General features: G+C 39.2%; 1 protein-coding gene and 2 long non-coding RNA genes across 3 annotated transcripts; all 3 read right to left on the bottom strand.

Annotated features, from left to right (window-relative positions):
- Positions 1 to 9,066: 9,066 nt before the first annotated feature.
- Positions 9,067 to 10,090, bottom strand: LOC121968456. The gene is made up of 3 exons (XR_006108182.1): positions 9,492 to 10,090; positions 9,308 to 9,398; positions 9,067 to 9,114 (listed from the first exon to the last, which is right to left on the bottom strand). It is a non-coding gene; the product is annotated as an uncharacterized LOC121968456 (long non-coding RNA).
- A 7,341-nt stretch (positions 10,091 to 17,431) lies between these two features.
- On the bottom strand, positions 17,432 to 18,190 carry LOC121968378. Its single transcript, XR_006108133.1, has 3 exons — positions 17,857 to 18,190; positions 17,673 to 17,763; positions 17,432 to 17,479 (listed from the first exon to the last, which is right to left on the bottom strand). It is a non-coding gene; the product is annotated as an uncharacterized LOC121968378 (long non-coding RNA).
- Positions 18,191 to 41,155: 22,965 nt separating this feature from the next.
- Positions 41,156 to 53,615, bottom strand: LOC121967426 (D-glycerate 3-kinase, chloroplastic-like). The gene is made up of 12 exons (XM_042517646.1): positions 53,362 to 53,615; positions 52,925 to 53,289; positions 52,681 to 52,760; positions 52,552 to 52,603; positions 52,425 to 52,466; positions 52,221 to 52,299; positions 52,076 to 52,107; positions 51,921 to 51,989; positions 51,753 to 51,827; positions 51,434 to 51,550; positions 51,239 to 51,289; positions 41,156 to 41,466 (listed from the first exon to the last, which is right to left on the bottom strand). Exons 1-12 carry the CDS (start codon positions 53,486 to 53,488, stop codon positions 41,323 to 41,325), a joined length of 1,233 nt encoding a protein of 410 aa, XP_042373580.1. The 5' UTR covers positions 53,489 to 53,615; the 3' UTR covers positions 41,156 to 41,322.
- Between the last annotated feature and the right edge of the window lie 18,474 nt (positions 53,616 to 72,089).

The raw sequence follows: 72,089 nt of genomic DNA, 5'->3' as shown, positions 1-72,089 counted from the left end.
AATAACCAAAAATAAATACCTTTATTTATATACAAGAATATGATACAACGAGTTCATAAAAAAATCATCAAATGATTGGCTCTAGGGCTCTAACTAACAAGGGGGTCGGCGCCAAGTATAGCCTTGGAGCCCAAGTAGTGGTCGGCCAAATCATGCTTGGTGTCCAAGCATGGGAACGACCACATAAGATTAAAGGATATTTTAATTTTTGTTAAAATTTTTCCTTTTATAGTCATTCATGAAAGAGATTTAAAAGAAAATTTTTATTTTTAAAATTATATTTTATAGTTATCCTCATGGTTTTAAAAAGAGAGTTTTAGATTTTAAAATATTTCCTTTTATAGCTATCTACAAAAGATTAAAGAAAGATTTTAATTTTATTAAAATTTTTCCTTATCTTTAATTGTCTATAATGTTTAAAAGAAATATTTTAATTTTTGATAAAACTTTCCTTTTATGTAACCATGATTTAAAAAGAGAAGTTTTAATTAATCTTTCCTTTTTTTGTAGTTGTCTACATGTTTTAAAAGAGATAGATTAATTTTTAAAACTTTCCTTTATTGTCATGTACAATAGGAAATTTAAAAAAAGAGATTTTAATTGTTATTAAAATTTCCTATTTGAGAGGGAGGTAATTAATAAGGAATTTTTAATTATGTTTAAAACTTTCTCTTTTGTAAACATCATGGTTTAAAAGGAAGCTTTAATTTTTGTTGTATAAATTTTTCCTTTTTAGTATACCATGATGTGGCCGGCCATAAGAAGATTAAAAGAAAGTTTTAGTTAAACTTTCCTTTTTTACCAAAACCAAGGATTAAAAAAAAAAGAGAGGGTGCCTCATGGATAGACAACCTATTCTTATTCCCTCTCTATTTCCTTGGTGGTTGGCCATGCTCCTTTCCTTTCTTCTTTCTTGTGGTCGGCGGCACCACCTTCATCTTGTCACCTCTTTTGCTTCCTTAGGACCGGCGGCATCAAGGGTTGCTATATCTTTGTGGCCGGTTTCTTGGAGAGGAAAAAGAAGAAGAGGAGAAGCACTTGGTGGCCAGTTGCTTGAAGGAGAAGAAGAATAAGAAAATTTCCTATTTTAGCATCCCTTGATGGCTCAAGAGTCTTGGAGAAGAAGAAGTGGTCCCGGTGGAATTCATCTTGGTAGATCGTCGCCCACACAACGTCCAAGAAGAGGTAAGGAATATAATAGAAGATCAAGAGGTCTTTAGCTACAAAGAAAGGTATAACTAGTTGTCTTATTCCACATCATACTAGTTTTCTTTGTATGTATCTTGAAATACCAAACACATGAGGCTATCAGTTTTAGGCAATCGATTTTATATTTCGATTTTGTGTTTCTTTTGTTTTTCGATCTTGTGATGCGATTGTTCTTAGTGATTAAACCTATAATTACTATAAGGAGATTAAATATTGAATTTCGTTGAAAGACTTTGTTTAGGAAGTGGTGGATGATCCCATACCCGAGAAGGCCTAGTGCCTCGCCATGTTTAACCTGGAAGCCGATCTTTGAAATAAATATTTAATCAACTTTGTAACATGGGTGGATTTGGATTAATAATGTTAAGCATCGTTTACGATCCAAGTCTAAACCTCTAAAAACATATAAGTTGAACTTGGAATCAATAATGTTAAGTTCTTTTTACGGTTCCAAGTTTAATTTCTAAAGAACACAATAGGTTGTTAGGAAAGGCTCGGGACTTGTACAAAATTTTTTTATGAGAGAACCAGTACGATATTCCGAGTAGCAACCAACAATTGGTATCAAAGCTAGGACTTTGCCTCTATGTGTTTGGTTTTCAGTTTAATTATCCACATGTCATATATATTTTAGGCAGTATAATAGTAGGATGTGCAAATAGATTAACTCTGTGGTTGTAGGCTCCAACTATTATGGCCTATTGTGATTTGTGTGATTGGACCCTCAGACATGTCGAGGGCATTTTATGTGTGTGCATTATTGTACTTATTGAATACAACAGAAGTTGTATTAGTTTTAGGATTTTATATTTTGTTCGATCTAGATTATATGTACATTCCTTCGTGGAAATAGGATCGATAAATGTAAAATTTTATTTTTGTCACGGATCGTATCTTTGCGAGGCGTGGGACTATTTGAGGACTAGAGGCATAGCAAAAAAAGAAGCAAGATAGATGCGACAACTAGACCCGATGACGGTGACTAAAGATGGCAGCAGCTAGGGTTGATGGCACACGGAGGACAGCTATGGATAAAGGTCATAATAGTTGTAAAATTATTTTTCTTATTTATTATCTTTTATGTTGTGTGTCCTTGTGTTTGTGTGCTTGTATGCATGTTAAAATTCCTCATTCTAAATAACTAAGTGGGAGAGGAATTTAATTAAATTTCACGGTCTTCATTACTGGTTTGTAAGTGATGCATTCAAAATTGCGCATTGGCTCTGAGTGCCTTCCTCCACATCGGATGAGTTTGTTTGCAGATCACTAGATCAAACTTTCTTAATGGATGATTATAAGAAATTATTTAGGATGTATGTGATCTTCTCCAACTGAAGGGGCACAATTCTATTTAGTGGACTTAGTATTAAGTAATGGTATACACTTTGGCACATTTAATAGTATCCTCCCCATCGGAGTCACTGCTATTATTTGTGTGCCCGAAGAAAAAACCAACTATTAATTTGTCAAAAAACTAGGTAAAATCCCCTCTTACAAATGTTTGAATTTGTATACATCTACACTATCATGCATACAAAATTCATGGAGTTTGAGGTAATTTTATTTGTTATAAAGTTATGATGACAAAATAAAATTAATGGGTAAAACCTCCTCTTACAAATGATTGAATTTGTATACATCCACACTATCATGGCATACAAAATTCATGGTGTTTGAGGTAATTTAAGGTTGACAAGATAATTAATGGGTAAGACCCTCCTCTTACAAATGTTTGAATTTGTATACGTCCACACTAACGTGGCATACAAAATTCACGGTGTTTGAGGTGTTGGTGAATTTAAATGATTTTATTTTGAGGAATCATTATTATTTTAAATTCTAAAATTTTGATCAAAGATAGACCAACTATTAATTTTATTTGTCATAAAGATAGGTTGACAAGACAATAAAATTAATGGATAAAATCTCCTCCTACAAATGTTTGAATTTGTGTACGTCCACACTAACGTGGCATACAAAATTCATAGGTATTTTGAGATGTTGGTCTTGATCAAATATTTTTGTGATTCTTAGAATTTCAAATGTTTTTCAATCCCCTAGATGTTAGAGAATACACTTACTAGTCCCAATTATAATGATTGGAAACAAAACTTGGATGCTAAGGTAGACTGTCCTCTCATAAATGAGAACAATAATGGTGTATTTTATTCATTAGTTATTGAAACATATTTAGTGGTGTTATCTACTGATACATTGTGTGTAGATACAGGAGTCACTGATCATGTCTGCAATTCATTGAAGGGGTTTCAGAAAATCCGACAATTATATGAAGGGGAAAACACCGTCTACATAGGCACTACTACAAAAGTAGCAGCTGTTGCAGTGGGAGATGTTTATCCTTTGATAGGAATAAAACATTGATTGTCTTTACGTACCAAGTTTTAGAAAAAACTTGATTTCAGTTTCTAAAACTATTTAAGGATGGATACTCTGTCTCTTTTGATGACAAAGTTGTTATCAAGTAAAATAGGAAAGTTATCTGTTCTGGTACGCAATACTCTTACAATACAATAAATGAAAATTAATAACATATCTTCTAATTTTAATAAGAGAAAGAAACCTTCGGAAATGAATCAAACATATCTTTGGCATCTAAGGCCAGGTCATATTAACTTGAGTAGGATTCAAAGGTTAATAACTGATGGAATTTTGGGTTCATTGATGGTGGAAAACTTTCCAACCTGCAAGTCTTGCTTGGAAGGAAAAATGACCGAGAGACCTTTTAACTCTAAGGGGCATAGAGCTAAAGATGTATTGGAATTAGTTCATTCTGATTTGTGTGGACCTATGACTATCCAGGAAAGAGGTGGATTCGAATATTTCATATCTCTTCTAGATGACTATACGAGATACGGGTACATTTACTTGATGCGCCGCAAGTCTGGGTGCTTTGATGAGTTCAAAGAGTACAAGACTGATGTGGAGAAATATCATGGTAAAAGTATCAAGACACTATGGTGTGATTGTAGTGGTGAGTACCTTTTACGAGAGTTTAGGAGTTACTTATTAGAAGTCGGAAATCAATCTCAACTGTCCGCACCTGGTACACCCCAATAGAATGGTGTGGCAGAACGAAGGTATATGACTCTTATAGAAATGGTTAGATCAATGATGAGTTATTCAGAATTACCAAATTCATTTTGGGGATATATTCTGGAAACGGCAATGAACATAGTACCTTCTAAAGTCAGAACTCTCTACTCCCATAGAATTGTAGAATGGGCGTAAGCCTAGTCTGAAGCATATTCGGATTTGGGGTAGTCCAACACATGTGCTGAAGGGAGACACTAATAAGTTGGACAGGAGTTCACTTATTTATGGGTTATCCTAGAGAAACGAAAGGAGGTTTATAGTCATAAAAATCAGAAGGTCATTGTTAGCACCAATGCCCGATTTTTAGAAGAGGACTATATAATGAACCACAAGTCTATGAGAAAAATTATTCTTAATAAAATTAGAGAAGACACGTCTAAACTAGTACCAACTGTACAAGATGAGATACCACAAGAAACTGCAACACGTGTCATAAATGATGCACAATTATAAACAGTGTTACGTCGTAATGGGAGGGTTGTTCGACAACCTGGTAGATTCATGTTTTTGGGATAGTCTTGGACTTGATCCCTGGTGAACATGAACCTGATTCCTGCATATTGGCCTATTTATGATATTGCATATTGGCAAAGTACAATGAACTCTGAAATAGAATCCATGTATTCTAATAAAATCTGGGAGCTTGTAGAACCGCCAAATAGTGTAAAAGTCATTGGGTGAAAATAGGTCTACAATAGAAAAAGAGGGACAGACGGGAAGGTGAAAACTTTCAAAGCAAGGCTTGTTGAAAAAGGGTATCCATTATGAGGAAACCTTTTCACCGATAGTCATGGTTAAGTCTATCCAAATTCTTTTATCTATTGCTGCTCATATGGATTATGAGATTTAGCAAATGGATGTCAAGACAGCTTTCCTTAATGGAAGTCTTGAAGAAACATCCATATGAAGCAACGAGAGAGGTTTATTGCAAAGGGCAAAGAGCATCTTGTGTGTAAGCTCAATCGGTCTATTTATGGACTGAAGCAAGCTTCAAGATCTTGGAATATCCGACTTAATGAAGTAATCCAGTCTTATGGATTTATTCAGTGACCGGATGAGTTTTGTGTATACAAGAAGTGTGACGAAAACGTGATGGTATTTCTTGTACTATATGTAGATGACATTTTGATAGTTGGCAACAATATCAAAGTGCTGTCAAAAGTAAGGGTATGGTTGTCCAAGCAATTTGATATGAAGGACTTGGGAGAATGCGGACATATTCTTGGGATCAAAGTAATAAGGGATTGCAAGAAAAGAATATTGTGCTTATCCCAAGCTTCATATATCGAAATTATCCTAGCTCGTTTTAGCATGTAAGACTCCAAAAAGGTTTTCTACCTTTTGGGCATATAGTAGTTTTATCTAAAGAGATGTCTCCTAAGACATCAAAAGAGATAGAGGAAATGAAGGCAATTCCTTATGTTATAGGAAGCCTAATCTATGCGATGCTATGTACGAGACTGGATGTCTATTTTACCGTGGGCATGGTTAACATATATCAAAGTAACCCAAGACAAGGACATTGGATTGTCGTAAATCATATATTAAAGTACATGTAACACTCGAAAATTCTCAAAATAAATTTTAGAAATATTCTATTATTTTTCTGGAATTTTAGAATATTTTTATGGAATTTTTGGAGTAGCAGAAGTAGCAAAATTAAATAAAAACGTAAAATAGCCTAAGCGGTAATTGAACCTGAGACCTATTAGACCCTACGATTTATAGATGACTTTAGTAACCAAGGGGCCCCAGCAGGGGTGTGCTAAAAGAAGAGGAGAGAAATTATATTTATGATCGAGTTGGGTTGTATTAATCACTTAATATAAATAGGGAATTTAAGTGGGAGATTATTATTTCGGATCGACAACTCCTCCTCACCCTCAAACCCTCACCGCCGAACCTCTCTCTTCTTCACCCTCTCGGCGCATAAGCCCAAGAAAACCTAGGATTCCATCTCTAGGGTCGTAGGAGCACCGTCCGGCGATAACTCCGATACGAGGACGCTCCTCTCCGCGAGAATAACGTGTAGACGTAAGAAGGTCGCCGAAGAGATCTTCTTCTCCGGAAACCTAGCGATCGGAATTGTAAGAAACTTAGCGCAGAAAGTAAGTAACCCCTCACCTGTAGTATAAGTAGCTAATCGTATTCTTTTATGTTCTTAGTTCGCATTTATGTTCTTAGTGCAGCCACATGCAGAGATAGAGCACACCAGGTGCTCGATAAAATGACTAGTACAGTTATATGCTACAGTAGCCATTTTAATAACTCAGTTAAATGCCATAAATACATTTTAAATAGCATACATAGTCTTGCTTTAGTTTATATGGGACTACGATCCAATGGGTGTGCCCCCATAGTCGCCTCTAGGTTCAGATAACCTAGCTCTAGGTTCAGATAACCTAGTAAGAGCAAGATAAGATAAATCAGTTTATGAACGGTATTTTACTTTTATCAGTGGCACTGCACTGGACTCTCAGTTGTCCTTGGGTTGGGCTCCCATAGTCGTCCCTAGGTTTAGATAACCTAGTAAACCCTACTGGATTCGAGACTAGCTACCTCGGGTCTAATTAGGGATGCGCGCATAGTAAGTACAGTTGTCGGGCCCATTAGCAGCATGATTATTATTTTTATCTATTATGAAAGTAGTTTTCAAAGCTTCACAACTCAGTTAGGTGAATACAGTTCAGCTTCAGCATTAACCTAACATAAGTTTTAGCTTAGCTTATGTATCAGTTTAGTTTCTTTGATAATACAACAATTAGTTTTATGTTCAGTATTTGATTGTCATGACTTACATGTCCAGATGCCATGTTTTTTTTAGCATTTCCAGTATGATCATCAGCATGTATTTCAAATAGCATCTTTTAAAAGCATGATTTCATCGAATGCATGTTTTGTGAGGTAGATGGTTCTTACTAAGCTCCCAAGCTTATAGTTTCCTTTTCCTTATACTGCAGATAAAGGTAAAGGGAGGATGGATTAGCGGAGGCTGGAGGGTAATGCGATAAGATGTGTGTGAGAAGGAATTTGGAATAATGATTTTTGGGAACTAGCAAATTTAAAAACTTAGTACTTCCTTATGTTGTTGCTTTTCTGCACTTTTAGGATGCTAAATATCATGAATTGTGAAACTATGTATTATGTCATGCTTAGACTGCTAATTGTCTTAATATTAGTTAGCAAGGTATGAGTAATAACATGACTAGTAGTATTATTTTATGTCACGCCCCAGAGGAGTCCCTGTCCGAGAAAATTTCGGCAGCATCTCCCCTGTACGGCGAACAATCAAAAATTTTCTACAAGCACTAAATACTCAGCCACATGCGGCTGGAATCATAACAATAATAAAAATCAATCACCACGCAGTTTATATATATATTCAGCCTCTGGCTGACACAACCACGCAGTAATAATACTCTGACTCAAAAACCACCCTACTCAACTACACTCGTAAAGCTCAAAACCGACGAACTCACCTCTTCTGCCATCCAGGCAGACATGTAGTAGAATAAAAACCAAATCCAAATCCATCAGTATAATAAAATCTATATCATGTCCATAAGCAAATAAATCCAGAACATAACGAGTTCAAACAGTCTAGAACAAAAAGAAACCAAAGAAAACCAAACATATCCTGGAGGTCTGCAGGACCAGCACTACGTGCAGTGAGGACTAGCGACTGGAACTCCCTCCTGACAGCATCAACCTGAAAATAACAACAATGGAGGCGGGGTGAGTCCAACACTCAGCAGGTACAATTGATATGCAAAGTAAAGAAATAACACCTAGCACTAATCATGCGTACAGTCTCCTGATAAAGATAAAGGTAACTACAAACCGAAGAAGACAGGAGAGAAATCTGTACTAACCAGGACCCGGTAAAAGGACAAACAGTCCGAAAGGTATAGAAGACCTGTATGCATGTCAATCAAGGTATCCAAGCAATGTGCAGCATATAAGTGCAACAAACACAAACACAAACAATAAATGCATCATGCATATGATGCCAATGTCATGGTCACCCCTGACGCCAGTCAGCCGACTCACAACAACAGTGGGACCGAGTGGGTAGGGCTGTGACAACCGTGCACTCAGCAACACTACTCCTGATGAGTGATCGAGTGGACGGGATGCTGTCGGAGTACATACGTACTCCTACCCCAAATCATAAATGGGGGAGCGCAATGCTCTCAACTCCCGGTACGCTATGACGGGGAGGAATCTCTAACGTGCTACACGCTGCGTCACACTACCCCTGAGTGGATCAACGGAGCACCGGAAGAGTCAAACTGACGTTCTACCACGCTGTATCCTGCTACGCATCACAACGGAGCACCGAACAGTGATGAAACTGGCAATGTGCTCGACAATAATGGAGCAATCTATCGCACAGCATGCGATCATGCAAATGGTGCATGTCACTAAGCATGGTAATATACTAATCCAACCTCTGGACATATCATAATGTGCACAAAAGCGAATGAATCATATCAAGATATACTGATCAATAAGGTATCAAACCTAGGTCCTGAACATGTGAAACGTGGTTATATCACTACCCATGAGCATGATAGATCAGGTACAAGACCAATACGAGATGCAATCAAACAATCAATCAAACAGGTAACATGTATTGGGCAGTGATTAACCGAAATAAATAGGAAACATAATTAATGCAACATATTATTTTCATTACTAAGCATATCAAAGACAAATAGTCAAAAGTACCCGCCTCCGAAAATAGAAAGGTCCGATCTGACTCCGAGATACTCGTCTCGCGTCAAAGTCCTGTGTTAAATCGCACAGTTTAGCTAATTCAATTTTAAACAAATAGCTAAACTAATTCCTAATCCACTGACCAGTTAGGGTTAGTTACATTAACCCCAATTACACCGTTATACAACTTATAAACCTAAATCAATAATTATTGCTAACACAACTAGCAATAATCTAACACAAAGATCGAAACCATAAACCTTACCTCAAATCAACCGCTGCTAGACCAAGCTGCTGCCGGAAAACAAAACTCTACTGCTAGCAAAGATTAATTGCTGCTGTAAATCAAAGGGTCGCTGCCAACAAACCTAATGATCAAATAATTATCAATTAATTATGTGTCAATTTATCCTTCACTCACATAAATATTAAATCACCAAATTCCTTACCCTAATACTGCTGGATCAAGGTTTGTGGCTGAAGTTACTGCCGGATCCAGTGATTGCAGCAAGGTGGGGGTCAAAATCTCCACTCAAATACTCCTAACCACATTGGCAGGTTACTCTCTGGTGAAGAGTGTCACTGATTGGAAACCGTAGCCTACTCCAGTGAGTGGGGAAATCGGCCGGAAACTACGGCAGAAGATGCCGCGGCAGTGGCACTGTGCAAAGGCTAGGGCTTCGGCAGCAGAGGAATTAAGGCCTCGGCGGCGGATGTTGCGGCGCCGATTAAAGCAGGGAGAGGAGAAGAGAAGAAATCCTCGGCGTCGACTGTGGTGGCGGCACCGGCGCTAGGGCATGGAAGGGAAAGGCGTCGGGCGGCAGTGAGGAGAGGCGCCGGCGAGTAGGGCAAGATGCGGCGGCGGCGGCCGACGCTAGGGCACAGAGAGCCCTTGTGGCCGACGCTCGGCGTCGGCTGGGGCGGCAGAGGAGAGGAGGAGAAGGAGAACCGCCAGATGGCCGGCGGTTAGGGCAAATTCGGCTCGGCGAAAGGGAGAAGAAGAGAGGAGAGAATGAGGGCTCGGGCACGGGCACAGTAACGAGGAAGAAAGAAATATATAAATGAGGAAAAAGAAAAGAAATAAGGAATTTATAAAGAAAAAATTCCTCGTTAAAATGGGGTAGCCTAAACAGGTTTTTTCCGGGCCCCGTTTTTATCCCCGTTAACTCGTCCGTACGAGCTCCGAAAAATTTCCGAAAAATTTCCAAAATTTCCGGAAAATTCCCTTAATCATATTCGCCTATTTCCGGTATTTTACATTCTCCCCCACTTATAAAAATTTGGTCCCCAAATTTCGTTATCTACCATCAGCAAGTACTAACAATAGACAGGAAGTATAAATGCTGAACGGTAAACTGAATCACATACCTCAAGTGAAAAGATGGGGATATCGAGCTCGGATCGTATCCTCAAGCTCCCAAGTAGCCTCCTCGTCTGAATGATGCTGCCATCCGACTTTAACCAGTCGGATAGTCTTGTTCCGCAACTGACGCTCTTTCCGGTCGATAATCCGTACCGGAACCTCCTCATAAGTAATGTCAGGCTGAACTGGAACTGGAATATCTGCCAGCACATGTGTCGGGTCAGGTACGTATCTCCTCAGCATAGATACGTGAAATACATCATGGACGCCTGACAGGGACGGTGGTAGTGCCAATCGGTAAGCTACTGCTCCGATCCTCTCCAAGATCTCGAAAGGACCAATATACCGCGGAGCTAGCTTACCTCTGAGGCCAAATCTCTTCACCCCTTTCGTGGGTGAAACTCATAGAAACACATGGTCACCAACAGAAAACTCTAGTGGTCTGCGTCTCCGATCAGTAGTAACTCTTCCAGCGATCCTGCGCCTCGCCATCCTCCGTCGATAGTACGGACAACAATCTTGAACTCTAGAGGTCCCAACAATCATCTTAAAATCTAAGGTTTTAAAGTAAGGTATAACGACGCCTCAAACGGTGCCATCTGGATAGCCGAATGGAAGCTGTTGTTGTAGGCAAACTCTACCAACGGCAGATGGTCCTCCCAACTGCCTCCGAAATCCATAACACATGACCTCAGCAGGTCCTCTAAAGTCTGAATGGTCCGCTCTGACTGTCCATCTGTCTGTGGATGAAAAGCTGTACTGAAACGGAGCTGTGTGCCCAAGGCCTGCTGCAGACTCTGCCAGAAACGAGACGTAAACCGTGGATCTCTATCCGAAATAATACTCAACGGAACACCATGTAGTCTGATAATCTCTCGACAATACAAATCTGCTAATCGATCCAGGGGATCAGTCCTCCGAATCGCTAAAAAGTGCGCGGATTTGGTTAATCGATCAACGATTACCCAAATCGCGTCATGGCCTCGTCGTGTCCTCGGCAACCCTACCACAAAGTCCATGGTAATGTGATCCCACTTCCACTCAGGAATAGGAATCCGCTGAAGTAATCCTGCAGGTCTCTGGTGTTCAGCCTTCACCTGCTGACAGACAAGACATCTAGCTACGAAATCCGCGATGTCTTTCTTCATGCCGTTCCACCAATAGGAACGCCTCAAGTCTCGATACATACGGGTCCCGCCTGGATGGATCGCAAATCGAGAACGGTGTGCCTCCTGAAGTAGCTCCTGTAAGACCGGATGAGACTGAGGTACGCATAATCTGCCTCGGAAGAATATAATACCCTCCTCGTCTCGTGTAAACTCGGTCTGCTGCCCGGAAGCTATCTGACTGCCAATGCTGATCATCGGCCTGTGCCTCTCGGATCCTCGTCCTGATCGACGACTGAGCAACCATGGTAACCAGAATACCCTGCTCTGTCGGTCCCTGCTCCTCAAGATCTAACTCCGAGAAACTCTGAATCAAGTCCGTGACTGAAGTCCGGTGGCAAGCTAAAGTCCCTCTGGACTTCCTGCTGAGCGCATCTGCAACCACATTAGCTTTCCCCGGGTGGTAGCTAATGGTACAATCGTAGTCCTTCAGGAACTCCATCCATCTCCTCTGTCGGAGATTAAGCTCCTTCTGAGTGAAAATGTATTTGAGACTCTTATGATCAGTGAGAATCTCAAATGTGATACCGTATAAATGATGACGCCAAAGCTTCAAAGCAAAGATGATGGCAGCTAACTCCAAGTCATGAACTGGGTAGTTCTTCTCATGCTCCTTCAGCTGACGCGAAGCATAAGAGACTACTCTGCCGTGCTGCATCAGAACAGCGCCCAAACCCTGTAGAGACGCGTCGGTGTAGAGTACAAATCCATCCTCTCCAGAAGGTAAAACCAAAACTGGAGCCGACACTAATCTCTGCTTCAGCTCCTGGAAGCTGGTCTCGCAATCCTCGGACCATACGAACTTCACGCCTTTCCGGGTAAGACGTGTCAGTGGCATAGCAATACGCGAGAAGCCCTCGACAAAACGTCGATAATATCCGGCCAATCCTAGAAAACTGCGAATCTCCTGAACTGACTTCGGCTGCTCCCAACCGGTGACAGCCTCGATCTTCTGAGGATCAACTGAAATACCTCTGCTAGAAACCACGTGTCCAAGAAAACCAACTGAAGATAACCAGAATGCACACTTGCTGAACTTCGCGTACAGCTGATGCCGTCTAAGAATCTCCAAGACTGTGCGAAGATGCTGTGCCGAGAGTAGACCAATATGTCATCAATGAAAACGATAACAAACTGATCCAGATACTCCAGAAAAATACGGTTCATCAAGTCCATAAACACCGCTGGAGCATTGGTAAGCCCAAATGGCATTACCAAAAACTCATAATGACCGTATCTGGTACGGAAAGCTGTCTTCTGGATATCAGAATCTCTGACTCTCAGCTGATGATATCCGGATCGCAGATCAATCTTAGAATACACTGATGTACCTCTGAGCTGATCAAACAAATCCTCAATCCGTGGTAATGGATATTTATTTCTGACGGTCACTGCATTCAGCTGCCTGTAGTCAATACATAACCTCATGGTACCATCCTTTTTCTTGACAAACAGAACTGGAGAACCCCATGGTGAAACACTAGGGCGAATAAATCCCCTGTCTAAAAGCTCCTGGAGTTGAACCTTCAGCTCGTTCAACTCTTTTGGTGCCATACGATACGGAGCTTTCGATGTCGGCGCGGTTCCCGGAATCAGCTCAATAGCGAACTCCACTGGCCTTCTGGGAGGCAAACCTGGCAGCTCCTCTGGAAATACATCTGGGTATTCCCGGACAACAGGAACGTCGGAGAGCTGCGAACTACTACTGTCCTCAGTACTGATCAACGATAACAGAAAACCATGACAACCGCGCCTGAATCGCCGAAATAATCGAGATGTCGTCGTCTCTGATGCCAGTGAAACTCCACGAGGGTTGGTTCGGAGGCCGGAAGGTGACCACCCTCGTCTGGCAATCAACGGTAGCATGATATACTGACAGCCAATCCATGCCAAGAATGATATCAAACTCGACCATCTCCAATACTAGAAGATCTACCGTAAGTATCATGTTGCCAAAGTCTAACGGGCAACCTCTGATCTCCTGGGTGACGTCTAAAGTATCACCGGACGGTAGGGAGACGGTCAACCGCTGCAGTCTAACAGTAGGTAATCTACCAATCTCCCGCATAAAGGTACGGGATATAAAAGAATGCGAACTACCAGTATCAATCAAAATATCAGCAGTAAATGCATAAATAGAAATCGTACCGCGGAAAACGGATCCGTCGGCCCGCTGAGCATCCTCTCTGGTAATCGCATGAACACGACCAGTCTCTGGCGGAGGAGGAGGTGGTAACACTGCCAGCGGCTGCTGCGGCTGGGCAGAAGCCTGCCACTGAGGCGCTGCTGGACTATGTGCCAGATAAGACTGAGAGGATGGTGACTGATACTGTGCAGCTGGCTGGGACTGAGTCTGATACTGCCCCTGAGTCGGATAATAAGGTCCTGGAGCAAAACTCTGGGGTGCTACAGAAGCACTGGAGTACTCCTGTCCAAGCATGCCAAATGCTGCTGCTGCTGCTGACGCTGTGAGGGTGTGAATCTCCGCCCTCCTCGTCGAGACACTGACTGACTAGACTGTCCCCTCTGCTCTGACCCTCCTGAAGCCGTGTGCTGAGCCTTCAGCTGACAATCTCGGCTCTGGTGCCCAGGCAGTTTGCAATAAAAGCAAACTGACTGTTCCAGAGTGCAGGCTGAAGTGATGTGATCTCTGGAACCACATCGGAAACACTGTATATCGCTGGTGGATTGTTTCCGATCCTGCCGAGGAGACCGGAAACGTCCTGAGGAAGACTGTCCTGACTTCTGAGGCCTACGAGAAACCCCAGAAGAACTCTGACCTGATCGTCTGCGACTACTCTGATGCTGTCCTGTCGCCTGTGTCTGCTGGACCTGCCCTGATGTCTGACCCGTATGCTTTCTTTTCCTGTCCGGATATGCTGTCTGCCGAGCTAACTCTATCATCAAAGCTCGATTCAATGCATCAGAGTAAGATGTAATCCCTAATCCGGCAAGCTGTACATGCAGATAACCATCCAATCCCTGTATAATCTGCATCATGCGAGTTCTGTCCTCCGCAACTAACTTTGGACAAAACTGAGCCAACCGGAGGAATTCAGTATTATACTCGGTCACTGAGCGATTATTCTGCCTCAGACTCATAAAATCCTGTCGGTGAGCCATCTGATAAGACAATGGAAAGAAGCGGCTCTCAAAAGCCTCTCTGAACCTGGTCCACGTGACATTGTGCTCACCAATAATAGAACGCTGTGTAACCCACCAGGTATTAGCTTCATCCCGTAAATGATAGGCAGCCAGCTCTGCTTTCTCCCACTCGGAGCAAGCCATATAGAAGAAAGTCTGCTCCATAGTCTCTATCCATGACAGAGCCATACTCGGATCGAGATCTCCGCGAAAAAGAGTGAAACGAGTCTTCATCGACTCGGCCAGTGCTAGAATCCTAGCTCGTGCAGCGACAATATCAGTGATCTGTGTCGGGACGGCTGCAGGAACTGGCGGAAACACTGGAGCTGATACTACAGGTGGTACCGCGGAATAGACCGGAGGAGGAACTCCCGATGCTGCTGTATATACCGGAGCATAAGCCGTCGGTGGTACTGCCTGGGGAACAAAAGTGGTGGCAACTGGAGGTACGGTAGAAAAAGGTACCGGATGTGGAGCAGCTGCTGCTACTGTAGGCACTGGGGGTACAGGTGCCACTGGTATAGGATACACAGTAGATCCAAGTGGTGGTGGCACTGAATACGCCGTAGGCTGCGCTGGAGCAGATGTCGGGTACACCAATGGTACTCCTGATGGTACTGTAAACAGGGTAGGCGTGGATACCGTCGGTGTGGCCAAAATAGGTATCTCTACAGGAGCTATCGGGATTTGAGAGCCCGATGCTCCCGCTGCATCCTGAGTCTGTCCCTGACTGACAGGCTCACTAACAGTGGGCATCTCTGGCATATCCAGAGATCCCGTGGTCCTCGCACGTGGTCGTCCAGCACCACGTCTCGCAGCAATACGAGTAGATCGTCTCATATCTGTTAAATTAAATTACAGATATCAATACCAATATAACAACCATAAAATAACAACATACCTATTTGCTGTCTGGAGATGTTCCGTCGCTGTCCAGTCCCCAATTTGACCTCAAAATTCCGAACGTACATATCGCCGGAAATCCAAATAAATCCGAAACAGAAATCCGAAACATAACCATATCGAAAATCCGATAATGCCCAGTTTGACTCGCAAACCTGGCTAACCCAAAAATCCTGAATACCAACAACCGGTATCCGATAAATCTCCAGAAAACCAAAAGCAAGTATCATAACCCGCTCTGATACCAAATAAATTGGTATCAGATAAATCCCGAAAATCCTAATACGAAATAAAAGATCGTAAAACTGGGCTCTGATACCACTAAATTGTCACGCCCCAGAGGAGTCCCTGTCCGAGAAAATTTCGGTAGCATCTCCCCTGTACGGCGAACAATCAAAAATTTTCTACAAGCACTAAATACTCAGCCACATGCGGCTGGAATCATAACAATAATAAAAATCAATCACCACGCAGTTTATATATATATTCAGCCTCTGGCTGACACAACCACGCAGTAATAATACTCTGACTCAAAAACCACCCTACTCAACTACACTCGTAAAGCTCAAAACCGACGAACTCACCTCTTCTGCCATCCAGGCAGGCATGTAGTAGAATAAAAACCAAATCCAAATTCATCAGTATAATAAAATCTATATCATGTCCATAAGCAAATAAATCCAGAACATAACGAGTTCAAACAGTCTAGAACAAAAAGAAACCAAAGAAAACCAAACATATCCTGGAGGTCTGCAGGACCAGCACTACGTGCAGTGAGGACTAGCGACTGGAACTCCCTCCGGACAGCATCAACCTGAAAATAACAACAATGGAGGCGGGGTGAGTCCAACACTCAGCAGGTACAATTGATATGCAAAGTAAAGAAATAACACCTAGCACTAATCATGCGTACAGTCTCCTGATAAAGATAAAGGTAACTACAAACCGAAGAAGACAGGAGAGAAATCTGTACTAACCAGGACCCGGTAAAAGGACAAACAATCCAAAAGGTATAGAAGACCTGTATGCATGTCAATCAAGGTATCCAAGCAATGTGCAGCATATAAGTGCAACAAACACAAACACAAACAATAAATGCATCATGCATATGATGCCAATGTCATGACGCCAGTCAGTCAACTCACAACAAAAGTGGGACCAAGTGGGTAGGGTGACAGCGGCACTCGAACACTACTCCGATGGTGATCGAGTGGACGGGATCTTGTCGAGTACATACGCACTCTACCCCAAATCATAAATGGGGGCGCGCAATGCTCTCACTGGACGCTATGACGGGAGGAATCTCTAACGTGCTACAGCTGCGTCACACTACCCACAGGTGGATCGGCACCTAGGAAGAGTCAAGACGTGCTACCACTGTATCTCGCTACCCATGGCGTCTGCGGACAACGAGCGGTGATGAAACGGCAATGTGCTCGACAATAATGGAGCAATCTATCGCACAGCATGCGATCATGCAAATGGTGCATGTCACTAAGCATGGTAATATACTAATCCAACCTCTGGACATATCATAATGTGCACCAAAGCGAATGAATCATATCAAGATATACTGATCAATAAGGTATCAAACCTAGGTCCTGAACATGTGAAACGTGGTTATATCACTACCCATGAGCATGATAGATCAGGTACAAGACCAATACGAGATGCAATCAAACAATCAATCAAACAGGTAACATGTATTGGGCAGTGATTAACCGAAATAAATAGGAAACACAATTAATGCAACATATTATTTTCATTACTAAGCATATCAAAGACAAATAGTCAAAAGTACCCGCCTCCGAAAATAGAAAGGTCCGATCTGACTCCGAGATACTCGTCTCGCGTCAAAGTCCTGTGTTAAATCGCACAGTTTAGCTAATTCAATTTTAAACAAATAGCTAAACTAATTCCTAATCCACTGACCAGTTAGGGTTAGTTACATTAACCCCAATTACACCGTTATACAACTTATAAACCTAAATCAATAATTATTGCTAACACAACTAGCAATAATCTAACACAAAGATCGAAACCATAAACCTTACCTCAAATCAACCGCTGCTAGACCAAGCTGCTGCCGGAAAACAAAACTCTACTGCTAGCAAAGATTAATTGCTGCTGTAAATCAAAGGGTCGCTGCCAACAAACCTAATGATCAAATAATTATCAATTAATTATGTGTCAATTTATCCTTCACTCACATAAATATTAAATCACCAAATTCCTTACCCTAATACTGCTGGATCAAGGTTTGTGGCTGAAGTTACTGCCGGATCCAGTGATTGCAGCAAGGTGGGGGTCAAAATCTCCACTCAAATACTCCTAACCACATTGGCAGGTTACTCTCTGGTGAAGAGTGTCACTGATTGGAAACCGTAGCCTACTCCAGTGAGTGGGGAAATCGGCCGGAAACTACGGCAGAAGATGCCGCGGCAGTGGCACTGTGCAAAGGCTAGGGCTTCGGCAGCAGAGGAATTAAGGCCTCGGCGGCGGATGTTGCGGCGCCGATTAAAGCAGGGAGAGGAGAAGAGAAGAAATCCTCGGCGTCGACTGTGGTGGCGGCACCGGCGCTAGGGCATGGAAGGGGAAGGCGTCGTGCGTCAGTGAGGAGAGGCGCCGGCGAGTAGGCGACGCTCGGCGTCGGCTGGGGCGGCAGAGGAGAGGAGGAGAAGGAGAACCGCCAGATGGCCGGCGGTTAGGGCAAATTCGGCTCGGCGAAAGGGAGAAGAAGAGAGGAGAGAATGAGGGCTCGGGCACGGGCACAGTAACGAGGAAGAAAGAAAAATATAAATGAGGAAAAAGAAAAGAAATAAGGAATTTATAAAGAAAAAAATTCCTCGTTAAAATGGGGTAGCCTAAACAGGTTTTTTCCGGGCCCCGTTTTTATCCCCGTTAACTCGTCCGTACGAGCTCCGAAAAATTCCCGAAAAATTTCCAAAAATTCCGGAAAATTCCCTTAATCATATTCGCCTATTTTCGGTATTTTACATTTTATGTTTTAGTTGAATTCTGAAAGTTCTGAATGAGTTCGTGAGGGATTTCAGTGAAATCAGGAACCCAATCGATCAGCCGATCGATTGGGAGGTAATTCCCCGCGAACAGAGAGTCGATCAGCTGATAGATTGAGAAGTCCTCGATCGATCAGTCGATCGATTGAAACGCGACTTCTGGACTGGCCAGAGTATGAAAAGGTGAAATGCGCCTCCTTCTGCCTGGCAGGAGACGCACGTATGTGGTGGGAGAGGATTAAAGTGAAGCCCCCAGTGAACCAGATGACATGGGCCGACTTCGAGAGAGAATTCTTTGAGGAGTTCTTTCACATGCGGGTCACAAACCGTCACTACGACGAGTTCACTGAATTTCGTCAGGGCAACCTTTCAGTTGAGGAGGCCGTGAAGAAATTCAACAGATTAGCTCGTCTATGCCCCGAACAAGTCAGCACTGAAAGAGAACGAGTCCGGTTGATGCTCAAAATGCTAAGGCCGGAAATAGCACTAAACGTGGCCAGCAGCGTTCAAAGGCCGCAAACTACTGAAGAACTGGTAAGTAGTGCTCTGATCACCGAGCATTACCAGAACAACATCAAGCAGCAAAAGCAAGCCTTCTCAGAGTCCAAAGGCCAAGGAGGCTCAGGTATTCAGAAACACCAGGGCCACAGCTCTAACTGGAAAGGGAACTCCAGTAACAAACGCAAACTAGGGAGTTACCCAAAAGGAGGACCAGCTAGTAAACAGCCTAGCTATCCCAAGTGTTCTACTTGTGGGAAATTCCACCCCAGAGTTTGTCGCAAGGGCACACGAGGATGCTTCGAATGTGGCCAGGAAGGGCATATGGCTAAGCAATGCCCGAACAAGATAAGTTTTCCCCCACCGCAGTCGATTCAGTACGGAGACAAACCAACCTGCTTTAGATGGTCCACACATCAGCCAGGGCAGACTAGAAGCCCCCTCAGCCACGACGAACATGAGAATCTACTCACTAACCAGAGAGGATGTGGCGAATGTCTCAACAGTTGTTACAGGTCATATTAGTATTTTACAGCAAAGTGCAACTGTCTTATTCGATACTGGGGCAACCCATTCTTATATATCCAAGGCATTCACCGAAAAGTTAGCAATATCTCCAGAGGTACTCAGTGGTCAGTTTTTGACAACACTACCTTCAGGAGAAATCATGGCATCTACGCACTGGCTACGAGCAGTGCAAGTCATTATAGCAGACAGAGAGCTTTTTGGTGATCTGATAGTGCTAGATATGACTGACTACGATGTCATCTTGGGAATGGACTTCCTGATCAAGTACGGTACCTCCATAGAGTGTCGTAAACATAAAGTTGTATTCCAACCTGAAGCAGGAGTACAGTTTGGGTACATCGGAGAACCAAAGAGAAAGACCAAGAAGTTTCTCTCAGCTCTGAAAACACAGAAACTACTGAATTCAGGATGTACGGGGTTCCTAACACATGTAGTCAGTACCGATCAGGACAAGGATCAAAAGTTAGAAGAGGTCCGAGTTGTATGTGACTACCCAGCAGTCTTCCCTGAGGAGTTACCAGGCCTAGCACCAGACAGGGAGATTGAATTTGAGATAGAACTTATCCCCGGTACAAATCCCATCTCCAAAGCACCCTACCGTATGGCTCCAGCAGAACTGAAGGAACTTCAGGAGCAGCTACAGGAGTTGCTCGACAAGGGCTTCATACGCCCTAGTCACTCACCATGGGGAGCGCCTGTATTGTTCGTGAAGAAGAAGGATGGGAGCATGCGCCTGTGTATAGACTACCGAGTCACGATTAAGAACATGTATCCTCTTCCCAAGATAGATGACATGTTTGATCAGCTAAAGGGAGCCGCAGTGTTATCTAAAATAGACCTCAGATCGGGATATCATCAGGTGAGAGTTAAAGAAGGTGATATACCCAAGACATCTTTCAGGACCATATACGGACATTATGAGTTCATAGTCATGCCCTTTGGCGTGACAAATGTCACAGCTACTTTCATGGACCTCATGAACAGAGTATTCAGAGAATACTTAGATAAGTTTATTATCGTGTTTATCGACGACATTCTTATCTATTTTGGAACTCGGGAAGAACACGCAGAGCACCTGAAAATAGTACTGCAGACCCTTCAGCAGAACCAGTTGTACGTCAAGTTCAATGTGAATTCTGGCTCGATCAGGTATCCTTCCTGGGTCACATCATCTCCAGAGATGGTATCATGGTAGACCCCAGTAAGATAGAAGTTGTGAGTAACTGGAAAAGACCTAAGAACGCCAGTGAAATTAGAAGCTTTCTGGGACTAGCAGGCTATTACAGAAAATTTATAGAGGATTTCTCCAGGATAGCCTCTCCACTGACAGCTCTCACCAGGAAGGACAGGAAATTTCAGTGGGCAGATGACTGTGAGAACAACTTCATCGAGCTAAAAAGAAGATTGACCAGTGCTCCCATTCTGACTCTGCCAGAAAATACAGACAGCTTTGATATTTACAGTGATGCTTCAAAATTGGGACTAGGAGCGGTACTGATGCAAAATGGTAAGGTGATTGCGTATGCCTCCAGACAACTCAAGGACTATGAGAGGAACTACCCTACTCACGACCTTGAGCTTGCAGCAATTATCTTTGCCCTCAAAATTTGGAGACATTACTTGTATGGAGCTCAGTGCAGAGTGTATACAGATCATCAGAGTCTGAAGTACTTCTTCACTCAGAAGGATCTGAATATGCGACAGCACAGATGGCTCGAGCTGGTCAAAGACTATGACATAGACATCCTCTACCACCCAAGAAAGGCCAATAAGGTGGCAGACGCACTTAGCAGGAAGTCCAGTGCCACCTTACTATCCCTAGCAGCCATGTCACCGCCCCTACAAAAGGAGATTACATATTTCGGTCTCGAGCTTATAGTTGGGCAACTCTCTACTATGACATTAGCATCTACCCTACTTGGTGACATCCAGACAGCTCAAGATCAGGACCCTGAAATTCAGAAAATCAAGCAAGGGTTAGCATAATCAGAAAGTGGAGAGTTCAGAGTATCTGATAGTGGAGTATTGTATTTTGATGTTGTCAAAGGTTCAAGTTAAGTCTTGTTGTGATCTAACAAGTTAACTAAGTGTGCAGAATGTTTACTCGATTGAGAAAGGCTTAGCAGATCATGGAAGTCAGGCAGAAGTCTAAGTGGATCGAGAGGACCCGACAATTGGCAGGGAAGCTCGATAGGTTTGGAGAACCAAAGATCGAGAGAAAGTCTTGGTGAGTCGATCCGATGCTAAGCGACAAAGTCTAAACAGGTCTGGAGGACTAATGTTTGGCAGGTAGATTGAGGTAAGCAACTGGAAAGGAGTGACAGTTAGGTCGTGTTCCATGAAGGAATAAATCCTAGGTCGTTGATCCAACTGAAAAAATCGAGAAGGTTTTCAAATTGAGATCAAGACAATTCTACTGTCAATTACTATTCATGCATCTCATATTACTGTCCTAACTTTATTTTATAGGAATATCTTGTTTAACACTATCTTGCAGGAACCGATTTGATCGGTCGACGAAACCTATAGATCGATCGACCAAACCAAGTCAACGTGGCACATATCAGATCGATCAAAAGCAAAGTTAGAAGCTAGTCTGATCGGTCGACCGAGCACAGGGATCGATCGACTAAAAATTAAATGCAATTAAAAGCTCATTAATGGAGAATCTCGGCGAATAGGGAAACTATACTGATCGATCGGCCGAACATTAATTGCTCATAATTGTGCGAAGATCATATCTTGACGAAGAAGGAAGTAAAGCAGTTCAATCAACCGATAGGAGGTTCAGATGACCAAACGTATCAATTGACTTAACAGTTTATCAGTCAACCGATAAAGGTTTATATAAGTAAAGCTCGAGGTCTAAGGCAAGGTATCGATTTTCAAGTCAGCGGTGTGCAAAGCTCTTATTCGTTCTGCTACGCTATACTTCATCTTCACAAGCAAGCTGCTCCATCCAAAAGTGTCGATCGAGCTTCACCTTCTATCTAGTTTCGGTATAACTTTACTTAAAGCTTGCATTATTTTCATTTTCAAAAGATAGTAGTGTGCTACTATCTTACATTCTTCATATTGTATGAATTACGAATTACTTCTTTTTGAAGGATTTCGGAAAGAATAATTATAGTGGATTATCCATCGGTGCGATCAAGGTCTTGGAGCAGGAGTCGACATAAGCTTCGAACCAAGTAATCATCCGAGTCTTTTGTATTGTTTTTGGTTTTTTATTCCGCTGCCGCCTTGATTCTTGTTTTACAAATCGATACAAAAAAAAAATTTTAACGAGCGATATTCACCCCTCCCCCTCTATTAATTGCTTCTTTTTGATCCTTCACTATATAGGTAATATCATATTAGATTGATAAACCCAGTTAACTTCATTGACTAGCCCTGGGGTGATCGGTTTGACCTCATAAATTTTTTTTCACCGGCCACCAAGGTAAATCGGATGCCCTCGTGGTGAGCAGCCAAAAAATCCATATCCTTTTGTTGTATGTTCTATTTGAAGAAAATATTCTTATAAATTCAGGATCAAATTGCGAATACCTCATCTGGATGAGGTAATATCACATTAGAGTTATGAGAAAATCGTGCCAAACAACTATTAATTGTAAACAGATTATTTACGACTATTTCTCTGTCTTACCTCGATTTGTAATGAAAGACTTCGACAATTAAAAGGATAATGATGATGAGTTAAACAACAATCAAATGGGCTATGCAAAATATAATACTTAAATAATCATGAGAAGCAAATTTTTAAATTTTCAAATTTAAAAAACATGAAAATGAGTAAAGATAAGATTATCTAGGCTGAAATCCAACCCAAAATAAAGATAACCACGAGCTTAAGGCCCAAATATCTAGTACATGTCACAAATAAAATCGCAGACCTAAAGGAGGAAAAGGTGGTCCTAGGTTCCAATTCCGCAGTATCTGGTAGATATCGTCCGAGCATCTGATAGTTCGGCAAGTAAAATAAACAATTTGTTGAGTTTTGAGTTTAATTCAAATTATTTTTTTGTTTATTGTAATGCATAGATGTATACATTTAGTTTCACATTACTAAGTAAAGAAAGGTTGGAAGGCCATATATATAGAGCCCTTCCATCTTTGTTTAGCAATGTTAAGGGGACCTATACGCATACGCGGGCCGAGCCTAAATCAGTTGATTTCGGGAGGTTCGAGCCGGAATTTCATAAACCGGGCGCGACGCACGCGATCATCGTGCGCAGGGGGGGTGCAAATCCCCAGCTCGTGGGCCTCGCGCTTGCAGGCGATCTAGTTTGTATAAATACACTACCTCTGATCCTGATTCAAAACACACCGAAGCAATCTGCTTTCTCTCCTTCCCTCTCTCTGTCTTCTTCCTTACCAAGAGTTTGTCTTGAGGCTTGGTTTTTAGTGATCTGAGGTTGAGTCCGAGTGCGCCATTCGTCTTGGAGTGCACCTACGGACGACACGAGTGGTTGTCGGATCTTGGGAGGATTTTGCCGGAGAGCCTTGCACCGTGGGCGGCAATAAATTCTCTAAAGACAGTCGGCACGCCGACGCTTCAACCGGAGATACATTTTCTTGACCTCTCTTTTATTTACCTGTTTACTGCATACTTGTTATTTTGGTGAAATTTACAACAATTTTAGAGAATTTATTGTAAGCATCAGTAGACATGATAAATGATAGGGTAACGGGGTCTGATGAGGCTAGTGCTAGACCCGAAAGATTTTTCGGGCAAAACTTCAGATGTTGGCAACAATAGATGAAATTTTGGCTTACTACACTAGAGTTATTCTCCATTATAGAAACAGATCCTCCTTCAGCTGATGAAGAGGAACCTGTCTATAGTGTTGCCTTACAGAGGTTTAAGCAAAGGGATTACCTCTGCCATGGGAGGATCCTGTCTGCCCTCTCAGATGCACTATTTGATGTATACTACTCAACATCTTCGGCTAAAGAGCTGTGGAAATCTTTGGATAAAAAATACAACTCCGAAGATTATGGTTTAGAAAAGTATACTGTGGCAAAATTCCTAAACTTCAAAATAGTAGAAGGCAAATCTGTGGTTGAGCAGACACATGAATTCCAAGTTCAAATTCATGGTCTTGCTGAAGGAGATATGTCATTACCCGAAAAATTTCAGGTCTTGTCTATCATCGAAAAATTGCCTCCGAGTTGGGAAGATTTTGGCATGACTCTTAAATATAGGAGAGGTAAAATCTCTCTAGAAGATTTGATGATTGCCTTAAATATCGAAGAAGAACATCGGAAGCAACATAAAAATGATTATATAAAAATGCCTATGGATTTCATTCCAAAGGCAAACGTAGTAGTCTCATCTGACAAGAAAAAATTCAAAAATTAGAAAATGAAAAACAAAATGAAACCCAAACCAAAGATTCAAAAGAAAAATGGAACCAAGCCGTGCTGGGTGGACAAGTTGAACATTATGCCAAATTCTGTCCCAAGAAGAAGAACCAGAGCAATATGTCCAACACCAAGGCACAAGCAAAGGTTGTGACTGCTAGTGACGGCACCAGCGATAGGTTTGTTACCTTCAAACCCGAACTAAATTTGATCTATCAACCCAATGAATGGTTAGTTGATACAGGTGCTAATGTGCACTGTTGTGCTGATCGCTCAGACTTCCTTACTTATCAGGTAATTGAAGGCACTTCCGTGGCCATGGGGAACCATTCTGCAGCCAGGGTGTTTGGGATAGGACAAGTTGACCTGAGGTTCACCTTTGGAAAAGTCCTATCACTGCATGAGGTGCATCATGTTCCAGCAGTATGTCGAAATTTGATTAGCGGGTCAAAGTTAGTCCGCGCTGGTTATGAGTTGAACTTTAAATGTAATAAAGTTGTAATATTACATTTAGGAACCTTTATTGGAAAATGTTACCTTAATGAAGGTTTATTTAAACTCAATGTAGAAAATGCTACCTTAAATAAATCTACTGATATTGGTTGTTCATATAATATTGAGTCTTATGATATATGGCATGACAGATTAGGACATGTCAATTTTAATACCTTAAAAAGAATGATGAATCTAGACATGATTCCTAAGCATGCTATAAATGATAAGAAAAAATGTGAAGTTTGTGTGCAATTTAACAACCCCGTAAACCCTTCAAATCAGTTGATAGAAATTCTGATATTTTAGAATTGATTCATACTGACTGTTGTGAGTTTAACGGTGTAATAACGAGAGACCATAAATGGTATTTCATTACCTTCATTGATGATCACTCTCGTTATTGTTATGTTTATTTGCTGAAAACTAAGGATGAAGCTTTAGATAAATTTATGATTTTTAAATCTGAAGCTGAGAATCAAATAAATAAATCTGTTAAGAGGTTAAGGTCTGATAGGGGTGGAGAGTTTACCTTGAACCTATTTCAAAAATTTTGTCAAGATGCAGGTATAATTCACGAGGTAACTACTCCATATAGTCCTCAATCCAACGGTATAGCAGAACGAAAAAATCGAACCCTTGAAGATATGATTAATTCCATGTTAGGCAGTTCTGGGTTACCTAACTTCATGTGGGGGGAGGCTCTATACACTGCATGTCATGTGTTAAATAGAGTCCCCATGAGGTCAAGGGATAAAAGCTCATATGAGCTTTGGAAAGGCCGGAGGATAAGTTTGAAATACCTTAAAGTGTGGGGGTGCCTTGCAAAGGTACTAGTACTTGAACACAGAAGGAAAAAAACTTGGTCCAAAGACCATTGATGGTATCTTCTTGGGTTATGCTCAAAATAATATTGCATATAGGTTTCTGATTATTAAATCAGAAATTTCTGGAATAGATGCAAATACTATTGTAGAACTTCGCGATGCGACATTTTTTTAGGGTATATTTCCTATGAAGACGAGAACACCTCAGTCTATATCTAGTATTCCTACTAGAGATAAGCCTGCTTCCATAGAGGCTACATTATCCGTAGAAGGTACACCTTCCTCAAGTCACTCTAGACTAGATGAATCTAGTGAGCATACAGAACTGAGAAGGAGCAAGAGGCAGCGTGTGTCTACGGATTTAGGTCAGGACTTTATCACCTATAATATAGAAGGTGACCATGTGACATATAGAGATGCTATGGCTTCTCCTGAAGCTAAACACTGGAAAGAGGCCATTAAAAGTGAAATGGACTCTATTATCTCTAATGTCACTTGGGAGTTGGTAGATTTACCTGATGGGTGTACCACTATATGATGTAAATGGGTGTTTAAGAGAAAACTAAAACTTGATGGGTCAGTAGATAAATTCAAAGCCCGCCTAGTTGCTAAGGGATTCAAACAGAAAGAAGGGATTGACTATTTTGACACTTATTCTCCTATTACCAGAATTACTACAATCCGAGTGTTAATAGCATTGGCATCCATATATCATCTTGAGGTTCATCAAATGGATGTCAAAACGGTATTCCTAAATAGAGATCTTGAAGAAGAGATATATATATATATATATGGATCAGCCTGAGGGACATATAGTTTCTAGAAATGAGAATAAAATCTGTAGGTTAGTCAAATCTCTTTATGGTTTGAAGCAAGCCCCAAAGCAGTGGCACGAAAAATTTGATAGTGTTATGCTATCGTTTGGCTTTAAAATGAATAACTCTGATAAATGTGTGTATGCTAAAATAAAAGGTGATAATTGTATTATCTTATGTTTATATGTAGATGATATTCTACTTTTTGGTTCTAACCTTTCTATTATTAATGAGACTAAGGCCCTCTTAAGTGGTAAGTTTGATATGAAGGATATGGGTTGTGTTGACATGATTTTAGGGCTGAAGTTGACTCGTTCAACTGATGGAATAGCAATTTCTCAGTCACTCTATGTTGAGAGAGTATTAGAGAAATATGGCTATAGCCAAGTTAAATCTGTCGTCACACCCTATGATCCTTCAAAAACTCTCCACAAGAATAAGAGTGGTGTGACAGTGTCTCAATTAAGATACTCACAAATAATATGTAGTCTAATGTATTTAGCAAATTGTTCTAGGGGTTTACCAGCTGTCCGGACAGAACGCATTGGGATGCATTAGACAGAGTACTCAGATACCTAAAAGACACTATATCCGTGGGCTTGTGGTATGGGAGATTCCCTGCAGTCCTGAATGGATATAGTGATGCTAGTTGGATAGCTGACACTGTTGAGTGTAAAGGCGTTACTGGTTATGTCTTTACACTTGGAGGCGGTGCAGTTGCTTGGAGGTATGTTAAACAGACGATTATAACCCGTTCTACATCCGAGGCAGAATTGTGTGCTTTGGATACCACAGTAACTGAAGCTGATTGGCTTAAGGGTCTTCTTTCTGAAATTCTCTTGATGATGAAGTTAATACCTTCTATTTCAGTACACTGTGATAATCAAACAACAATAGCTCAGATTAGAAGCTCCAAGTATAACCAGAAACAGAAGAGACATGTACGAATAAGATTAAAGTCTATTCGTGAGTTAGTGTCTCTTAGAGTGGTGTCATTGGACTTTGTAAGTTCAAAAGACAATATTGCTGATCCACTCACTAAAGGACTTGATTCTGAAAAAATCGAGAGATCCAGTAAGGGAATGGGACTGAGGCCTATCCTGGTATCACCTATAGCGGCAACCCAACCTATCTGATTGGAGATCCCAAGAAGTAGGTTCAATGTGGTATAAACAAGTTATAAGGGTGAACCGTAAGCATCAAATTGATTGAGATGTAATCTCATACTCTCTTCCATGGATAGATGCTTGATTGCTAGTAAGGATGGGCTTAGGTTCTCTTAATGAGTTCAAGGTCTTAATGACAGGATGCTCGCAGTACATCCTTGGAGAACTCACCTATGTAAGTGTAACTGTGTGGCCGCAGTGTGGGGGTCTAGGCAACTCTCCTTAGCACTTATTGTAAAATACCGGAAAAGGACAGATAATGATAAGGAAAATTTTCCGAAATTTTTGGAAATTTTTCGGGAATTTTTCGGAGCTCGTATGGATGATTTAACGGGGATAAAAATGGGGCCCGGAAAAGTCTGTTTAGACTACCCAATTTAAGCAAGGAAATGTTTGATTTTCCTTATTATTTCCTTTCCTTTTCTTTCTTATTTTCTTTTTTTTTTCTTTCTTCTATTTCTCTTCCCCCGCATGCCCGATCCTCACCCGACGCTGGCCAACGAGCGCCACCCGATCCTCCCTTGCGCCGACTGTCGACACCACTGTCGTTGATGACAAGGGTAGACTCTTGAGTCCTCTTCTCTGGATTTTTTTTTCTCCGATCAGTTGTCGCGAAGACAAAGGCGTGCCCTAGCTGCAATCTTGAAGGTAAGGCATCATGTTCGTTTGGTTGTTGAGATGTTTGTGTGGTCTTTTCTCTTGATCTGATCAGTGAGGTGAGGTTCTATTTTTATGGAGTTGGAATTGTTTACAGTGTTCTTGGTGCCGGCAGCAACCCATTCATCAGTGAGGAGGAATTTCCAAATAGGTCTTGTTGTGATGCTGGAAGTGTAGTCGTAACGTGAAGTAAGACTCGCTGTGGGGTTGCTCTTGATTCTGGCAACAACCATCTGGCTATGGATCACAGTAGTAGTTTGGTGAAAAGAAGGTAAGGTGCTCAGGTTATTTTAGAAGTTTGGTTACCAAATTGTAAATAATTTCTTGAGTTTCATTTTGATACGGACAATGAAGTGCAGGTTATTTATTGGGTTCCAGCAGTTAATCCTATTCCAGCAGCGACATCCCTAGTAGTGGATCATTATTAGGGACTATGAGATTGAGGTAAGATATTTAATTGGGTTGAATTAGGTATGAGTTGGATTGAGTAATTAGTTGTTTATGTGTTGATTAGGGTTTTTGCCCTGATTTAGGGATAGCGATTTTATTTAGCTATTTATGAGAAATTTAGCTAAATAAAATAAGTATATATATTGGTGACACAAGACTTTGACGCAAGACGGGCATCTCGACGTCGGATTGGACCGGATACGACCTTTTCTTATTGGAGGTAGGTACTTCGACTTTATGTCATTCGATATGCATAATAATATTTTTAACATATAGCAATGATTGTGTTTCTCATTTGCTTCGGTTGATCACTACCCAATCTGATACATGCTTGTTTGTTTATTTGTTATGCACATCATGTTAGTACTTATCTGATTATATATGTTCATAGGGATAGTGACATAACCATGATATATATTATGTTCAGGACCTAGGGTTTTTCATATCCTATCTAATCTATGTACCTTTGATTTGATTCATTGTTCTATGGTACACATTTTATATTTATATATGGATATTGCTATACTGGTCAGTATTGTGTCATACTTAGTGTCATGCACCATTCGCATAATTGCATGCTGCGCGATAGTCTGCTCCATTATTGTTGAGCACATCGCCAGTTTCATCTCTATCGGTGCTCCGTTGGTCCACTCATGGATAGCATGACGCAGTGTGGTAGCACGTCAGTTTGGCTCTATCGGTGCTCCGTTGGTCTGCTCATAGGTAGTGTGACGCAAGGTGGTAGCACGTCAGGGATCCCTCCCCGTCATGGTGTACCAGGAGATGAGAGCATTGCGCTCCCCCATTAATGATTTGGGATAGGAGGATAGGTGTACTCCGACAGCATCCCGTCCACTCGGTCACTCATCAGGAGTAGTGACGTCAGAGTGCACGGTTGTCACAGCCCTACTCACTCGGTCTCATCATTGTGTGTGAGATGGTTGACTGGCGTCAGAGGTGACCATGACATTGGCATCATATGCATGATGCATTTATTGCTTGTGTTTACTACATTTACTTGCTGCATTTATATGGACGCATATGATTGACATGCATACAGGATTTATGACACTCTCGGTCTGATGACCCTATTGTACTTATACTTTGGTCCTAGTTAGTACAGTTTTCTCCTGTTTGTTTCAGTTACATTTATCCTTCTTGTATCAGGAGACTGTATGCATGATTAGTGCTAGTTGTTATTTTCTTTATTATGAATATCAGTTGATACCCGCTGAGTGTTGGACTCACACCCTCCTCCGTTGCTATTTTTAGGTTGATGTTGTTCGGAGAGTTCCAGTCGCTAGTCCCCTGAAGACCCAGAGTTATTTGATCTTTTTGTTATGTCTCTTATTGCACTATTTGGACTTGTATTAGTTTACCTTATAGATACTGTCGAAGAGCTTATTTGGATTTGTTTTACTACACGCCTGTCTAGATGGCAGAAGAGGTAAGTTGATTTTATCGTCAGATTTGAGCTTTATGAGTGTAGTGGAGTAGGACATCAGTTTTGTGCTTTATGAGTATAGTTGAGTAGGGTTGTTTTTTAGTCTTCTTATTTCTATTTTAGTTGTTCACTATTAAACTGCGCGGATGCTTGGATGTGTGTTATATTTTATTACTGTTATTGTTCCGGCCGTGTTAATTGAGGTATATGTGGCCCAGAGGGCGATGTAGAAAGTTCCAGATTGTCCGCCGTACAGGTAGATGTTGCCAAAATTTCTTCGGATAGGGACTTCTCCGGGGCGTGACAATTTATTTGGTATAAGAGCCCAGGTATACGATCCTTTGTTTTCGTATTTTGGATATTTGGGATAACCTGATACCAAGTTATTTGGAATCAGAGCGCCAGGTTGGCGATATTTGTTTGATTTTCGTGTTACGGATTTTCGAGATTTATCTGATACCAATTTATTGGTATCAGAGCGGGTTATGATACTTGCTTTTGGTGTTCTGAATTTTTGGGTTAGCCCAAGTTTGTGAGTCAAACTGGGTAGTTATTTCGGATTGCACGGATTTCCATTATGTTATGTTTCGAATTTCTGTTTCAGATTTATATGGATCTGGTGATTTTCTTATTCAAAATTTTGAGGTCAATTTGGGGACTGGACAGCGATGGAACATCTCCAGACAGCAAATAGGTATGATGTTATTTTATAATTGTTATACTTGTAGTAATATCTGTGGTATAACTTAACAGATATAAGGAGATCTACATAAATATGCTGATTATGTATATCTATGTGGTGTATACTTGTCCAGTTATGATTATTGTGGGTGTCTAGTAGATTATACCCTAGTGGTTAGGCATACGTGTCTGATTGTTTATTTGGAGGTATCTTATCGATTTAATCTGAGTTGTGATATGTGCAGATGTGTTCGGTGTAATATTTGAGGTGTATTGTCGATTATACCTATGCTGATTTATGCACACGGGTTCGGTATGTATTGTTGGAGGTATCACACTGATTTATACCTGTGTTATGAGTGTGTTGGGTGTGTACTAAATGGAGGATTATATCGATCATACTTATGTTGTGTGTGCACATGTGCTTGTGTATTGTTAGTAGCATCATGATGATTCTACCTATGTTGAGTGTAGGATGTGGAGTGCCTACATTACATCATTTGTTGTGTTATCCTGTCAACTAATTCTCCTATTGGTGGGTGACCGCCCCACTACGATGTTAAGAGAGTTGACAATAGATTTGATTTGCTTACTAGGTTGTTATACCTTTGGCTAGCCACAATGATATGTGGTAAAGTGATCTTGTACAGTCTCTAGTTGGATAGTTAGATGTCTTGGTCACTGATGGATTGTTGGTGGTGGAACGTTGCTCCCACCTATTGTGGATTGTTTGTAGCGGAGTATTGCCCCCATATATATATTGTAGATACATATTACAGATTTAGTTGTGGTGGAGCGTTGCTCCCACATATTGAGGATTTCTTGTGATAGAGCGTTGCCCCCACATATGTGGTATTTCCTGTGATGGAGCGTTGCTCTCACACTGGAGGATCTATTGTTAGTGATTAGATTTCAGATTTATTGTCAGAGATCTTATGGTTAGGAATGTCTTTAGTACGGACATTGTGAGTTCTTGATTTTACCATTAGAGCTTGCGGAGCTTTAGATGTTTTCAGGGACTCGATGATTTCTGGTATTTCTAGGATGTTTGGATTGGTTTCCATTGTCTTTGTTGACGATGTTGTGGTCTATTTCGGATCTGGTCTATTTCGGATCTGGGGTGAGTCACGTACACCATCTTTGCATAGTTCTAGAGATGTTTCGACGAGAACATCTATATGTGAAGATCAGTAGTGCGTATTTGGATTGTCTTATGTGAGATGTTTGGGACACACGGTCACCAGTAGGAGTATACCGTGGTTCCACAGGAGATAGAGGTTGTTACCGTTGGGAGCAGCCGAAATCAGTGTAGGAGATCCGCAGTCCTTGGGACTGGCAGGATATTACAGACCTTTCGTCGAGGGTTTCTCCCGCATAGCTATGTCGCTGACACGCCTGACCCGGATAGGTGTGAAGTTCACTTGGACAGAGGACTGCAAGACCAGCTTTCAGGAGCTAAAGTGGAGATTAGTGTCGATTTCGATTTTAGTTTTTACCTTCTGGAGAGGATGACTTCATATATTACACCAACGCTTCTATACAGGGTTTGGCCGCTATTTTGATGCAGCACGGTAGAGTATTCTCATATGCTTCTCGATAGTTGAAGGAGCATGAGAAGAACTACCCAATTCATGATCTGGAGTTGGCCGCTATTATTTTTGCCTTGAAGATTTAGCGGCATTATCTATTCGGTATTACCTTTGAGATTCTCACGGATCACAGAGTCTCAAATATATTTCCACCTAGAAGAAACTTAATCTCCGATAAAGGAGATGGATGGAATTCTTGAAGGATTATGACTGTACCATTAGCTATCACCTAGGGAAAGTTGTTGTGGTTGCCGATGCACTCAGCAAGAAGTCCTGAGGGACTTTAGCTTGCCACCGAATAGTAGTCACAGATTTGGTTCAGGGTTTTGCTGAGTTAGGCCTTCAGGAATAAGGACAGACAGAGTAAGGTATTCTGGTTACCATGGTTGCTCAGTTGTCGATCAGGACGAGGATCCGAGAGGCCCAGGCTGGTGATCAACATTTACAGTCCATTGGCAGCCGGATAGCTTCCGGGCAGCAGACTGAGTTTCCCCGAGATGAAGCGGGTATTATATACTTCCGAGGCAGATTATGCGTACCTCAGTCTCACCCAATTTTGTCGGAGCTACTTCAGGAGGCTCATCGCTCTCGATTTGCGATCCACCCAGGCGGGACCTGCATGCATCGAGATTTGAGGCGTTCCTACTGGTGGAACGGTATGAAGAAAGACATCGCAGAATTTGTAGCTAGATGTCTTGTCTGTCAGCAGGTGAAGGCCGAGCATCAGGGACCTGCCGACTTACTTCAGCGGATTCCTATTCCTGAGTGGAAATGGGAACATATTACTATAGACCTTATGGTAGGTTTGCCGAGGACACAACGGGGTCATGACGCGATTTGGGTAATCGATGATCGATTAACCAAATCCATGCATTTCTTAGTAATCCGGAAGGCTGATTCTCTGGATCGATTAGCAGATCTGTATTGCCGGGAGATCATCATATTACATGGTGTTCCTATGAGTATTATTTCGGATAGAGACCTCCGGTTCACGTCTCGTTTCTGGTAGAGTCTGCAGCAGGCCTTGGGCACTCAGCTCCGATTTAGTACAGCTTTCCATCCGCAGATAGATGGATAGTCAGAGCGGACCATTTAGACTCTAGAGGGCTTACTGAGGTCATGTGTATTGGATTTTGGAGACAGTTGGGAGGACCATTTGCCATTGGTAGAGTTCGCCGACAACAACAACTTTCATTCGGCTATCCAGATGGCACCGTTTGAAGCGTTGTATGTTAGGTCTTGTCAGACACCCACTCTCTGGGAAGAGGTTGGGGAGGCTAGTTGTTGGGACCTCATAGAGCTCAGCATGAGGCAGAGTTGGTCCGTACTATCAGATGGAGGATGTCAGAGGGGCAGGACCGCCAGAAGAATTATGCTGACTGGAGTTGGAGACCCTTAGAGTTCTCTACAAGCGACCATGTATTTCTGCGAGCTTCACCCACGAAAGGGGTGAAGAGATTTGACCTCAGAGATAAGCTAGCTCCACGATATATTGGACCTTTTCAAATCTTGGAGAGAATTGGAGCAGTAGCTTATTGTCTGACGCTAGCATCAGCTCTGCTAAGCGTGCACAACGTATTCCACGTATCTATGCTGAGGAGATACGTACCCGACCAGACGCATGTGCTGACAGATATCTCAGTTCCTATTCAGCCTGACGTCACTTATGAAGAGGTTTCGGTACGGATTCTGGACCGGAAAGAGCGTCAGTTGTGGAACAAGACTATCCGGCTGGTTAAAGTCGGATGTCAGCATCATTCCGACGAGGAGGCTACCTTGGAGCTCGAGGATACTATCCGAGCTCGATATCCCCATCTTTTCACATGAGGTGTGTGAGTTATTTTCCGTTCAGTATTAATACTCTTTACCTGTTGTTAGTACTTACTGATGATAGATAACGAAATTTGGGGACCAAATTTTTATTAGTGGGGGAGAATGTAAAATACCGGAAAAGGGCAGATAATGATAAGGAAAATTTTTTGAAATTTTTGGAAATTTTTTTAGAAATTTTCGGAGCTCGTATGGATGATTTAACGAGGATAAAAACAGGACCCGGAAAAGCCTGTTTAGGCTACCCAATTTAAGCAAGGAAATGTTTGATTTCCCATATTATTTCCTTTCCTTTTCTTTTTTATTTTTTATTTTCTTTTTCTTTCTTCTGTTTCTCTTCCCCCGCGTGCCCAATCCTCACCCGACGCTGGCCAACGAGCGCCACCCGATCCTCCCTTGCGCCGACTGTCGACAACACTGTCACCGATGACAAGGGTAGACTCTTGAGTCCTCTTCTCTGGATTTTTTTTCTCCGATCAGTTGTCGCGAAAACAAAGGCGTGCCCTAGCTGCAATCTTGAAAGTAAGGCATCATGTTCGTTTGGTTGTTGAGATGTTTGTGTGGTCTTTTCTCTTGATCCGATCAGTGAGGTGAGGTTCTATTTTTATGGAGTTGGAATTGTTTACAGTGTTCTTGGTGCCGGCAGCAACCCATTCATCAGTGAGGAGGAATTTCCAAAGAGGTCTTGCTGTGATGCTGGAAGTGTAGTCGTAACATGAAGTAAGACTTGTTGTGGGGTTGCTCTTGATTCTGGCAGCAACCATCTGGTTGTGGATCACAGTAGTAGTTTGGTGAAAAGAATGTAAGGTGCTCAGGTTATTTTGGAAGTTTGGTTACCAAATTGTAAATAATTTCTTGAGTTTCATTTTGATACAGACAATGAAGTGCAGGTTATTTATTGAGTTCCAACAGTTAATCCTATTCCAGCAGCGACATCCCTAGTAGTAGATTATTATTAGGGGCTGTGAGATTGAGGTAAGATATTTAATTGGGTTGAATTAGGTATGAGTTGGATTGAGTAATTGGCTGTTTATGTGCTGATTAGGGTTTTTGCCCTGATTTAGGGTTAGCGATTTTATTTAGCTATTTATGAGAAATTTAGCTAAATAAAATAAGTATATATATTGGTGACACAAGACTTTGACGCAAGACGGGCATCTCGACGTCGGATTGGACCGGATACGACCTTTTCTTATTGGAGGCAGGTACTTTGACTTTATGTCATTCGATATGCATAATAATATTTTTAACATATAGCAATGATTGTGTTTCTCATTTGCTTCGGTTGATCACTACCCAATCTGATACATGCTTGTTTGTTTATTTGATATGCACATCATGTTAGTACTTATCTGATTATATATGTTTATAGGGGTAGTGACATAACCATGATATATATTATGTTCAGGACCTAGGGTTTTTCATATCCTATCTAATCTATGTACCTTTGATTTGATTCATTGTTCTATGGTACATATTTTATATTTATACATGGATATTGCTATGCTGGTCAGTATTGTGTCATACTTAGTGTCATGCACCATTCGCATAATTGCATGCTGTGCGATAGTCTGCTCCATTATTGTTGAGCACATCGCCAGTTTCATCTCTATCGGTGCTCCGTTGGTCCGCTCATGGATAGCATGACGCAGCGTGGTAGCACGTCAGTTTGGCTCTATCGGTGCTCCGTTGGTCTGCTCATGGGTAGTGTGACGCAAGGTGGTAGCACGTCAGGGATCTCTCCCCGTCATGGTGTACCAGGAGATGAGAGCATTGCGCTCCCCCATTAATGATTTGGGATAGGAGGATAGGTGTACTCCGACAGCATCCCGTCCACTCGGTCACTCATCAGGAGCAGTGACGTCAGAGTGCACGGTTGTCACAGCCCTACACACTCGGTCTCATCATTGTGTGTGAGCTGGCTGACTGGCGTCAGAGGTGACCATGACATTGACATCATATGCATGATGCATTTATTGCTTGTGTTTACTGCATTTACTTGCTGCATTTATATGGACGCATATGATTGACATGCATACAGGATTTATGACACTCTCGGTCTGACGACCCTATTGTACTTATACTTTGGTCCTAGTTAGTATAGTTCTCTCCTGTTTGTTTCAATTACATTTATCCTTCTTGTATCAGGAGACTGTATGCATGATTAGTGCTAGTTGTTATTTTCTTTATTATGAATATCAGTTGATACCCGCTGAGTGTTGGACTCACACCCTCCTCCGTTACTATTTTCAGGTTGATGCTGTCCGGAGAGTTCCAGTCGCTAGTCCCCTGAAGACCCAGAGTTATTTGATCTTTTTGTTATGTCTCTTATTGCACTATTTGGACTTGTATTAGTTTACCTTATAGATACTGTCGAAGAGCTTATTTGGATTTGTTTTACTACACACCTGCCTAGACGGCAGAAGAGGTAAGTTGATTTTATCGTCGGATTTGAGCTTTATGAGTGTAGTGGAGTAGGGTTGTTTTTGAATTTTCTTATTACTATTTTAGTTGTTCACTATTAAACTGCGTGGATGCTTGGATGTGTTATATTTTATTACTGTTATTGTTCCGACCGTATTGGCCGAGGTATATGTGGCCCAGAGGGCGATGTAGAAAGTTCCAGATTGTCCGCCGTACAGGGGAGATGTTACCGAAATTTCTTCGGACAAGGACTTCTCAGGGGCGTGACACTTATAAAACAAGATTCAGTGGCATGGTCGTAATGCACCAACCCAGAAGGATTCAACCATCGCCCATGATGAGTTGTTATCAATTGATTTTCTCATATAAAAGGTTTAAGTTCAAGACTGAGTTCACTTCAAACCTATGTGAATAAAATTGGTGTACTTAGGTGAAAATTCAAACCGGAAGGTATTTTCACTAAAAGTTCATTGCAACCAAGCCTCAGGACAAGTCTCTGTTTTTCGACCAAAATAATTTGAATTAGTAGGGGATTGTTGAGTTTTGAGTTTAATTCAAATTATTTCTTTGCTTATTGTAATGCATAGATGTATGCATTTAGTCTCACATTGCTAAGCAAAGAAAGGTTGGAAGGCCTTATATATGGAGTTCTTCCATCCTTGCTTAGCAATGTTAAGGGGACCTACACGCATGCCCGGGCCGAGCCCAAATCAGGTGGTTTCGGGGGGTTCGAGTCGGAAATCCATAAACCGGGCGCGACGCACGCGATCATCGCGCGCATGGGGTGCAAATCCCCAGCTCGTGGGCCTCGCGCTTGCAGGCGGTCTGGTTTGTTTTTGCCAGTCTATGGTTTAGTCTGGTTCTGTCCCGAGTGTGAGAAAGCGCACTTGGGTTTGGTCCGCGCGTGAGGAAGCGGCGCATCTGCCCGTGCATAAGGAAGCTGCGCACCTGCCCGCGCGTGAAGGATGTGACGCACCCGCGCGTCAGGAAGCGGAAGCAACGCACGCTTTGCTTCGTGCACTGCTTCAGAGTGTATAAATACACTGCCTCTGATCTTGGTTCAAAACACACCGAAGCAGTCTGCTTTCTCTCCTTCCCTCTCTCTATCTTCTTCCTTACCGAGAGTTTGTCCTGAGACTTGGTTTTTAGCGATCTGAGGTTGAGTCCGAGTGCGCCGTTCGTCTTGGAGTGCACCTACAGACGACGCGAGTGGTTGTCGTATATTGGGAGGATTTTACCGGAGAGCCTTGCACCGTGGGCGGCAATAAATTCTCTAAAGACAGTCGGCACGCCGACGCTTCAATCAGAGATACATTTTTTCGACCACTTTTTTATTTACCTGTTTACTATATGCTTACTATTTTGGTATAATTTATTAATATATTAATGTTCTCTTTTTACAACACAATTATGCTGAGGGCAAACTTAATTCCTCAAGCTATCCTCTCTATTCCGAGCTCTCCCCTCTAGCTCAGCAAGCCACAAGACACTGACTATCACCTATGTGGTTATGGGTCACAAGCAAAAGTGGCCCATGATCATCATTTTTGGAATTAATAACTATTACTGACCAAATGAATAACATTAACTGGATTAATGGTTATAGATGAAAAATGATACTATTTATCCAGAGATCATGATGACGATCTATGTAGGTTTCTCTCCTCTCTAACACCTATAAATACCTAGGTACGAATACAAAATTGCCTCTCTAGCCCTCTATGGTATTCTCTTTATTTTTGGCTTCCATGACACCCTATAACATTAATGAGATTAATGGTTATTAGGTAGGGAGTAATGTCTAAAGATGAAAAAATGATCCATATAAAAAATGATTAATTAAGTTAGATAATATTAAGTCTGGAATGATCGGTCTGATCCTATAAAAATTTTTCATCGGTCACCAGGATAAATCGGTAAGTACTCGCAGCAGGCAACACAGGAGTCCAACATCCTTTAGGTGCGTGTTCCATTTGGTGAAAAAATTCTTATAAATTCATCATAGATGGGGTTCGAACCGTGGATGTCTGGGTAACAACCTAAATGTCCTGTACACCATAGATCCATATGTTCCTTAAGATAGTGGTCATGATCTTCTTCTCTCTCCTCACACCTATAAACACTTGGATATAAATTTTGACCTCAAGAGCTGACATAATTGGTACTTATATGTGATGTTACTATAATACATCATGAAATTGATTTCCAACAGGTATAAAATACATCATGGGTCACCTGACCTCCTATAAAGATCACTGTATTAGGTGAATCTTTATGATTTTACTTTCCTTTCAGATCGTATGAATATTGAAGAGGCCCGATGTGAGGATTATCACATTATTATTACTACATTAGGCACAAATTTTGAGTCAACACTCTCTATCTCTGACAATTCTCTTTGGTTTTTTGCTTCTACCACTCCTAAGTGACTTGGGTATAGCCGCACCAACTCCAAGGCACCTTGTGCCAACGCCAATGCATCTGAGTTCTGGTCCCCCTAAAACCCCTGTTTGCAAATCTCGCACACGTACCGATCCGATTCCATCAACGTCCTCAGGGACACCACCTCTACTTCAGGACCTATTTTTTAATAAAAAATATAATTTAATTAATTAATCAACAATTAAACTCTCACAAACTGAATATAATTGATTAATTATTTTAGTATCAGGAGTGTCAACCGGCGGCTCTTTTTCTCAGCTGCATTTTAGGATGGTAGAGTGGTGGCACCGCCCCAGAGTGATTGCGGAAGGGCAGGGCAGTGGAGGACTAAACCGGTCCGTTCAGTAAACTAATTTGCAATGTGCAAAGAAGGCAGAGCCCACACAATGGGGGCAAATAGAAAGACACGGTAGCAAAGAAATAAAATGACATAAATATCATGATCAGTTCGATCACTATTGCAATCTCTTGCAATAAATCCTCCATAGTCGAGTTTGTCTTTCTTAACTTATCTTACCAGATCCATATGACTAAATTGATTCATTTTATTTTAATATTATTTATTTTTACCCCACCACTGAATAAGTTTTTTCAACAATGAAACATGAGAAAATAATATTTCATATTTTAAAATAAATAAAATAGTGGATGACTTTTAAAATTATTTGACACACTATATTATGTGATAATAAGGTGAAATTGCTCGCCCCCAGCGTTCCCATCGCACCCGACCCAAGACCATCACGAGGAAGGTAAATCATAACATCCTGAGCGAGCATGTGGCAGGTGGAGTGAGTTGCACAGGGACCGGGGATTTATACCCCGACTACCCCGAGTTTCGACCCCGCGACCTCATGTGACAAACATCCCACCACATACCAACTCGGATGACCTATTAGGTCATTTGACACACTATATTAGAAATAAGATATAAATGTAAATTATATTATAGATAAATTTTATATTTCTGAATATCTAATGTAATGACTTTTTATTATATAAGAATATATAATTTATTATATTAAATTCAATTTCACCCCCAACTCTAATCCCTAAATTCTGTCATCCAACTCAATAACAGATTACCGCATCAGCAATCTCCATCATTTAGATATCATTTTTCCTACTCTTCCCCATTCCTTCAATTCAAATAATCGTAGATTGTGACTTAGTCTCTATCTATACATCTCCCCTTTACTCGCTCTCATACCATTCATTCCAAACTCTATTAAATTGTAATGCCTCTTAACGTTTTAGTGTATGAATTTACATGACTGCTATGTTTTCTATTTGTATAGAAGAGAGAGTCATCGTTGAATTATAATGTAAATACCCAACTAAAAGGTTGTGGATGCTCAAGTGTACAATTGTAGATTGTGATGATCCTTTTCTTTATCTCTTGAATACAAATTATTATTTTACAAGGGGCAGGGTAACGTAGGGGGAAAAGTCACTTGGAAATAGGATTTTGAGGTTGTCAGTCTGCAGAGATTGGATTCCTCTCCTCGTCGATCTCAATAACTAAAAGGCGATCTGGATCGAGGCCCTTCGGTCCCTGAGCGTAGAGTGTCGGGAGATAGGCCTTATATGCTGGTAGATAACGGGATACGAAGTCGAAAACCTGCAAGCATTTTTCATGTCCTGGTATTTTAATAATAACCAAAGAGCGATTTGATATGCAAAATAATAAATACTGTGAAAACACTCGGTGAACGAAAGATTACAGCAGCCTAAAACTGATTGGAAAGGGAAGGTTCACAAAAAAAGAAATGAAATTTTTATATAGCCAACAAATCTTAATTAACGCATGTCTCTGCATTACATTTTATGGAAGATCAATATGATTGTAGAACTGCAAAAGCTGATGATGCAAAACAAAAAAATTGAAAATCCATGCATAGTATGAATGAGCATCCAAATCATTAGACAACAGGATGTGATGCTGAATTACCTTCAGTTGCACATGCCAAGATTTTGCCTCCTGATTCTGTATCACCTATGCTTTCAGCCTCTTTTCAAATTCTTATTTTATTCCTAATTGACTTGCAAATTCACTATTTGTCACATTTGCATATATTTTGGTTTTAGTAAAATCACCCTATCAAATGATGAACCCTGCCCATAATGACTAGTCATGGCTGGTCCCAAGCCCGGATAAAGGGAGAGAATTATGTTAGATTATCAACTAGCGCTAAAACTATGACAAATATTCAATGAATGAACCTATTAAACTATTGTACTAATGCTAGATTGTTCCCCGAAAGGACTGCGTTGTAGGATCCAAACGTCTCGGCAAAGACTGCTACATATCCAGAACTCGAGTGTACTGCAAAATATACAAGAGTTTCAGGATCCGATTATAACCTATAGGCAAGCACCGCTACATCTCAACTTGGGTGTAGTGTTAAATAGATAAAAGTTCTCACATCATATGTTGGATAAGAATAAATATGATAGGAAAACTAATTATTTAAGATTTGGAACATAGAACATAGGAACTCTCACTGTAAATCAATAGAGGTAGTAGATACGATGATTAGAAAAAGAATTAATATTTTATATGTACAAGAGATAACATGGGTAAAAAGGCAAAAGATGATAGAGAACTCTAATTTTAAGTTATGGTACATTGGAAAAAAGTAAAGTAAGAAATGAAATGGGTATTATTGGAGATAGTTTGTTAAAGGATGAAGTTGTACAAGTAGTTAAAAAAAAAAGGATAAAATTATAGTCTTAAGATAATAGTGACGAAGGAAACTATGAACATAATTAACGTATATGCACCTCAAGTAGGATTAGATAAAACTACTAAATCAAGGTTTTAGGACGACTTAGATGAAATATTATAAAATATTCCACCAAATGAAATGATTTTAATAGGAGGTGATCTAAATGAACATGTCGGAGTGAAAAATGAGAAGTATAAGGGGGTACTTGGAAGTTATGGGTTTGCAGAAAGGAAGAAAATTAGTTTATCAAATTTGTGCAAAGACATTGGGATGTCGTGACTCGCATTATTCGATATATCAAGGGTGCACCAGGAAAGGGTCTTTTATATGAAGACAAAGGACATACTCAAGTTGTGGGGTATTCTGATGCAGATTGGACAGGATCTCCCTCTGATAGAAGATCTACTTCTGAGTTCTGTATTTTTGTCGGAGGTAACCTTGTTTCTTAGAAAAGCAAAAAGCAGAATGTTGTAGCAAGGTTCAGTGCAGAAGCAGAATATCGAACTATGACTATAGCTAGTCAAGAACTTATATGGCTAAAACAGTTGCTTCAGGAACTAAGGTTTGAAAAGGTTACACAAATGTCACTCATATGTGACAACCAGGCCGCCATACATATTGTCTCAAATCCAGTCTTCCATGAGAGGACAAAGCATATTGAAGTTGACTGTCACTTTGTCAGAGAGAAAGTCATATCTGGAGAAATATCTACTAGTTTTGTCAATTCATATGATCAACTAGCAGATATATTCACTAAGTCACTGAGAGGTCCCCGAATTGATTACATATGTAACAAGCTTGGTGCATATGATCTATATTCTCCAGCTTGAGGGGGAGTGTTAGCCTAACCCGTGGTATCCAATACATGGGGTTTTATTTTAACAGTCTCAAAAGGGGTCACTAACATAGCATGAAAATGGAGGATACCCCCTCTAAATCCATATCGCTTACGGTGCTTTATTTAAAAAAATGTGTTTAACACTAATTTAAGAAAATAGAAGTTATTTTACAATGTAGGAAACAGAGTTCCTCTTGTTAGCTTCCAGAGTTCATCATCTCTCCTAAACTTCAGAGGATGACCTAAGGTCTGAAGATCGAACTCCCTATCCATCTGTGACCTTAAAGGTTTGCCTGAGGTCTCGAGATAGAGTTTTATCACTCCAAAACCTCAAAGGTTCCCCGAGGCCATGAGATCAAGTTCTCTTTTCTCTTCGAGATCTTGACGGTTCACCCAAAATCTCAAAATCATGTTTTAGTCCTATCTCTCCTAGACCTCAGAGGTCCAACTGAGGTATTTATGTCTCCTTCCCTTATCTCTCCCCGATCTCAGAGGTTCACCAAAGATCTCAGAATAGAGTTGGAGTTCCATCTCTTCCGGACCTCAGAGATTTGTCTAAGATCTCGGGGTCAAGTTCTATTATCTCTCAAGCCTGAAAGATTTGCCTAAGGTCATGAAACTGAGCTCCAATATCTGTCCCAATAATAAAGGAAAAGTCTCAGAATCAAGCTCCTTTATCTCTCCACCAAACCAAAAGTTCGCCCAAGGTCTCAAGATCGAGTTCCAATTACATCTCTTTTTGACCACAAAGGTCCACTCATGGTCTTGATATAAAGCTTTATTATCTCTCTCAGATCTAAAAGCTCCACCCAAGGTCTCAGGATCAAGCTCCCTTATCTCTCTTGTCTTTAGAGGTTTATCCAAGGTCTCCAAACTGAGTTCGAGTTCCATCTCTCCTAGACCTCAAACATTCGCACAAGGTCTCTAGATTGAGCACCCTTATCACTCTCAACCTCAGAGATCCACACAAGTTCTTAAGATTGAGTTTGAGATCTCTCTCTTCTAGACCTCAAAGGCCCAAAGCCTCAAGATCGAGTTCTCTTATCTCTCCACGACCTCAAAGATTTCACCCAATATCTCAGGATCGAGATTTGTCTCCCAAACCTAAACCTCAAATGTTTGCTCAATACCTCAGCATCAAAACTCTCTTATCTCCCTAACCTCACCAACCTCAGATTAAGCATCCCCTCTGTCAATCTAATGCAACTACTATTAGATATTACATGATGGTTAAGCAAAGCCACGAAGGAAAATTCAAATTTACGAGTGCTTAAATAAAAGTTAAGGACAACTAAATTTGAAATTAATGGCACCCAAGTCAATGCTTAAGTGGGAATCTAAAATCAATAATACCACTTAGACTGATCAACAAACATCTGATTAAGATGGGACTTGACTGTATACCTCAACTTGGCCTTTGAGGGGGCTAGTGATGCCCCATGATTATGACCATTCTCCACGTCTACATGGTTCTACCCTAGGGCAACATATCACTTACACATATAAAGACCTAGGATCAAAAGACCAACTTCTCCTAGGAGGTCAATAGGTCAACTGATGGAACTAAGCCTTTATATCATGTTCGGACTTTCTGCTGGACCATTAATTTTCGCAAATGCAACAACATAGAAGTCCTCGAGAAGATTAAGCATCCCCTTTGTCAATCTGACACAACTACTATCAGACATTACATGATGGTTAAGCAAAGCCACGGAGGAAAATTCAAGATTATGAGTGCTTAAATCAACGTTAAAGGCACCTAAATTTGAAATTAATGGCACCCAAGTCAATGCTTAAGTGGCCATCTAAATTCAATAATACCACTTAGGCGAATCAATATACATGCAGTTAAGATGGATACCACTTGAGTTGACTGTATACCTCAACTCGACTTTAAGGGGGCTAGTGATGCCCCGTGATTATGATCATGCATATGTCAATAAGCTATGTCTACGAGGTCCTACTCTAGGTCAACATATCGATTATATAAAAACCTAGGACCAAAAGACCGACTTCTCCTAGAGGTTCATAGGTCAACTGGCCTAGGTCAGTATGTCGACACTTATGAAGATCTAGATGAAGTCTCCAAGTTATACTAAGGACTAGTTCAGTCCAACTCCCTACTCAGAACCTAGTTTCAAAGTTCTCTATACAACTCAATCTCTCGAGCTCTCCAGCCTACTCAATCTCCTAAGAATCTCATCCGCGCATTCTCCCAAGCTCTCCCCTTGATGTTTTTTTCCCAAAGCCTTCCATCGAGTTCTCTGTTTAGTAACAGTCCAAGGTAAACATGGCCCACGGTCTTAGCAACGGTCTTTCCATTCTATGATTGTCATATCTAGCCAGTAATAGGCAAGCAACTATAGCCACCATAATTAAATGAAACATTAAATCAGAATCGATAACGGAAACAACTAAAATAATGGCAGAATGGCTTCTCTTTTTCCAAAGATTGTGGTGATCTTCATAAGTTTCTCTCTCCCCTCGTACCAATAAATACTCAGGTATGTGCATAGGAATCTCTTCTTCTCATAATTTCTACTCTGCTTTCACTTGTACTACAGCCAAGGGACTTAAGTATCTAACTCACAATTTCGACTCTGCTTTCACTTGTACCACACCCAAGAAACTTTATCGAAAGGGCATTGCTAAACAACTATAACCCTCTCTAACATTTGCTCTAATGTACACAAGTCAAGCACGTCGTCCAAATCGGATGGCGCTGTGCAAGTTGGAGTGCATCCCCACCTCAGCATCCACCTTAACAACAGATCCCCACATTATCACTATCACCTCGACACCAAACTCGTTAGCATATTTTCGTATTATCAATGCACTTATACATCAAATACGTTTACGTGAATTATAGTTTTTATATTAAATATTTTTATATATTCCTTTTTGTGATGCAACTTCGCCATTAGAGAATAAACTTCATCATGATCAGCCCTAACCTAGATAAAGGAGAGTTGCATTAGATTACTAGCAGCGTAAAATATAGACAAATATTATGTATAGATCCATCAAACTATTGCACTACTATTAGATTGTTCCATGGAAATAATTACAAGGTCCGTCCGACTATAACGTCTCAGTAAAAGAACTTGAATGTAGCATCAAATATGCAAGAATTCTTGCATTTTATGTTGGAAAAACATTATAGGAATATGAATTGACTTAGATTTGGAACATAGAATGTAAGAATACTTACTAACAAATCAATAGAGGAAGTAATATGATGATTAGAAGAAAAATTAATATTATGTTTATAAGAGATAAAATTGATAGGAAAAAGACAAAGATGACAAAAAAAAAACTAAGTTTTAATTTACCTAACATATGAAAAAGTAAAAGAAAGAGTAAGTTTGTAGATAGTTTATTTAGACACAAATTAATAGTAGTTACGAAAAGAGATAGGATTGTAGCTTTCAAGATAGTGGTGGCACACGAACTATTAATATAATTAATATATATGTACCTCAAGTAGGATTAGATGATGTCGTCAAACATAAGTTTTGAGAAGACCTAGATAAGCTAGTAAAAAAAAATTATATATAAGATGCATAATTAATAATCATAGTTTTGAAATAAAAAATTATATTGGATTTTATGATAACATATAAATTTGTAATAACTAATATATTTTTCAAAAACGAGAGAAGTACCTAATTATGTTTAAAGTGAGAACAACAAGTTTCAAATTTACCTTCTTATGGTCAAGAAAAGGGATAGAAAATTTATAAAATTACAAGATCATCCCTAAAGAAAACTATCCCTAAAGAAAACTAACCCTTAACAGATATTTTTGGTATTATATATGTGCCCCAAATAAAGTATGAAGAAAAATGTGCATAGCTTATAGGAACATATGATGGAAGTTAAAGAATAGAAAACAAAATAACTTTAAAGGGAGGATATGAGCACAAGGATTAGAAGAAATATATACCGATTCAAATACGGCATAAGATTAGATGACATCAAATTTAAAAATGGTGACCAAAAAATACACAATGAGTCAAGAGGATGGTCACCACCAAATCAAGAAATTTGATGGTAAAATGAGAAAGTATAAGAAAAATTGAAAAAAAAAAATGAACGACTTATGAGTTATTGTACATAATGAAGAAAACTTTAAAAAGTATATAGTAATTAAGAAGAGACTAAGAAAGTACTCGATGAAGTCAACAATAAAGCTTACTAATGCTTATATCAACAACTTAACACAAAAGAAAGTGAAAGGGGCATCTATAGGATAGCTTAAGTGAGAGAAAAAAATAAAAGATCTTACCCAAGATGAATGTTATTGGGTAATAATAAAAGGTGAGGAAATAAAAGAGCAATGAGAAAGATATTTTCATTAACTTTTTAATAAAGAATTAAATAATCAACTTAACTTACGAAATTTTAGATTAGAGATATATAGAAATTTAAATTTTTATTACAAAATTCAAATTCTCGAAGTAGAATAAAAGTTAAATGAGATGCAAAATGAAAAAGTGATTACACTAAATGATATTCTAATATAACGGATAAAATAGTTGATTAATAATGGGTAAGTACTCTATTAGTCTCTCATATAGAAATAAAGAAAATGTACAAAATTGTGTGAATTATAAAGACATTAAACTTATAGATCATACAATTAAATTTTGGCGGCAAAGAGTGATAGGACAAATATTAAAAAGGAAGACTAAGGTAACCAAAAATTAATTTGGATTTATGCTTGAAAGATTAACGATAGAAGTTATACATCTCTATACACACTTGACAACTAATTAAAAATATCGGAAAAAGATGTAAAATTTACATATGATATTCATTAACTTAAAAAAAAATTTAGCAGAGTCAAAATTATGTGGTGAACTTTAGATAAGAAAGGTGTTAATGTAATATATATTGAGATAATTAAGGATATGTATGAAGATATAATAATAAAAGTAAATATGCAAGACAATTAACTAAAGCATTTCATATAAAAATAAGGTTATAACCAAGATCAACTTTAAGTTCATATCTTTTTATATTAGTCAGGGGTAAAGTCATTAGATAGAGACACATCTAAGACACATTAAAATGGTTCGTGTTATTTGCGAATGACATTATTTTGGTCGATGAAACATGTGAAGAAATAAATTTAAAAAAAAAATATTAGGCTTAGTAAAATAAAAACAGAATATATAGAATCTAAGTTTAGTGGTATTGGACATAGTAAGGCAATTGTTAAGATAGTAGATGACAAAGAAATATAAGTAGGATGGTTGAAATGGAAAAGAGTATCAAATGTTCTTTGTGATCATATGGTATCTCCAAAACTTAAAGAGATGTTTTACAAAACAACAATTAAACAATACTAGGCTATGAAGTGAGAACACGAACAGAAAATGAGAATCACAAAGATGACGATCTTAAGGTAGATTCGCGAGCATATGAGGATGGACAAATAACTAATAAGAACATTCGAGAGACAATTAACTTGGCATTTATTGAGAAAACCTCTAAAAGATGCATTTAAGATTATATGGATATATATGTAGTGCCAATAAATGTCTCAGTTAGTCAATGTGAGGCCAAAACAAATACGCACATTAATCAAGAAAGGAGACCAAAATAGACTTGGTTAATAATGATAAAATAGGATAAAACTCATTTAAATTATATAGTTAAGGATATAGTGTAAGATCGAAAAGCATTAGAGGGGTGAATAGCGCTCCTGACTTTTTCACATTTTCGTAACACAGTCGAGAGTACACAGCGGAAAAAAAAGAGTTAAGCGAAGAACAAATAAGACAATAACTAACACGTTTTTACTTGATTTGGAGCTTGTGATAACTCCAACTCCAAGGCTCGTGATCGTCGATCGCTTTCGTTGAACAACTCACTAATAGCTCAAAGAATTACAAAAGAGATCTTATTATGGAACCGGAGCGGAAGACCCGAACAAATGCAAGCGGAATCGGAGCAGAAGACCGGGGCCAAAAAGTCAACAAAATGTTGACTTTTCAATCCGAGAGCACGGACCCCAAGGAGAGCCCGGGGGTGCCTTGTTTCGGCATGATCTGGGCGCTTGGAACTAATTCAGGCGCCCGGGCCAGAAAAACTATCCAAATGCAACGTGGCGCATCCCGTTGCGACGAAATAAAAGTTTATCCCCCTCCAAGCGCGTGAAACCCTTCTAAGAATCCGACCAGGGCTATAAATACAGCTCTCGTCCCAGAAGGTCAGAACAACACTTGTAATTGATTCCTCTTTAGTTTTGCTCTGTAATTACATGCTTCAACGGCTATAAGAGACTTCTCTGCATGAAGGAGATTGTTTAGTGAGCTTCAACTTCCTTGGATTAGTAATCCCTTGATTGCAAACCAAGTAACCGTTTTGTGCCATTTTTTTTCAGTCTCTTTTTTTTTTAGGCAAGTGTTAGACTAATAAAGTTATAAAGTTCGACAAGGGATTTTGTGTTTTTTTACTGTGCAAGCTATTCGCCCCTCTAGCCGGTCGCCAAGGGACCAACACATTGTCCATCTCCGAGCGCCCGAACCCGTCCGGGCACATGTTAATCAATAAACTTGCATCATCTCAGCTCCTACTAGTCAATCGTTCGGTTCCTTCCCGAGTGCCTGGACCTCCGAGCGCCCTAACCTTCAGGCACCTGGACTGGGTGCGGGTGCCTGGAGCCCTTTTTTCAGCCACATAATTTCCTACATCGCAAGGTTAGCATAACAAACAATAATATGGAAATAAAATATTTGACAGTAACTGTCTGGTTCTAACTTTCTTATTTCCCATGAAACCCTAAATCGACGTCTATTGTTCTCTCAACGGAGGGCGCGTCCTCACCTGCCTCTCAAGAGAGTTTACCTCATGTCAAACTGGTCTTCCAGACCGTTTCAACTTTTGCTCAGCATCCGAGACTTCAGGACTTTCCGCTAGACGTCCGATACCCGACTCGTCCAATCTTTCGGCTAGTGTCCACAACTTCCAGGACTTTCACCTACTGTCCTCGACTAGTAGGATTTTTCGCCTGATATCCTCAACTTGCTAAGACTTTTGCCCAATCCCTCGGACCAAGACTTCCTTGCCTAGCCGCAACCAGCTTTCCACCTGCCTAGTATTCACTAGGACTTTTATCTTGTCTAAGTTCACTTAGGACTTTCCTGCACACTCAGTCAAACTTATTAGAACGACAATAACACTTAACTTTGAGCCTTTGCCATTATCAAAACTTGGATTCGATCATCTGGTGCTTCCTGCACCAATATATAATAAAGGATTGAACGCAATATGTAAAATAATCCATACAAATTACCCCACTTAGTAGTATAAAGGTTTAATTGTTATTATTGTTTATTCTTTTTTGTGATGCAAAATATCCACAAATATAGAAATTAATTAAATTGTAACCATAAACTATGTTAATTTTTACTAAAATGCATTTAATTAGATCTTTTTTATTTTATTTGCATTAGTTTTTTTTTTGTTATATTTGAATGTTAGTTATACTTGCATGTTGAGACACAATGATAGTTTTCTCTGAAACTTATTATTATTTATAATTCATTATCACTCATATGCATAAACATCAATTTAATGCTAAATAACTATTCCAGCAAAAAGCTTTTTGTCACCATGAATGCTCAATAATTTTTTCAGCCTAACACTCAAACCATATTGATTCTTTTTTCAACTCTAGTCATTATGTTCTATTAATAATAAAATAACATGATTATCAAAAAGATATTTATACTTTTTAAAAGCATTTGCTATTTTGCTCAAAGTGTTTTGGTTAAGTAGTGGAACAAGAAAACAAAACCAAGAGAAGGATGACTCACCTCTTCATCAGACATGCCTGATTTCCCATCTTCCTTCATGGCCACCTCTGCCTAAAATCCACAAGAAAGAAGAGAATTAAAGATCTAATATGAAAACAAGAATACTAAAGTAACTAGACTGAAATATGTAAGATAAAGAGATTAGACCATATTAAACAATATGAGCAGTTTTTTCTTTTATCAGAATGTAGTAACCTGTAGTCGCCACTGGTATACACAATTGGGGTCCTTAATCTTGATGATGATCCAAGCTTCAACAAACTTGTCCCATGCATCATAGTAAGCTTTGAGGTTTTCATTTACCACTTGGAGCTAAAAACCAGCAGTTTCAAATTAATAAATAGCAAAAGAAGAAGCAAATCACATTCTTTCTTAGTTGTTTGAGGTCTCCCCTCTTATCACTGTATTAATCTCAAAATGTTGTTTTTGGGCCTTGGCTTGACCATGAAAAAAAGACAATAAGAAAGAGAAAAATAAATAAATAGAATGCAAGTGCATTCACTAAAGAACTTGCCTGTGGATCAACTGCATTTACTACATCATTTGGAAGTGGTTTGAATCCAAGCATCCAACCTTCAAATAGAATGACCTAGAGGAAAAGAAAAACAAAAATAAGTAACTTCACATCATTATATCTAGGATGGAGCAAGTATTAAATGTTTCGGAATTTAAGAAAGTATACTTCTAAAGGCCCTTCCACCTCAGGCCATGTTGAAGGGTCAGCCCTATCACCCCTCCCTCCATAAGCTGACTATGTGAATAAAGTACTGCAATGGTAATTAACATATAGAAAAATGGAAAATATTAAAAAGGAGTAAATTAAGATGATAAGTGTACCTTGTCATACCGTGGTAGTTTCATCTTTGTACCTGAATAGTTATTCAACAAGCACAACTTTTATATAATGGAACTGATAACAGTTTGCTCAGATCTATATCAGATAATAGAATCCCTACAGATGAATTTAGTAATAGAACAATACCATTCTTTGTCAATTTCTTTAAGGATGTAAGAGTATCAATGGAGAATTGGATGTCATGGCTTCCTGCATTCCCACGGAACTGAAAAAAAAATGTTAAATGATCACTTCACCATGTAGCATCTAAAAACTTGAAAGGGAGACCACGATTGCACGCAAGATTGAATATGCAGTCCAATATGGGGGATAACGACCCTTTTTGAGCACCTCTAATAGAGCATTGCTGGGATTTTGATTCCTTAGTTTTGCCTAAATATACAACTAATAATCAGTTGTGAAAGTGAGGACGAGAAAGAAGGATAGGAGAGTACATACAAAATGTCGGTATGTGTACCTGCTCCTCAGCAGTCAGATAGAAGTCATCAATTGATAAAGTTGCAGATCTCCTGCATTCCATTAGAACTTGCTTCAATTAACAAAGTATAGGTTGCAAGTGTAAATGAATTTAAGGACAGTGGCATACTTCCCAGATTTCCGAAAAAGGTAATCGAGTGCAAAAACAAGGGTAGTTTTTCCACTGCCTTGAGGAGCACTGACGCCAATCTGCAAAGGAACAAAAAAAACTGAGAAATTGTGCACCCATAAAAGACAAAGAAACAGAAGACAACACACAAATAAGTGTATTTTCTTTCTAACAGTTATTTTTAATGCTGGATAAAGTACGTCTCTAATATTAGTGAAGAATGGAGTGACGATTTGCGGTATACCACGAGTGGAGGGACATCGACGTCATCGCCGAACGTGAGTCGGTGGCTCTTGAGCTGTTCTTGGCACCAAAGGAACACCGGCACATAGTAGTGGTAGATCCTGGCTCTCTCGGGAGGCGATAGGCTGAGGTCATCGAATCGGAACAATTGGCAAAGGTGCATCCCGGGTGTGATCCAGTTGTCGATGGACTCTGCCACCGTCTCAGCAGTGAAGCCTAACTGCTTCATCAGAGGACCTGCGCATATAAAGTCGAAGAGGTCACTGAAAGAGGAGACGAGCGTAGGAGATGCTGGTAATGTGGAGCGCAAAGCCGTTCCTCCCCGCACAGTGAGTGCTAGACAACCACCGATGAATGATGGAAAACCTGCACGAGAAAGAGGGGATAATATGTTGAAAGGATCAGATGAGGAGAAGTTGAAATAGATTTGATGCAAACCTGAGAGAGAAGGTTGGGGAAATCGAAGACGCGATGATTTGAAGGTAATGGCCTGAGAGGAAAGGAAAGGTGCTAGTGGAGGCGGCGAAGGGGAAGGGCGATGAGAGATGGCGGTGAGAAGGCCCATGGTTGCCACTGCCACACCACAAGGAAAGGAAGGGGACGATGAGAGGCTGCTTGCCTTGCCACCGCTCTATCCGAATCGCCAAACTGTGCTCCTCATCTCATCTGTTTTGTTTTTGCTTCTTTGGAATATATTACGGCTAACAAGGTGCACATCATTGTCAACGAGCCAAATCCTTCCCTTCGATGATGGCTTTTATTGTTCAAAAAGGCAAAGCGTTCGCTCAGTGTCCGGTTAAATCGGTCTCACGATCAATACTGCAGAAATAAATATGTGAGGGTGTTTTTTTAATCTTCAGTATTTTGTCCAAGATTGACCTGGTTCGATGATGGCTATTTCATTTTATATCTGTAGAATCGATATTAAGAAATCATTAATTAAATTAATGTAACCGATTTATATTAGTTATAATTTTATTACAAAATCATTTTTTTTAAAAAAAAATAATATTATATTTTAATTATATTTTTCATCTTAAATATATTCTTATTATCTTTTTTTAAGTACAATACAAATTCAATTACTAGTGCAATAGCTCTTAAATTTCTGTTACATATTTGATCTATTCAATTAACTAATTTTAAAAAAAATATATTACGATGAACAAAGTATTCATATATTTATTTTTTAAAATGAAGAAAGAATATTTATATAGAAATTGAGCACATACTTAACTATAACTTAATTATAAAATAGAATATTATCTGGATACACAAATCGTTAGATATGTATATAACAAAAACATTTTTCACCGGTAACTTAGCATAGTGACTTAGCAAATAAAAATAAGGGAGGGACAATCCAAACTCCCACATTAATTAAACCCATCCTATTTTCTAAATATATCCAGCAATAATTTTTTTAATCATAAAATTTTCTAAATAAATCTCATAATATTTCTATTTTACCCTTTCTAAAAATCTTAAAAACCCTAAAAGAAATATAGCGTCAAAAATATACATCTCCAACTTTCCTTCCTCTCTGTCATTTATGTTAGTGCAGTTCAAACCTAAATTTGATAAATGACAAATAGATTAAAGTTAGGTGTAGTGTGATTTAATCTTATTACCAAGTGTGCAGAGCTTAACAGATTTGGAGGACCTGACACTAGGCTAAAATCTAGCTAGGTCTTGGACCTGATAGTTGACGTAGAAGTCCAGATAGGTCAAGAAGTGACCGATATCTAGTAGAAATTCCAGCTAGGTCCGCGGGATCTGATAGTTGATCAAAGTATAGTTGGGTCTACGAACCTGACAACTAGTGGGAAAACCTGGTGAATTAAAGGCAAGTCAAGCGATTCTGCAGATTAAGTAAGGTAAGTCACTGAAAGTGAGTATTCCAATAAAGTTGAATCTCAATTAGGGATTTTAGGCGTTGGTCTAATTTAGGTTCATTTTAGATATCTAAACTAACACCATGACTAGATTTTTGTCTTGGACAGACAAGATCTAATTAATAATGTTATTTTATTATTGTGCTAATTTTTGCATGTTACACTTTTTTTTTACTAACACATTTTGCAAAACTAGAGTAACAAAATCAGCCTCGAATGAATAGTATCTCATGCGCCTCAAAGCTGACTAGAGGCGCCTCGGAGCAAACTTGGAGGCGCCCTGGACCCGTTAGAGGCACCCTCAAGGAGATAAAGTTTGTGTTGCGAGGAGGCGCCCTGGAGTGCACTGGAGGCACCCTTGATGCGTGCTTGGAGGCACCCTCAAATGGATAATGGCTAAGGCATCATCAACGATAAGAGATCGAACTTTAGGGGATAAACTTCAAGGTTGGAGGCACCTCAAGTGGCATTAGAGGTGCCTCAAATGCTCTATAAAAGAGTTGTTTGGCCAAGCATTCAACACAACTGATATACAATCCTTCTACGTGATCATTCGACATTCCAACTAGTCCAACTTCATGCTACTACGACACTACTACTTCAGATCATTGTCGATAGACCAACACCGACACACACACATAAGCATGTTCTGACTCTACAACTTCAAGTGTTTGTAACGATTTAGTATTGCTGTATTTCTTTTGTACTTGCAAAAGGAAAGTATAGGTTATTACACTTTCCTAATTTTCGTACTTATACTCGATTCTCTCTTCCTGTGGTTTTGGAAGAGGTTTATAGTGGATTATCCGTCGATACGGTCTGAGGGATCATGAATCTTGGAGTAGGAATCACCGAAGGCTCCGAACCAAGTAACTCCTTGTATCTATTTTTTCTTTGGCCTTTTAATTCCACTGCACTTTGAATTTAATTTTTAAAAGACAAGTTTTTAATACATGTGATTCCACCCCCCCCCCCCTTCCTCTCATGTGCCTCGATCCTATAGTTTCTTTAGTGCACTGATTATGTAACTCGATTTCTAGCAACACCATCAAACAACGGTGCTCTAATTTTATAAGTACTAGCTCGTTCAGCCTTCCATTGTGTTCTGCATTATCATTACATAGTAAATTTTTATTTTTGTTAGATTTGTGTCTAGTTTTCATTTATAAGTGTAGAAACTTAACTTAAATATGATATCTTTTACACGAAAAGACATTAGGGTATTAGGTTATTGAAATTACAAAATGTAAACAGAGATATGATGAAAATCTCGAATTTTAATCACACATCGTTCGATCCTAGTCTGCCGAACACATTGATGCTTGTTTGGTTACCATCAGTCGAATGCACTAGCATATGTTTGGCCATGGTCCATCAAACACAACAAAATATGTTCGATCGATGACCACCGAACGTAACCGAATGTGTTCGGTTTTGTTTACAGAATGAAACACAAAATGTTCTGCCTTTAGAAGCTGAACACTAACGGATTTATTCGGTTGTGTTTTTCCTAACACATTGCGTTTTATTTAGCTTTGATTGGTCGAACGACTCTATTTCCTTTCAATAACATATGTTGGTTGTATATCTAATTCACTTGTTTCTTTTGTAAAGTAAAAATGTTGAAGACATTTTCAAGGAGGAATAAACATTACTTCTGAAAGAAAGTGTCGAGAAGAGAGACTTACACGAGATGTACAATTATCACAAGAAGAGGTACAATCATCACAAGTACCCCCAAGAAGAGGTACCACCACAAGTACCATAACAAGAAGATATGCATGAAGAGGTACCTCCACAAGAAAATGTACCTTCAGGAATGAATGAGTGTGAAGAAGAGCAAACTCTCGTTAGAGGGAACAATGAAGATGATGAAATATTGCATGAACCATTTCTAGGTAGTCCACATGATGCATCACTGTTATGGGGTTTTAAAACACACATAACGTCAAAAATTTGATCTGGTGAAGAGCGAAATGTACTCAAATGTCTATGTCACACAACTAAATTATCGCAATGGGACCTCGAATCAGGAGTAGTCCAAACGTAGAGGAGTCTCTTGGATACATTTTGATGTTATTTAATATTATATGTATACATTTTGAACTTTATGTAGTTTTTGGGATTATTAATATAGCTTTTGTACGTTTAATATTATTTTAACAATATGAGTACGTTTGTTGCAAAGAATTATGATTTAGAGTTTGTTATTTTGGATTTTAAAATTGTTTCTTCACTAGTCATGATGTTGAGTTCATTTTTTGGAGCCATAGTTGCTATTATTTTCATCATCTTTGATGGAAAAAATGTTAGAGTGTATACTGAAAGCATAAGCTTTTGTAGATATTTATTTTGAATAAAGAATCACATTTGGTCAAATTATCTACATTTATTTGTAGTTGTTCAATTAATTTATATTGTACATAACATAGTATGTGGTGTCACATACAGAATATAATGTTATCAGTACCTTATAAATTATAAATAGTAGCTCACGACCAAGATGGAAAGAAACAAACCATTAGAAGGTCGTAGTGGAATTAGGAATTAGTTTATCTTAACTATATAATTACACTAGTACACTAAGAGTGTATTGAGTAGGACCATTAGAGGTCGTTTCTTTTATACTGACTTTATAAAGGAACAAAGACCTCAGTTATTATGGAAGTGTGTGCTCTTAATCCTAATATAATAACAAACACATATATTTGATATTTATTTCTTTAATTTATCAATGGGTGAGATTTAGTTCGATAAATCAATAAGCCCGATAAGTTGGGAAATGATATCACTTATAGTGTGTGTTGTTGATTATAGAAGGAAAATGTGTCCTAGTGATCTAGGTTGATAATGTCCCCAAGAGGAGCTCATAAGGATTGTCATGTTAAACCCTGCAAGTGGACTTAGTCCGACATGACAATAAGGTTGAGTGGTACTACTCTTGGATTAAGATATTAATTAAAATGAGTTGTCAGTAACTCACTTAATTAGTGGACATTCGACATCTTAAACACAGGGAGACTAACACACTCATAATAAGAAGGAGCCCAAAATATAATTTGGGATTAGTACAGTAGTTCAATAATAGTTCTCTAGTGGAATGAATTACTATTGATAAAATTAAGTTGTGTGTTCGGGGCGAACACGGGATGCTTAATTTTATCGGGAGACCAAAACCAATTCCTCCTCTCGGTCCCTATCGTAGCCTCTTATTTATAGAGTACTATACCCACCTATACTCACCTATACCCACCTTCATACCCATGTTATAGGGGTCGGCCAAGCTAGCTTGGGGACCAAGCTAGGGCCAGCCAAGCCTTGGTCCATGGGTGGCCGGCCCTAGCTTGAACCCAAGTCTAGGTGGCCGGCCATTATAAATACAAAAGGAATTTTAATTTTAAATTTTTTCTTATGTGGAATACATGATTTAAAAGAGAGTTTAAAAATTAAAATATTTCCTTTTATAATATTCTACAAAAGATTAAGAGAAGAGTTAAATCTCTTTCCTTATTTGTAGATTAAAAGGTTGATTTTAATTTTGGTAAAAACTTTACTTATTTATCATCCACATGTTGAAAAGTTAAATTTTAAAATTATAGAAATTTCCTTTTATAGCATCAATCATGAAGGGATTATTAAAGAGAAATTTTATTTTAAAATTTCTCCGGAAGCAAATTAGGAAGCTTTAATTTTTCTAGCGAAAAATTTCCTTGTTTGCTTATTTGTTGTGGCCGGCCATATAAACTAAGAAAAGGAATTTAATTTTAATTTATTAAATTTTCCTTTTCAATGGCAATAGAGTTAAGGAAATTTTTATTAAATTTTCCTTATTTGTCAAGGCTAAAGGATTATAAAAGAGGGGGTTTGGGTGCCTTTGTGGTAACAACCTCTATTCTATTTTCTCCCTCTTTTCTTCCTTGGTATGGTCGGCCCCTTCAAGTTCTCTTCTCTCCTTGGTGTGGCCGAACCTCTCATCCTTCTTGGAGATCAAGTGGTGGCCGGATTTTAGCTTGGAGAAGAAGGAGAGAAAGCTTGCATCCCTTGGAGCTTGGTTGGTGGAAAAAGATCTTCATCCTTTGGAAGCTTTGTGCTTGGCCGAAACTTGAAGGAAGGAGAAGAAGGTGCTAGGTGGTCCTCGTCTCGGAAGATCGTTGCCCACACAACGTTCGAGATTAGAAGAGGAATACGGTAGAAGATCAAGAGGTCATTATCTACTAAGAAAGGTATAACTAATATTGTTTTCCGCATCATGTTAGTTTTATCTCCATGTACAATACCAAATACAAGAGACATACAATTCTAGTTTTCGAATTAGTTTTCGAAATTGTGTTCTTTTATTTTTTTCTTTTCCTTGTGATTTGATTGTTCTTAGAGGTTAACCTAGGGTTACTATGGGAAGGTTAAATATTTAATTTCCTTAAAAGGCTTTGTCTAGTCGGTGGTGGTTGCTCCCATATCCAAAAAGGTCATGTGCCTCGTCATGCAGTACTGGAAGCCGATTTTGGAAATAGATATTTAATTATCTTCGTGACCTAGGTGATTTGGATCGAACGTGTTAAGTTCCGCAAGAGATCCAAGTCTAAACCTAAAAGAACAAATAAATTAAACTTAGGATCAAACGTGTTAAGTTCCGCAGGCGATCCAAGTTTAATTTAAAAGAACACATGGTAGCTAGGAAAAGGTTCAGACCTTTGTACAAATTTTTTTTTACAGTGGAACCGTTAGATTTTCCAAGTAGCAATCAACAATTAGTATCAGAGCTAGGGTTTTGCCTCTGTGTATTTGGTATTAGTTTAATTATGCACATGTCATACATAATTTAGGCAGGATAATAGTAGGATGCGCTAACTTTGTGGATGCAGGATCCAACTATTATGACTTATAGTTATTATGTGTGTGATTGGACCCTTGGACATGTCAAGGGCATTTTATTGTGTGTGCATGATTGTATTATAAAATACAGCAGGAGCTATATTTAGTTTTATTAGGATTTTATTTTTTGATCTAGATACATGTACATTCCTTCGTGGAATATAGGATCGAAAAATATAAAATTCTATTTATGTCGCGGATCGAATCTTGCAAGGCATGGAACCTTTTGAGGACCAGATGCGCAGCGGAACAAGAAGCGAGATGGTTGCGACAACTAGATCCGGTGACAGTGGCCAAAAATGACAGCAGCTAGAGACGACGACACACGGAGGACAACAATAGATAAAAGTCATAATAGTTGAAAATTAGTTTTTCTATTTATTGCTTTTATGTTGTGATGTGTGTACTTGTTAGTATGCATGTTAAGTAGACTAGCATAGTCAAAATTCCTCATTTTTAAATAAATAAGTGGGAGAGGGATTTTAAATAAATTCCATTGTCTCCATTACTGGTTTATAAGTGATGCAAACAAACTTGCGCGTTGGCTCTGAGTGCCTTCCTCTATATCGGATGAGTTTGTTTGTGGATCACTAGATCAAACTTCCATTTTGGATGACTATAGGAAATTAATTAAGAGCGTGTGATCTTCCCCATCGGAAGGGGCACAATCTTATTAATGGACTTAGTGTCAAGTAATGGTATACACTTAGGCACGTCTAATAGTATCCTCCCCATCGGAGTCACTGCTATTATTCGTGTGACTAAAGGAAACCAACTATTAATTTTATTTGTCAAAAAGTTAGGTTGATAAGATAATAAAATTAATGGGTTAAACCCTCCTTTTACAAATGTTGAATTTATATACGTCCACACTATCGTGGCATACAAAATTCACGGTGTTTTAAGGTGTTGGTTAATTTAAAATAGTATTGTTTGAGAAATCAATATTATTCTAAATTTAGAGTTCTGACCAAAAGTTAATTGTGATTCTTAGGATGACTTTCAACCCACTAGCCATTATATTAAAAGAGAACAGACTTACTGGTCCTAACTACATAGATTGGAAAAGGAACCTGGACATTGTTCTTACTGAAAGCTATAAGTTTGTACTGACTGAGCCTTGCCCTGATGCACCCACTGGTGAATCTACCCAAGAGGAGATTGAATATCATAAGAAATGGGTAAAAGCAGATGAGATGGCATGGTGTTACATTTTGGCTTCAATGTCAAATGTATTGCAACATCAACATCAAGATTTACCAACATCTTATGATATTATGAACAATCTTAAGGAACACTTTGGTCACCAGGATCGGACCTTTAGGCAAGAAGCCATGAGAAAGATAATGACGACCACCATGCAAGAGGATACTCCCGTGAGGGATCATATCCTAAAGATGATGGCTTATCTAAATAAAATACAAATCCTTGGAGGAGAAATTGATGGGGAAACCCAGATCGATATGATCCTCCAAACGCTACCTAGAAGTTTTGAGCAATTCCGCCTGAATTACAATATGAATAAAAGGGTATATTCATTGGCGGAACAACTGACAAAACTTCAGGCAGCAGAAGATTTGTTTCGTCACAATTCTCAGATTCACTATGCTGAAAATGGTTCTACTTATAAACCGAAAGGAAAGAAGAAGAAGAAACAAATTGGCTCAGCAAAGAAAGTGAATAAATCTCAAAGTACAGGATCTAAAGCTGGAGTGAAGAAGCTGAAGGGCAAGTGTTTCATCTATAAGCAGTCAGGGCATTGGAAGGTGGACTGTCCTCGTAGGAATCAAAACAATAAAGGTATATCTCATACTCTAGTTGTTGAAACATGTTTAGCGGTGTTATTTACCAGCACCTGGTGTATAGATACGGGAGCCACTGATCATGTCTGCAATTCTTTGCAGGGGTTCCAGGAAACCCGACGACTATATGAAAGAGAGATAACCGTCTACATGGGCAATGCTACTAAGGTGGCGGTTGTTGCAGTGGGAGACGTCTACTTATCTTTTGATAGAAATAGAAAATTGGTTTTAAGAAATTGTCTTTATGTACCCAGTTTTAGAAAGAATTTAATTTCAGTTTCTAAACTGTTTTTGGATGGATATTCTATTTCTTTTAATAACAATGTAGTTATAAAGAGAAATAAAGTGATTATCTGTTCTGGTGCATTAGTTGGCAATTTATATACTTTAAATCCAATTTCTCCCACAAAGCAAAATATGGAAATTTATAACACATCTTCTAACACTAATAAGAGAAAACAACCTTCGGAAATGAACCAAGCATATCTTTGGCATCTAAGGCTTGGTCATATTAACTTAAGTAGGATTCAAAGGCTTATAGCCGATGGACTCTTGGGTTCATTAGAGTTGGAAAATTTTCCAACTTGTGAATCTCGCTTGGAAGGTAAAATGACCAAGAGACCTTTTAAGGTCAAGGGGTATAGAGCCAAAGAAGTGTTAGAATTGGTTCATTTTGATTTGTGTGGTCCTATGTCTATCCAGGCAAAAGGTGGTTTTGAATATTTTATCTCTTTTATAGACGATTATTCAAGATACGGATACATTTACCTAATGCGCCGCAAGTCTGAGTGTTTTTATAAGTTCAAAGAGTATAAGGCTGATGTGGAGAAACGACTAGGTAAAAGTATCAAGATACTACGGTCTGATCATGGTGGCGAATACCTCTTAGGAGAGTTTAGGAATTACTTATCAGAGGTCGGGATTCAATCCCAATTGTCCGCACCTGGTACACCCCAACAGAATGGTGTGGCAGAACGAAGGAATAGGACTCTTATGAAGATGGTTAGATCGATGATGAGTTATTCAGAATTACCAAATTCGTTTTGGGGATACACTCTGGAAACGGCAGCGCACATTCTGAACTTAGTACCTTCTAAATCAGTATCTTCTACTCCCACAAAATTGTAGAATGGGTGAAAGCCCAATCTAAGACATATTCAGATTTGGGGTAGTCCAACACATGTGCTGAAGCCAGATGCTGATAAGTTAGAATCTCGTACAGAAGTTCGTGTGTTTGTGGGTTATCCCAGAGGAACGAAAGGTGGTTTATTTTATAATTCTAAATACCAGAAGGTCATTGTTAGCACCAATGCTCAGTTTTTAGAGGAAGACTATATAATGGATCACAAGCCCAGTAGCAAAGTTGTTCTAGAAGAACTTAGAGAGGACACGTCTACTTTAGTACCAACAGTACAAGATGAAGTACCACAAGAGACTGCAACACGTGTCACACATGATACACAACCACAGACGGTGCCTCGTCGTAGTGCGAGAGTTGTAAGGGAACCTGAGAGATTCATGTTTTTAGGAGAGTCTTTGGACTTGATCCCGGGTAAACATGAACCTGATCCCCGAACATATGACGAAGCACTCCAAGATATAGATGCAGTATCTTGGCAAAAGGCAATGAATTCTAAAATAGAGTTTATGTACTCTAATAAGGTCTGGGAGCTTGTAGAACCACCTGATGGTGTAAAAGCCGTTGGATGCAAGTGGATCTACAAAAGGAAAAGAGGGGCAGACAGGAAGGTAGAAACCTTCAAAGTTAGGCTTGTTGCGAAAGGGTACACTCAGAAAGAGGGAATCGATTATGAGGAGACCTTTTCACCGGTAGCCATGCTTAAGTCTATCCGGATACTCTTATCCATTGCCGCTTATATGGATTATGAGATTTGGCAAATGGATGTCAAGATAGCTTTCCTTAATGGAAGTGTTGAAGAAAACATTCATATGAAGCAACCAGAAGGGTTCATTGAAAAAGGCAAAGAGCATCTAGTGTGCAAGCTCAATCAGTCCATTTATGGACTAAAGCAAGCTTCAAGGTCTTGGAACATCCGGTTTAATGAAGTAATCCAGTCATATGGATTTATTCAGTGTCCGGATGAGTCTTGTGTATACAAGAAGTGTAACGAAAACGTGGTGGTATTTCTTGTACTATACATAGATGATATTTTGTTAATGGCAATAATGTCAAGGTATTATCAGACGTAAGGGTATGGTTGTCCAAATAATTTGATATGAAGGACTTAGGAGATTGTGCACACATTCTTGGGATCTAAGTTATAAGGGATCGCAAGAAAAGAATGTTATGTCTATCCCAAGCTTCATATATAGATACAATCCTTGCTCGTTTTAGCATGCAGAATTCCAAGAAAGAGTTCTTACCTTTTAGACATGGAGTAGCTCTATCTAAAGAGATGTCTCCGAAGACATCAAAGGAGAGAGAGGACATGAAAGGAATTCCTTATGCATCGACTGTAGGAAGCCTTATGTATGCAATGCTATGTACGAGACCTGATATCTGTTTTGCTGTGGGCATGGTTAGCAGATATCAGAGTAACCCTGGACAAGGACATTGGACTACTGTAAAGCATATATTAAAGTACCTGAGAAGGACTAGAGATTATATGCTAGTTTACCAAGCAGACGATTTGCTCCCTGTGGGTTACACGGATTCAGATTTCCAATCGGATAGGGACAATAGTAAGTCTACATCAGGCTATGTGTTTACTTTAGGAGGTGGAGCCATTGCATGGAGGAGTGTTAAGCAGAAATACGTTTCGGACTCAACCATGGAAGCTGAGTATGTGGCAGCCTCCGAGACAGCTAAAGAAGCAGTATAACTCAGGAATTTTCTAATGGACTTAGATATGATTCCTGGTTTGCCCAAAATCATCACAATTTATTATGATAATAGCGGTGTAGTTGCAAACTCGAAGGAACCACGAGCCAATAAGGTAAGTAAACATAAAGAGCGCAAGTACCACCTGATACGAGATATCGTGAAGCGAAGAGAAGTTGTCAATGTCAAGATTGCATTAGCAGATAACCTGGCAGATCCTTTCACTAAGGCCCTTCCAGCAAAAGCTTTCGATCGGCATGTGGAGGGGATGGGAATCAGATGTATGACAGAAGATATGATAGCTTAGTCATTAGTATAAGTGGGAGATTGTTAGAGTGTATACTGAAAGCCTAAGCTTTTGTAGACATTTATTTTGAATAAAGAATCACATTTGGTCAAATTATCTACATTTATTTGTAGTTGTTCAATTAATTTATATTGTAGATAACATAGTATGTGGTGTCACATACAGAAGATAATGTTATCAGTACCTTATAAATTATAAACAGTAGCTCACGACCAAGATAGAAAGGAACAAACCATTGGAAGGTCGTAGTGTAATTAGGAATTAGTTTATCTTAACTATATAATTACACTAGTACACTAAGAGTGTATTGAGTAGGACCATTAGAGGTCGTTTCTTTTATACTGACTTTATAAAGGAACAAAGACCTCAGTTATTATGGAAGTGTGTGCTCTTAATCCTAATATAATAACAAACACATATATTTGATATTTATTTCTTTAATTTATCAATGGGTGAGATTTAGTTCGATAAATCAATAAGCCCGATAAGTTGGGAAATGATATCACTTATAGTGTGTGTTGTTGATTATAGAAGGAAACTATGTCCTAGTGATCTAGGTTGATAATATCCCCAAGAGGAGCTCATAAGGATTGTCATGTTAAACCCTGCAGGTGGACTTAGTCCAACATGACAATAAGGTTGAGTGGTACTACTCTTGGATTAAGATATTAATTAAAATGAGTTGTCAGTAACTCACTTAATTAGTGGACATTCGACATCTTAAACACAGGGAGACTAATACACTCATAATAAGAAGGAGCCCAAAATGTAATTTGGGATTGGTGCAGTAGTTCAATAATAATTCTCTAGTGGAATGAATTATTATTGATAAAATTAAGTTGTGTGTTCGGGGTGAACACGGGATGCTTAATTTTATCGGGAGACCAAAACCAATTCCTCATCTCGGTCCCTATCGTAGCCTCTTATTTATAGAGTACTATACCCACCTATACCTACCTTCATACCCATGTTATAGGGGCCGGCCAAGCTAGCTTGGGGGCCAAGCTAGCTTGGGGACCAAGCTAGGGTCGGCCAAGCCTTGGTCTATGGGTGGCCGGCCTTAGCTTGAACCCAAGTTTAGGTGGCCGACCATTATAAATACAAAAGGAATTTTAATTTTAAATTTTTTCTTATGTGGAATACATGATTTAAAAGAGAGTTTAAAAATTAAAATATTTCCTTTTATAATATTCAACAAAAGATTAAGAGAAGAGTTAAATCTCTTTCCTTATTTGTAGATTAAAAGGTTGATTTTAATTTTGGTAAAAACTTTACTTATTTATCATCCACATGTTGAAAAGTTAAATTTTAAAATTATAAAAATTTCCTTTTATAGCAGCAATCATGAAGGGATTATTAAAGAGAAATTTTATTTTAAAATTTCTTCGGAAGCAAATTAGGAAGCTTTAATTTTTCTAGCAAAAAATTTTCTTGTTTGCTTATTTGTTGTGGCCGACCATATAAACTAAGAAAAGGAATTTAATTTTAATTTATTAAATTTTCCTTTTCAATGGCAATAGAGTTAAGGAAGTTTTTATTAAATTTTCCTTATTTGCCAAGGCTAAAGGATTATAAAAGAGGTGGTTTGGGTGTCTTTGTGGTAACAACCTCTATTCTATTTTCTCCCTCTTTTCTTCCTTGGTGTGGCCGGCCCCTTCAAGTTCTCTTCTCTCCTTGGTGTGGCCGAACCTCTCATCCTTCTTGGAGATCAAGTGGTGGCCGGATTTTAGCTTGGAGAATAAGGAGAGAAAGCTTGCATCCCTTGGAGCTTGGTTGGTGGAAAAAGATCTTCATCCTTTGGAAGCTTTGTGCTTGGCCAAAACTTGAAAGAAGGAGAAGAAGGTGCTAGGTGGTCCTCGTCTCGGAAGATTGTTGCCCACACAACGTCCGAGATTAGAAGAGGAATACGGTAGAAGATCAAGAGGTCATTATCTACTAAGAAAGGTATAACTAATATTATTTTCCGCATCATGTTAGTTTTATCTCCATGTAAAATACCAAATACAAGAGGCATGCGATTCTAGTTTTTCGAATTAGTTTTCGAAATTGTGTTCTTTTATTTTTTTCTTTTCCTTGTGATTTGATTGTTCTTAGAGGTTAACCTAGGGTTACTATGGAAAGGTTAAATATTTAATTTCCTTAAAAGGCTTTGTCTAGTCGGTGGTGGTTGCTTCTATATCCAAGAAGGCCATGTGCCTCGCCATGCAGTACTGGAAGTCGATTTTGGAAATAGATATTTAATTGTCTTCGTGACATAGGTGATTTGGATCGAACGTGTTAAGTTCTGCAGGAGATCCAAGTCTAAACATAAAAGAACAAATAAATTAAACTTAGGATCAAACGTGTTAAGTTCCGCAGGCAATCCAAGTTTAATTTAAAAGAACATATGGTAGCTAGGAAAAGGTTCAGACCTTTGTACAAAATTTTTGTACAGTGGAACCGTTGGGTTTTCCGAGTAGCAACCAACAAAAGAACACTCATGCTTCGTCATAGTGTACGTTTTTTATATCTTCAGTGCTTCAATAGAATATGAAGCTTCCAATCAGTGGATGACAAAGGAATGCTTAAATGCTTAATTTATCACAAAGTCATAATGCATGATCTTTTAAATGCTTAATCTACCATCTATAATTATTGTTCATGTTATAACAGTGACACAATTGTAACAACTACGAACCCGTAGCTGCTACATAGTTGTTGCAATTATGGTTTCATAGCTGCTATAATTGTATAGCAAACTTTCGAGTTTATAACTATTATAACTATGTAACTACTATAATTATGTAGCTGCTATAATTATGTAGTAAATTTCTTAAAATCATAACTTTTGACTTGGATGTTAAAATGAGATGATATATTTTTTAAATTATAGATCTTTGGACGAACTTTGATTCAGAAATAAATCATCTAATTTTGATATTTGAGTCAAAAGTTATAGTATTTGATAGTTTACTACACAATTATAGTAGCTACATAGTTGTAGTAGCTATGGTTTCATAGTTGCTACAATTATGTAGCAGCTACGAAACCGTAACTGCTACAACATAAAAAATAATTGTAGTTGTAGTAGCTATAAAATCATAGCTACTATAAAAATATAGTAAACTTTCAAAAATCATAATTTTTTTACTTGGACATTAGAATGAAATGATTTTTTTATTATAAATCTCTGAATGAGTTTCTATTCAAAAAAAGATCTTCTAATTTTGATATCCAAGTCAAAATTTATCTTGTTCGAAAATTTACTACACAATTATAGTAGCTACACATATTATAGCAACTACACAGTTGTAGCAGCTATGGTTTCGTAACTGCTACAATATTATAGCAACTATAAAACGGTTGCTGCTACAACATGAAAAATCTTTATAGTTGTAGCAGATATGAAACCGTAACTACTACAACATGAAAAACAATTATAGTTATAGCAGGTACGAAACCGTAGCTGCTACAACTATATACTAAACTTTTGAAAATGATAACTTTTAACTCAGTTATCAAAATGAGATGATCTTTTTTTATTTATAAATCTCTAAAAGAGCTTTATTTCAAAAAAAAAAATCATCTAATTTTGATATTTAAGTCAAAAGTTATGGTGTTCGGAAGTTTGTTACACAATTGTGGCAGCTTGTAGTAGCTATGGTTTCATAACTGCTATAACTATGTAGTAGCTACGAAACTGTAACTGCTATAATACGAAAAATCTTTATAGTTGTAGCAGGTATGAAACCGTAGCTGCTACAACTTGAAAAACAATTGTAGCAGTAGTAGCTACGAAACCATAGCTGCTATTACTGTGTAGTAAAACTTCCAAAAATCATAACATTTGACTCGGATATCAAAATGAGATAAACTTTTTTCTAATTATAAATCTCTGAACGAGCTAAGATTCAAAAAAAATATCATCTAATTTTGATATCTAAATCAAAAGTTATGGGATTCGAAAATTTGTTACACAATTATAGCAGCTACATATATTATAGCAGCTATGGTTTCATAGCTACTACAACTGTGTAACCTAGTGCATCGCTACAGCCTAGAAGCATATTATTGAAATAAATATTTAATTGACTAACTATTAAAATGATTTACTGTTATAATCTGTTAACAAGTTAGAGATTTTTTTTGTTAAATTTTTACAATTGACAAAATGTTTTTTGTTAACTCGTTTATTTTTTCAAAATACAAAGTATACCTTTATAAATTTTTTAACTATTTTGTTTACTATTTTTTAAGTACTCCTCAAAATAAATTTCAATATATTTTAACTTTTTATGTTATTTTTCCTATATTTTTGATGTGATTAATGGGGAGGAATAGGTATAACTTTAGGGGAAGATTTAAACTTTTGAATTTTTCTAACACATTTGCAGCATTATAAAATTTTGAATTTTGCAACATTATACTTAATGTTTCTATAATGTTATTTGTGTAATTTCTTTATAAAATTTATTGCACTATTTTGACCCTAACTTGAATTTGGATTGATGCACATCAAAAAGGGGGAGATCATTGGAACCTCATGGTAGTTTTGATGTAATCAACTAGGTTAAGTGTTAGGATGTATACTAAAAGCCTAACTTTTTGTATGAACATTTATTTTGAAATGAGAATTACATTGGTCAAATGTCTGCATGCAGTTATCCATTTAATTTATATTGTAGATAACATGGTGTGTGGTGTCACACAGAAGATCATGTTATCAGTTCCTTAGAAATTATAAATAGTAGCTTACAACCAAGATGGATTGGGATAAACCATTAGAATGGTTGTAGTGTAATTTGATATTAGTTTATCTTGACTATAAAATTACACTAGTACACTATGTGTGTATTGAGCAAGACCATTTGAGCTTGTTCTTTTTATACTAACTACATAAAAAAAACATAACCTCTGTTATTATGGATGTGTGTACTCTTAATCCCGATATAATAACAAGCACATATAGTTAGTATTTATTTCTTTAATTTATCAAAGGGTGAGATTTATTTCATTAAATCAAAAGGTCTGATAAGTTAGGAAATAATATTATTTATATGGTGTGTTGTTGATTATAGAAGGAAACTGTGTCCTAGTTATCTAGGTTGATGATATCCCCTTGAGAAGCTTATAAGGATTGTCATGTAAATCCTGCAGGTGGACTTAGTTTCGACATGACAATGAAATTGAGTGGTACTACTCTTGGAGCTAGATATTAATTAAATGAGTTGTCAGTAACTAAATTACTACTGTTGAATGAATTGAGCGGTACTACTCTTGAAACAAGGACGAACATAATTATTACTAAAGGCTATAACCTACTAAACATATCAACATGACATTATCAAAGATAAGTCAAGGTACCTGCCTCAAATACAAGGTCCAATCCAATCAAATCTAACGTCGAGATACTCGTCTCGAACCAAAGTCCTGTAATAAATCGTACAGTTTAGCTAAGTTTAATTATAAGAAAAATAGCTAAACCAAATTATTTTTCTCCAGGAACCCTAATTAAATAGTTAATCACAGTTAACTATCCCTAATCCAAAGCTTAGGGTTCCATTCCTAACTTAACCACAAGTCGACCTAACTACACATGAACCACCAACTATATAATGAATCAAACCTATCCAAACAAATTCAATTAAGTATCTTACCTTAATCTCACATCCCCTAATATTGATCCACAGCCAAGGAGGGTGTTGCCGGATAGTGTAGCTGCTACTGGAAACCAGGAAAACACCTCAGCTTGAGATCAAACAACCGGATACCCCCACTAATCCAAAACCACAAGGCACAACCTCACTTGTCGGAATCACCACACTCTTCCTCTTCAATTGCAGGTGCTGATCACGAATCTAGCGATGTAAACGTCCAGCCCACAGTGTTGTGGTCGCTGAAATCAAGCAGCCCCTCTCCAAGATTACTGCTATCATCGTCAACCCAAGAGAGAAAAGATGAACCAGTGACTAGGGTTAGGCATAAAGTCAAAGAAGATCAAGAGAAGGAGGTTCAGTCGAAGCTAGCTTACCCCTAGAGCCTTGAATGTCCACCCCCCCCCCCCCCCCCCCCCCCGGCCGGCGATCGGTTGGTAGCCGCGAAACTAGGTCAGTGCTAGGGCAGAGGAAGAGGAAGTGGCGCCGGGACGGTTGTGGCGCGCGTGAGGAGCAAGGTGGCCGGTGCTCGGGTGGTGTCGTCGGTAAAGAAGGGAGATCAGCAAAGGGTGTTAGAGCATAGGCGACGGCTCGACCGGCAGTGGCTCGCGCTCGCCGGCAGTTGGGCAGAATCGGTGAGAAGAGGGGTGTCTTCCCTTGGCCATGACTTTGTACGCGAGGGAGAAGGAAACCGCCTCCTTGCGGTTAGGGCAGATCGGCCGCGAGGGGGAGAAGGCGCCGGGAAGAAGACTCGGGCAAAAACGGTGTTCGACTGAGGAAAAAAAAAAGGAAAATAAAAATAAAATAAAAAGAGAATAAGAAAGGAAAAGAAAAATAACTTTTCCTCGCTTAAATGGGGTAGCCTAAACAGGCTTTCCCGGACCCCCGTTTTTATCCTTGTTAACTCGTCCATACGAGCTTCGAAAAATTTCTAAAAATTTCAGAAAATTCCCTTATTATTTTCTACATTTTTTTTGGTATTTTATATTCTCCCTCACTAATAAAAATTTGGTCCCTAAATTTCGTTATCTACCATCAACAAATACTAACAATAGGTAAAGAGTATAAATGCTGAACGGTAAATTAAATCACATACCTCAAGTAAAAAGGTGGGGGTATTGAGCTCGAATAGTATCCTCGAGCTCCCAGGTAGCCTCCTCGTTCGAATGATGCTGCCATCCGACTTTAGCCAGCCGGATAGTCTTGTTCCGCAACTGACGCTCTTTCCAGTCTAGAATCCGTATCAGAATCTCCTCATAAGTGACGTCAGACTGAATAGGAACTGAGATATCTATTAGCACATGTGTCGGGTCGGGTACGTATCTCCTCAACATAGATACGTGGAATACGTCGTGGACGCCTACCAGGGACGGTGGTAGTGCCAGACGATAAGCTACTACTCCAATCCTCTCAAGAATCTGGAAAGGGTCAATGTATCGCGGAGCTAGCTTACCTCTGAGGCCAAACCTCTTCACCCCTTTCGTGGGTGAAATGTGCAAAAAAAAAACATGGTCGCCTGTAGAGAACTCCAGGGGTTTGTGTCTCCGATCTACATAACTCTTCTGGCGGTCTTGTGCCTCTAACATCCTCTGTCTGATAGTACGGACCAACTCTGCCTCATGCTGAGCTCTATGAGGTCCCAACAACTTGGCCTCCCCAACATCATCCCAGAGGGTGGGTGTCCGACAAGTCCTACCATACAACGCTTCAAACGGTGTCATCTGGATAGTCGAATGATAGCTGTTGTTATAGGCGAACTCTACCAATGGCAAGTGGTCCTCCCAACTGCCTCCAAAATCCAATACACATGACCTC

This window comes from Zingiber officinale, chromosome 1B (genome assembly GCF_018446385.1).
Source record: "Zingiber officinale cultivar Zhangliang chromosome 1B, Zo_v1.1, whole genome shotgun sequence".
NCBI classification, from domain to species: Eukaryota; Viridiplantae; Streptophyta; class Magnoliopsida; order Zingiberales; family Zingiberaceae; genus Zingiber; species Zingiber officinale.
This window is presented reverse-complemented; position numbering and strand designations above follow the sequence as displayed.

Coding starts and splice junctions, on each gene's coding strand:
- LOC121967426 (XM_042517646.1), bottom strand. CDS start 53,488: ATGGGCCTTCTCACCGCCATCTCTCATCGCCCTTCCCCTTCGCCGCCT. Junction 52,108..52,220: donor AAAGAAATTGACAAAGAATG/GTATTGTTCTAT, acceptor ATAACTATTCAG/GTACAAAGATGAAACTACCA. Junction 51,551..51,752: donor TAAATGCAGTTGATCCACAG/GCAAGTTCTTTA, acceptor GCTGGTTTTTAG/CTCCAAGTGGTAAATGAAAA.